Consider the following 72089-nt stretch of genomic DNA (forward strand, 5'->3'; position numbering starts at 1 on the left):
AGTTTCTCCAATATCCATAGAATATTAAGTCATATCTATGTCAAATATTATGAATCTATATTCTATGTATTATGAAAGTGCCTAGTCTCTGATACCATCGCAACCAGGATGTAAAAAACTAGCGGTAGTCCACGCGGTCATCTAGATCTTGCTTGAAATTATATCTTTAAATTTTGCAGTTAGCAAGATTTAAAATCAAACAAAGAAAATTTTATTTAGTTCAAGACTGTATGAAAGCTTTCACCTGAGCAAGGGGCCTGTCAGATATTCCGATACATACTATTATTAACCGATAAACTAGCAGTTCTAACAGTGTAAAAATACCGCCTCTTTTTCTTTTCTTTTAACGGGGACTTACACCACCACTGTTTGCTAGGCTGGACTAATATATTAGTGTCGGAATCGACTGTACCACCATCTCAGAACCAAGTCTTAGAACTATGATAAATTCTTCTTATAAGTTGATTGAGTCTGAATCTTTCATATTACATAAAATATACAACTTAGATATTTGACATAGATATGATATGTCTAGCCGGACATAGTCACGGCTATGGACAACATAAGATTATAATTTAAAAGAAGAAATTAAATAATGTACCTTGCCTTAAAGGCTATTCCAAACTGCAAATCTTTTATTAATATTTTATAAAGGATTATGTTTACAAGAGAGAAGGGACAAAAGATAGTGGTAGAGAGAGAAGGGGAGTAGCACACTCTACCTAGAAATGATAATAAATGCCCATTATATAGAAGGGCTAAGGGGACACACAAAATGAAAGGTAGTCCTCATATGAGTCCCTAAATAGTACAAGTGGGTCCCTTATGTGGGTCTCTAAAATAGTATATCTACTGTGTACATATAGTGTTTCTACTATGGATACAAATATAATTTGGCGCCATTTGAAGCTGCTGGAGATATATCCTCGCATGGCCCGTCATCTTTTTAATCATTTAATAGTTTTTAGTGGTTGTTTCATTCTGCTTTTCCTTTTCCTTTGACAGTTGTCCGAAGGAAATCTTCCTTATCTTGTAGAGATTCAAGGAATTCTTCTACCTTTTCAAGTTCAATTTTAGACAATATGGGTCTAGGCCCATCAGACTGAGCATCAACGATATCATTGCTTGCCTCACTTTTTATGGAAGTGTCTGATTTATCATATTGTGTCAGTGTCTGAAGTAAATTCTTCTTGACTTCTTCTAAATAATCATTGATTAATTCATTTCTATCACCTTATTGCATCGAAATTCTTCTGGCAATATGTTTGACTGAATTATCAGCCACTAGGTTCTTTTGAGGGTGCTCAGTATACTCCTGGAGTTTTGTTTTAATACTGTCGATAGGTTCTTGGCCATAAGGTTGTTTAGTTTTGGGATCATTTCTTGTTAATTTATCCCAAAAATTATTATAATAAACACGGTAGAGACATGGTATCTTTTCGTCTGGGTATATCCCACCTTAGGAAGCCATTTATGAATCCATAGTATAGAAAACTCAATGAAGAAATACATCTGATCAATTTTATTTAAATTGCATACATGATCAGCCAAGTATAATTCTGTTAAAAATAGAGAAATCTTTGTCCATTCTTTGTAGAGGTTGAGATAGACATACGGTAAAATCTTTACCGTGGGACTGTGGAATGTCCACCATCTTATAAACCAATTGGGGATTGGCCCTTCAAAGATCTTTGAACAAACTTTTATGAACCAAGTGTGTTTATGCTTATCATTGTTATAATAGAAAATTTTGTGAAAAGCTTGGATATAACAATAACAATAACAATAATAATAACAACAATAACAATAACAATAACAATAATAATAACAATAACAATAACAATAACAATAACAATAACAATAACAATAACAATAACAATAACAATAACAACAACAACAACAATAATAATAATAACAATAACAATAATAATTATAATAATAATAATAATAATAATAATAACAACAACAACAACAACAACAACAACAACAACAACAACAATAATAATAATAACAACAACAACAACAACAACAACAACAACAATAATAATAATAATAATAACAATAACAATAATAACAACAACAACAACAACAATAATAATAATAACAATAACAATGATAACAATAACAATAACAATAACAATAACAATAACAATAACAATAACAATAACAATAACAATAACAATAACAATAACAATAACAATAACAATAACAATAACAATAACAATAACAATAACAATAACAATAACAATAACAATAACAATAACAATAACAATAACAATAACAATAACAATAAGAATAAGAATAAGAATAACAATAAGAATAACAATAACAATAAGAATAAGAATAAGAATAAGAATAAGAATAAGAATAACAATAACAATAACAACAACAACAACAACAATAATAATAATAACAATAACAATGATAATAATAACAATAACAATAACAATAACAATAACAATAACAATAACAATAACAATAACAATAACAATAACAATAATAATAACAATAACAATAACAGTAATAATAATAATAATAACAATAATAATAATAATAACAATAACAACAACAATAATGATAATAACAATAATAATAATAATAATAAAAACAACAACAACAACAACAATAATAATAATAATAATAATAATAATAAATAAAATAAATTATTATTATTAATTGTTAGTCTGATTATATCTCATGGGTTACAAAAAGTGAGAAATATTTAAAATACCCTTAAATTTGGCGTGAATTATTATTTTAGTCCCTAAACTATTGATAGCATTAAAAACATCTCTTTAACAATTAAGTGAATTTAGAAACACTTCTCTTATGCCATGTGTCATTCACCCACGGGTATCTGTGAAATTTTCTGCTGATATGGCTAACACATAGATATGTATGGTAACAAAAAAAGAAAAACATTTAAATAATTAAATGCTAAAATTTAGCAATTAAATAAGAGAAGAAGAATTTTTGAATTTTTTTCTTACTCCACCTATCTCTTACCCAGTACCCCAATCCCACCACCCACCCCACCCTTCAACCCTCCTATAGACACTGTAATGCCTTGAAGGTAATTTTTGAAATTGTATATAAAATAACCATTTTACCCCTCCCGATAGTTGTCCCAAGTCATTTTAGACCAGTGTTGGATATTAGTTTTGAGAAAATTCTCTGAAAAGTTGAGTCATAGAGTTTTTGAGATTTCTAAAGGCTTAAAGTGTTCACAAGTGGTATTTAGGATCAACCAGAGTTACAAGTTTTAGAATGGAATTTTGTCAGTTCCATCAGCTTCAGAATGTGAAATTTGGTCTAGGAGAGTTGACGGAATTAGATTTGGAGTTGTAACGTGGATTTGAGGTCCTAAGTTGGAAATTCTTGAAATTTGATCATAGAGTTGACTTTGGTCAATATTCGGTATTTTGATGCTCGCAATAGAATTTTGAGGACTCCGTTGAATTCGAGTGATGATTTTAGGCCTAAGAGTGATCTTGGTTGAATTTTTGGAGGTCCCGAGCTCGTTATGGTATTTTGAGTCTTAAAATTAGCTTAGTTATAGTTTTTTGGGTTTTGGATCAAAGAGACACCAAATTCGAATTCCGATAGTTCCATTGAGTCCGGAACGTCGGATATAGTAGGGTAGCATATAAAATTTGTGTGCATGGGAATCCACACAAATCCCGAGGGTCAAGTCCGAAGTTTTGTGCTTGTGTGTTAGATGCTGTCAACTGGTGCCTGATGGTTTAACCCTTTGTGGAGATGGAGATCGTGTTCACAAAGGGTATTGCGAGTAGGCGACGAATTTGTAGAGGCTCTACCGCGTTCACATAGGGTCGGGTAAGTAGACCTTCACGTTCGTAGGAGCCTTGTCGCGTTCCCAAAGAGCATGCGAAGGTTAACCTCCGCGTTTGCAGGCGGGGGTCCACGTTCACAGAGAGTTAATGACTGGCAGACTTAAACATTTTTCAAATCAGGGAACGACCCCATTTTCACCATTTTTAGACCTTGTATACTCGGGAGAGGGTGATTTCAAGAGAATTTTCGAGGGAAATCTTATGGGTAAGTATTTTTAATGTATATCTTCCATTACCCATTGATTATACACTGATTTCTGCCTCTAATTTATGATTTTGAACCTTGAATTTTGGGGATTTTTCAAGAACTCATGGGTTTTCTTAAATTGATGATTCTGGAGTGATTTTAACTCTGAATTTGAAATGGTTTTCTCTAATAGATTCCTTTTATTGTAAAGAATATTTTCATCCAAAAATTTCCTAATTTACCCTTCATTTTCGAAATTGGGTGTTTGGATCGATTTTGGTCCAGATTTCAAAAATTATGATTTGGATATCATTAGACTCGTATTCTTATTGGGATTTCATATTTGATTAGAGTTTGTTGATTTGGAGTGTCGACGTTAAGGCAAGACTCATGTTTTGGACTAATTTTGATCAAATTTGAGGTAAATGATTTTCTAAACCTTCGTTAAGCTTGTAGAATTCTATACTTCTTGCTATTTGTGTTGGGGAGTAATGGGGAATCAAATTCGGGAATCACTTTTGAACCTTGGATGAATTAAGGATAACGAAGGTTTTTTTTTTTGGTGAATTCTATTGTTGTGTGTGATATGATTGATGATATTACCTTATCTGAGATAGCGTGCCTTGACTATATGATATGACTCATGAGTTATGACTATCATAGTACATTTCTAAATATGTGATCATGCCTATATTGTACTGGTTCTATAGCACAGTTTCATGAAACACTTGAGATAACAACGAGAAATATGGGATGGGCCACTTGTCCATGGCAGTGATTATGAGAAATAGGGGTTGGGCCATACACTTCATCACAGGTATCATATGAGGGGTCGTCGGGCCACAAGCCTCATGGCAGGTTACATGGACGGATATGGCCCCCATGCATTTCAGACTGAGATTCAGTGCATGTGTACCGGTAGGACAGACATGTATCATATTATTTGACATAATATTGCATTGTATTGCACTTCATGTGAATTCATATTTGTACCTTGGATATCCTTGTGACGTATATATCTTGACACTCGACTGAGTTAAATGAAATATTGAGAACTGTGTAACTTATGTGCTACTTGAAATATAAATTGCTAGATTGGTCTGGTTTATGTGCAGGTTGTAGTTATGGAGGTTCGGTTGGTGTGGCAGGGGTATTAGAGTTCTTTATAGCTTTTCTTATATTTATTTGTGAGCTTATTGGGTACTGTGTTATTGGTACTCACCCCTTGCATCTACACTTGTGTAGGTTGTGAGCCTGGATCAATGTGGCATCTTCTTCTATCCATCAATCTCCAAGGCTACTATCTAGAGTGACTAAGGTAGCTGTTACATCACTTCGGCGGCCACCTATATTCTTACCTTATGTTTTTAGTCATGTTTGTGACAAAGACATTGAGACATATATTTCTTTCTGCATTCTATATATTGTCTAGAGGTTTGTACGCATGACAACCAATCTTAGGGGATATTTGAGATTATTTTCATGTTTTTGATTAAGTTACATTTTGTTTTAGTTCATTTACTTCCGCATTTACTTTCCATTTGGTTTTTAGACTGACTTGTCTTTGTGGGTTGATACGAGTGCCATCCCACCCGAATTCGGGCCGTGAAAAAATAGTATCAGGACCCCAGGTTCATAGGTCTCACATGTGTACAAGACAAGTCTAGGTAGAATCTCGAGGATCCGTACGAAGACGTCTGTAATTATCTTCTAGAGGCTATGAGGTCTGTTAGGAATTTCCCCTTTTGATCTTTTAATTAGTATCGTGCATGGTTACTTGTGTTGGTGTTGAGTTGTCGCGTGTCTTTTTGATAGATGGCTAGGACCAGTCTTCGAGGTTGATGTCAGGACCCTAGCTAGGAGTAGAAGAAGTGGCCGAGCTAGAGGGCGTGGTCATGGGGTGGCGCCAGGTATAGGTCGTGCCCAAGGAGCGGCACCAGCTAGAGGCCACAATAATGAAAACTGATTTCCTACATGTTTAGGGCCATTAGATAACTCCCCAAAGATTTTTAGAACAAAAATATCCTCAAAAAGATAAAAATTAATGAGTTTCGGCTGTCTGACATCATTTGGATGACGGACCATCGTTTGGGTGACAGACCGTCACTCTGGCCAACAAAAAGGCCCCAAAATGGGTCTTTCTGTCCAAGTATGATGACCAACTATGACGGGCCATCATATGTCTGACGGGGACATCATATTTCCCTTCAGACATTGACAGCTTGCAGCGTCCCTGATAAAATAGTCATAAATTTTTACTTTGAATCAGATTGACACAAACTTGACGGTGTTAGAAAGAAGACTCTAATACCTTTAATTTTATAGGTCATGTTATACCTAATTAGTTATATTCTAGGAGATATGGTCGTTTTAAATTGACCCTTGTATGAACTCATGCGAAAAGTTAGTCGGTAGGAAAGCTTTGCACGTCTTGGTATTTGAGTTTTCTTATGACTATAAATTATATCTAATACACTTTAAATACTTACGAATGAACCTTAACATACAAATAAAACTTAGAAATCTTTGATTTTGGGTGTACACGAATACAAAGAATGGTTTTAAGCTTTGCTTTGAAGTTGCGGGCATTATAATATCTCCCTCTTGGGATCATATATCCTCGAATGAAGATCAAAGCTAGAATAGACAAATGAATAGAGTATACCAAGATTCCTTTGGGATACTTCTGCTATATATAATAACATAAACTAAATTGCACTAACAATAGAGGTCTAGCATTCAACAATAAGAAATGTAAAAGCATGAGCTAAAGCACAAGAATTAGCTTAGGCATGAAAGACTTAAATGAGAACATGAAATTGGTCTCCATTGGAATCTGTCAGACTTGGAAAGGGAGATCTTTTAACATTTTGAAGGAAGAAATCATAGGCATAATTCATACGTGACACCAAAATCGTTTCATAAACTATGAACGATATAGATTTGAACATGGACGACCACACACCATCTAAAGATTTTTGGCATGAGATGTGGGTATGATGGGCATGAGGTATGGATAGTTCTATTGTGCCATAAGCAATAGGACTGCTGGTATTTAAGCATAGCAATTCTTCTTACAATGCTTTTTTCTCTTGAATAATACCCTTCATCAACTGCAACTCATAGTCATCACAAGGGTACATGTGACTATTGTTACCGAAGTTTGAGTCTAACTTCATGCTTTCATCATGTTCAAGACTAACCTGAACTCACAAAGTGCTACATGTAAGATGAATGTACTAATTCTATATTTCTGTAGGGAATTCCATCTCAAGAATACTACTCATCGTACTACCTTATTTAGCTAACCTTGAGTTTAAATCAAGAAGCTTCAAGTTCATAATGCATTCATTCCCTATGTTATCAACACAATATTCAACCCTATCATTATAGCCACTTCATGGACTTCAAGGTAATCATCCCATCTAACAGTCTTTATCTTTCCTAATGCTTTACAAGATAAAAGTTTTAAGGACTACTACCAAAAGACATACCAACACTTTTCTTGTAATTTAATGCAATAGATCCTTGATCTCCCTCCACTGTTATAACCTTAGGTAGAATGCATACCCCAATCTTCCCAAGATGGGACAACTATCTTCTCACCTAAAACCATCATTCAACTACTATCAACACCACTATGTAACATATGAAGAATCACTAAATGACTAGAATATGAGGATCTGGAATAAGAGAGATACTATAAAATCATAGCTTATACTTATCAGGACTTTGACACTTATAAATGAAGACCTTAAGAGTAAAGTGTAATAATCTTGAGTACGTCATGTAATTGAAGTATAAAACATACATAGAGAGGTATTCTAAGCATAAAACATGTCATAACCATCCATCACTATCACAAGTGAACGTAATTAAGTTTAGAACAACGAAATCATAGGCACGAGTTATTCAAGAAACTGATCTGAAAACATATATAGCTTATTGTGATTTCACTTATCATCAACAATGTATCACGAGTACATAGGACTGAGCATGCTGAGAAATCATGGGATCATAAATTCTGAGTTGTATATCATAAAGCTAGAATTCTTAGATTCATTGAGTAATATAGGGGTCATTATTTTTAAACTATTGCTTTTTATTCTAAAATTTGAACATAGACGTGAATCTGTATGAGGTGCATGAGTATGAGTCATGGACACAATGTTAACATGAAAAAGAGGAGTAGTGTATCTTAATGACTGAGATATGAGGAATACTCTAGGATAGAAATGAATTGCTGTCTCATCATAACCCTTTTTGAAATGCATCACAATTTGATTAACAAGACTTGATTTGGTTCTCCTCAGTATCATATCCCCCTTAGATCAAGGATGACTTCCAGGTATGTGGGCCTATTTCATATCATCTAAACTCAGTGATAATATACACATGAACGCTTAACTAACCCGAACAAACTATATTTGGAAGATACTAGCCTCATTATAGGATATTCTTATAAGAGATACCTCTCTTACTTCTTCTAGCTTTTATAATCACCATCATATAACATAAAATCTTACTAGCAAACATAACCAGTTTCCACAACACCTTATAATCTAATATTTCTTTTTATTCTACTAACATCACACCTCTAAGTTCACATTCCTCTAAATCAATTGAGAATAAAGCTTCATTAAAAGACACAACACCATCTATCTATAAATCCTCGATTTAAGTCTTAAGAGCACCAATAAGATATTTTATACTTAACTTTCTCCACACCTAGCTACTCAAATATACTAACTACGAACACATAACACTTAATAATCTTAGAATATCACACAACCACATATTAACTTGGTTTCACTTCTATCTTTCTAATGCTTAAGATCTAATTTATCCAATGACTTAGTTACCACTCATTGTCTCACCTACGGATCACACTATATCATACTTTTGACCATGAAACTTGTTTAAAGTTAATAAAATTAACTTTTTACATATGTTATTTAAAGCCTACTGGAACAATTTCATAAAACTAACATCACTAACCCCAAACTATCATTTATTTTTACCTTGGTGATCATTCATATTTAAAACTTAGTATCTAGCACCAAAAATGCATAACAACCCAACTTCACATACTACTCTAGCTTAGCAGCTACTAGATAAAATTTTAGGAACACTAGTCCACATAAACCTCATACAAATGACAGTCAATCTTAATCTTACCATTTAAATAATTACAATATATTGGCATATCCTTCATTCCCAAATCACCACTACTTATCCTTCTATGCATCTAAACTATATTCATAGTTCTACAAGCATTAAGCAATTCCTTTTCAAAATCATAAAGAAAATCCTAGATCTATCGATCCCTAACCACTGACTTCTTCTCCACCTTCTACCACACAAACTACTTAACTTACTATCCCTTAGTAGTTTTTATATGAAGACTTAACACCTGAATTCTAACATAACAGATATATAACTTCTCTCTCTATATAAATCAGCTACACTTTGATATTTCATTATCCCCATCTTTTGGTTACTACAATTCTAGATTCACACTTCGAATCTTGGGTCATTCTACTACTAATAAATCATGAAATCTCAAATCACACTATTTTTCGGGTGCCAATACTTCCCAGGAATCTTGACACATTCTTTCTCCAATCATGGATGTTAAGTGTAATAAAGGATTATAGAGGAATCTGAATATATATCATATTTTGGCTCAACAGCAGGATTCACATAAATAAGGATATAAGATTTTGAATTGAAGGGTTAAATCACATTAATGGGCTCATCTCAAGCCTTTGTGTGAAATCTGAAATGCTGATAGTTCTGTTTGAGAACATCGTATCAGTAGAAATTTAGCTTTACTACTTCTATCACCTCGAAGATGAGGAATGGTCAGAGGAATTAGAACAATGTAAAAATTTGCATATGTTTATAAGGGATAGCTCTATTGCACAATCTTAAGTATAAAAGAAGGTAAAATATTTTCTAAAAATCCCATAACCTCTTCCGTATAAGTGTGGCGTGTTTCATACCCATAAAAACAACACTACTAGATGCATCTTTTCAGACATTCTAGGACACTTGGACCAAGTACTCTGATACAAATCTTGTCACGACCCGAGTCTACACCCTAGCCGTGACACAATACTAAGAACCAGGAGTAGTCCCAAGCTAACCCTTGGAATAACACATCAAAGCATATAATAAGAAAACTGAGCAAAAGATGGAATATATGCATAAAATGACTTATAAAAAAGATAACATATCCATGAAGACTGAAAACTAATGTCTAAAGCAAGCCTCTAACATATGAACTAAAAGAAATAAGTTTTCCAGGACATGGCTGTAACGCCCCATATTTTGCATAGACTAGTTCTATATGAGTAGTGATGGTTTGAAATAGGGTTGGAAGGATTTAAAAAGGGTTCGAGGCCAAATAATTTATCATAGTAATCGACCTACTTGCTTAAGCTACTGGTTCAGATGTCTTACATAATTAAGATACTTGATTACATATCTAGCTTAAGTCGTAAGGATCACATATGTTCTTAAGGTAAGACTAATTGCTAACCTCCTAAAAAGAACAAGTAGGTGATGCACCTACTTCAAGTAGGTGATGCACCTATTTCAAGTAGGTGATGTACCTACTTAGAATATGTGGACTGCTTTTTAAATGAAAAGGGCAAGTAGGTGATGCAACTAATTACAAACTTGTGGCAGGAATTAAGGAGGTGATGCACCTACTTAAAGTAATGGACAAGATCATCCCAGGATGCAATATAGAGATTTTTATTCTCGATTTTAATTAATACCCAAATTGGTTATAAATTTTATTTATTCTAGAAATATTAGTGGAAATTAGGGATTAATTAATCATGATTAGACCCCTAAGTGGGCCCACTAAGACATGTGGTAGAAGCTGATTGGTATGTGGATGATAGTGGGACACATATCAACCATAGACACATGTCATAAGGGTGGACACATGTCCAACACCTAAGGCAACATATATAAGCCTAGTAATGACTAATTAGCTAGTCATTTATCTTATTCTTTTTCAACCTAACCTAGAGAGAAAGAAAGAGAGTCCAAGCCATGGCAACTCACAACCAAGGCTGAAGCAAATCAAGGTCCCAAATTTTGATTCATAAATTAATTCTCTAAAGTATTTTCAACCAATCGAAGGTGATTAACAATGTGAATTAATCATTGGAGCAGTAAAAAGTCCTAACATATAATCCCTGAATTTTAGCTAACTTAAGGAGTCAATTTGTTAAGGTAAGAGTTAATCATTTTTTATATGTTTTTGGATGAATTTGGATGTGTGGTAAATGTGTAAATGTGAATTGGATGTATGAAATTATCTATGTTGGTGTTAGAGTATTGTTGAAGTCGTAGGGGCTGTTTTAATTGAAGTTAGCAAGCTGATTTTATTTAGTATTTTAGTTGTTGTTGTCATGGATTATGTGATGAGGATGAAAAAATTAAATGGCTAAAGTTGAAGTTGTAATGGTTTGAGGGCTATTGTAGAACTTGGTGTAATGTTAACAAAGGTTTCTTGCATTTGAATGAGTGATGTTGGTATTGTGTGGATGCTATTATATGACATTAAATTAGATGAAAAGCTTGTATGAAATAACGTATAAGAATCGTAGGTGGGTTTCTTGGCGTGTTCATAGGTGTTCGCAAGGTTTTCGAGCATCTTTTATATTGCTAGTTAGGGGCTATTTTGATATACCGTTGTTGTTCTTATTGAGCTTAGAAGATTAAGGATGACTACAGTTGTTGTATTGGTTGGACTGTTAGAAGATCATTCGATAAAATGTTAATATTATGGATCATTAAAGATAACTTGAATGTGTGGTAGTCGTATGTGGATTGTTATGGAATGTTATGAATGTCGGGCTGCTTAAAATGTTATGTGGGCTGTTCGGACTATTCTTGAATCTTGTCTTGGCTAGATATAACATGACATTTGAATGTGTGATTATTGATGCTACTTGATGGTTGTATGGCTGGCTGGGATATGAGAGGAGTGAGCTATATAGGGGAGGTGGTGTCCAATTATATAGAAATAACCTACTAACAATAAAGTATGTTTAATGCCTTTTCATAGCTTAACCATAGTGCTTAACGTCTTAATATAGGTCGAGACACTACGGGCAGTGTATACGTATTGTGGCAAATAGGCGCTAAAGGTATGTAAAGCCTTCCCTTCTTTCTTTTGGCATGCCTTAGATATAAGTGATATATGATATGAGCTTTGGGGTAATTCAATTCATCGGTTTCGAGTATGATTCATGATTCTTATTCACTTCTTGACATTAAAACTCTTAAAGTAGTTGAGCTACTGCCCTTGAGTCTTCTATACGTTGGACAGTAGTTGGTATATGAAAGTCCTTAATCTTAAGGACTTTATAATGATTAATGTCCTTAACTTTCATAAGCTTTCTTGCGTTATCTTGATATGGGTCTATGATCCCTGAGGCTTTATCTAATATAGATCATAATGATACTCAAATAATACTGAGCATGACTATTGCCCTGATACTCAAGTATTGATTAGTCTACTTATCTATTGAGATGCAAATGATGATCTAAATGCATATGGTTACTCACTACTCTGCTCGTGCATACTGTCATTACATCTTTCATAGAGTCCTTTACTAGAGGGCCAGGTATGTTATCATGCATATTTTACTACATTATCCACCGAGTCCCTCACTAGAGGGACGGGTATGCTATATGATGATATAATAATACAATGATATGGTTATGGCACCAAACCCCATGATGGGCCGGGTATGGTATAAGTGCGCATGACTTTATTCACCGAGTTCCTTACTAGAGGGCCGGGTATGGTATATGCACATGATGATACAATGATATGATGATATGATAATATGATGATACGATAATAGTACTGAGTCCCATAATGGGTCGGGTATGATGTATCATAATGATATGCATGATTTGTTTCGTAAGGCAAAGGTACAGTGAGTTCTTGATTATCATACTTGTCTCCTGGACTCTCTACTTCAGTTATGATCTTTGTTACTGTATTTCATGTTTTATATCCTCAGTATATTTCTTGTATTGACCCCCTTCCTTCGGGGGGTCTGTGTTTTATGCCCGTAGGTATAGATACTCATTTTGGGGATCCGTCAACTTAGGATTTCCATTCAGCTATTTTGGAGTGATCCATTGTCCTGGAGCCTAGACTTTTGGTACAGATCCTTTGATGTATATATTTGTTTCACCAAGGGTACGACGGGGCCCTTTCCCATTATATGTTACTGTTGAAACTCTTAGAGGTCTGTAGACATACGTATGGGTTGTGTATGGATGTTGTTCGGTTGTGTTAACATGACTTATGTTTTGGGGACGTTCCCTTTTGTAGTGACAGCCTTGTCATCTTGTGTATTATGATATTTTAATTAATTGTGAATCCTCAGAAGACAGGTTACCTTGATACATGTATGTAACGCTTGAGATGACGTCATGTTTTCACAAAGTCTCCATATTGTGTTTGGTTTTAGTTTGATGATGTCATGTATAAGAGTGCCCAGCTTGGGCACTAGTCGCGACCTATGAGGTTGGGTCGTGACAATGGCCCCCCGACTACCATAACTTAGTACAAGAACTAATAAAAGCTACTCCATGAAGTCCCCAAATAAGGAGGACTCACCAACTACTGACTAGAGAATGTTGCAAGTTACTAGCCATAAGTTTGAGAATGGGTACTGGAATCTACATAATAAAAGGATGTAGAGAAGAGAAAGCTATGTGTTAGTACATTGAATATGCTGAGTATGCAGCCAACACACTCATACAAAATAACATATAGAGGAATTGCGAAAATAAAATTTCTAAAATCATAATCATAACCAAATAAAGGAACTGGAAGGAAACAGTTGGAGTCCATGCATAAGTATCAGTTTTAAACCTTCTTTCAAAAACATATACATCAAGGTGAGTCCAAAACAGTAGCCTTACATAATCATATACATAAAGTAGCTTACTTAAAATGAATCATATAAAGTAAAGAGGATATCATAAAAATGCATAACTAAGGAGTTTCTCATAACCAGCATACACCATGTGAGCTCATGATATCCAACAACTAACCTAGTTGGGAGGGCTATCCTATACTTTGCTAGAGTATTAAACAATATCATATCTATATGGATCCACTAGTCTGTACCTCTCAGACCATATGGAGTTGTCCAACAAAGCAGTATACTCAAGGCCTACGGTGGCATATAGTTATGAGACTTAAGGATTGCTATTAAAGATCCACAAATGCTAATGGAAACCTTCACCCCTAAAGTCTACTCGGTGCTAAATAGTTCTCCCATAACAACATAAAGAAGACACAAACAACATTAATTTAATAGGTAATGGAACACCTAATTCTTTATATTCTAGGAGATATGGTCGTTCAAAGTTGATCCTTATATGAACTCATACGAAAATTGAGTTGGTAGGAAAGCTTTGGATTTGGCTTGGTATTTGAGGTTTCTTATGACTATAAATCACATCTAATACACTTCAAATACTTACGAATGAACCTTAACATATAAATAAAACTTAGAAATCTTTGAGTTTGGGTGTACACGAATACAAAGCATGGTTGAAGATTTGGTTAAAAGTTGCGGGCGTTACAATATCTCCCTCTTGGGATCATATATCCTCAAATGAAGATAAAAGCTAGAATAAACAAATGAATAGAGTATACCAAGATTCCTTTGGGATACTTTTGCTATATATAATAGCATAAACTAAATTGCACTAACAATAGAGGTCTAGCATTAAATAATAAAAAATGTAAAAGCACGAGCTAAAGCGCAAGAATTAGTTTAGGCATGAAAGAATTAAATGAGAACATGAAATTGGTCTTCGTTGGAATCTGTCAGACTTGGAAAGGGAGATCTTTTAACATTTTGGAGGAAGGAATCATAGGCATAATTCATGTGAGACACCAAAATAGTTTCATAAACTTTGAACGATATAGATTTGAACATGGACGACCACACACCATCTAAAGGTTTTTGACATGAGATGTGGGTATGATGGGCATGAGGTATGAATAGTTCTATTGTTCCAAAAGCAATAGGACTGCTGGCATTTAAGCATAGCAACTCTTCTTACAATGCTTTCTCCTCTTGAATGATACCCTTCATCAACTGTAACTCATAATCATCACAAGGGTACATGTGACTATTGTTACTGAAGTTTGAGTCTAACTACATCCTCTCACCATGTTCAAGCCTAACCTAATCTCACAAGGTGCTACATGAAAGACGAACGTTCTAATCCTATATTACTGTCGGGAATTCCATCTCAAGAATACTACTTCTTCTTACTACCCTATTTAGCTAACCTCGAGTTCAAATCAAAAAGCTTCAAGTGCATAATCCATTTATCCATATGTTATCAACAAAAAATTAAATCCTATCATTATAGTCACTTTATGGACTTCAAGGTAACCGTCCCATCTAACAGTCTTTATCTTTCGTAACGCTTTACAAGCTAAAATTTTCAAGGACTACTACCAAAAGACATACCAACACTTTTCCTCTAATTTAATAAAATAGATCCTTGATCTCTCTACACTTTTATAACCTTAAGTAGAATGGGCATACCCAGATATTCCCAAGAAGGGACAACTATCTTATGACCTAAAACCATCATTCAATTGCTATCAATACCACTATCGTAACATATGAATAATCACTGAAAGACTAGAATATAAGGATTTGCAATAAGAGAGATACTATAAAATCATAGCTTATACTTATTAGGACTTTGAAACTCATAAATGAGGATCTCAAGAGTAAAGTGTAATATGCATGAGTACGTCAAGTAATTGAAGCATAAAGCATACATAGAGAGGCATTCTAAGCATAGAACATGTCATAACTATCCATCACTATCATGAGTGAACATCAAATAGAGTCTTGTTCATCCTCATGAAGTCATGGAACCTAATTGCCACGATACCAATATTTGGGTTCACGGGAGCTACCACTTTACGATTCACTTGGGCCTTCATTGCTTGAGCAAGTACTTGAAAGACCGTTCGGAACTCGACATTAGTTACTTGGTCATTCAAAGGGTCATTTGGAGCTCGTTGCTCCTCTTCAACAATGTTTCTTCGAATAGGGTATCTTCATGGAGGCATTTTTTGAAAATTATAAAGAACAAGCGTTAGAAGGGAAAGACTTAGAGTACCCCTCTATCGCATGACATAGATCATGAAAGAAGTGAGATTTTTTTATGATGCCTCATAGCCTCATATTCATAGATATGTCGCTCCACACCGATAAATAAGACTCTATTTGACGCTGTATGTTAGACTCCGTAGGACGCTCTTAAAACATTATGCTCTGATACAAAGTTTTTCATGCCTCAAGCTAGAATCTAGGAGTGACACAACGATCGGAAACCCGAAGGATACCAACCAAGCCATCTTAGCATATATCGTATACATAAGGTACATGGACATAATAAAATAAGCAGAAGAATAAAATCAACATAGAAGTCAAAGGGGAAGTAAACCCAAATCAAATGTCCAACATGGACTACATCAACTTTCAACATCTAAACATGCTTCTATACTAGACTTGATAAGGGCTTTAGGACAAGCTCCTATCTCACTCGAATCATATGAGAAAGTCAAGTAGCAATATAAAAGAAAAGTCATGTCCTCGATGAATGAAGACTCACCAACTCTTGAGAAAACTAAATCAACTCTACACACGAATGTGAGGAGCGTGAGTATCATCCGTCCCTACATTATGAGACTATGTAGGCAAAATATGCATTAGTACATAGAAGGTACTAAGTATGTGAGATATGCATGAAAAAGTGATAGAACATGAGCAATATGACATAGGATGCATGACCAACATAAATGAGCACGAGTAAGGCTTAAAACACATTGAATTCACATGAAAACTTATGGGCAGTGCATCTTAAAACTTCATAGTAAAACTTACATCTTTGCATACAACTTGTGTGGGCTAAGACCTTTAATCGACATATAAGACCACGTGAGATATAACATGGAATTTGATGTAAATCCCACATCTAGAAAAGAGAGGATACTTGTCAAGGTAGACTCTGTGATAACATCTAAGCCATAAGGCAACCTACGGTGGCAACATAGTTTGGGACTTTAGGTTGCTACTAGGATTTCCTTCTGTAACTAACTACGTTATCTGATCGAATCCCTCCTAAAAGTCCTCTAAGTGCTTAGTCAATATCCCAACAGAATTTATTAAATCATTAAAACTTCATCATTATCATCATCATGAAAATAATCATTAGAGTATCTCAATAACTTTAGTGATTCATAAGAATCCATAAACATTGGTGAGAATTGTCCTTATCACCATCTTAATCATAATTTGTGTGAGAATTTTCCTTATCAAACCATAATAAATTCCTTGTATTATCATTGACCATCATTATAACTTTCATTATTCAATCATAAATCTCAACTTTATTCATAAAAACTTTTTTGAGAATCATTGAACTTCATAATCAATATTTATATAAATCATCATTTAACATAGCTTTATGAGTGGGCATTCATAAATCAACTTGAAGTCATGAAATTAATGTAAATTCATGCTTATAATGATCATTGAGATCAATTAAGAATAGAATTGAAACAACCCAATGCAATTTATCAATCTAGGGTTACAAATCCAATGAAATTCAAGGAGATTTTTGAAGAAACCTTGGGACTCCATAGGTAAGAGGAACCCATGGATAAATCCCCACATACCTTGATAAAATCAACTCCAAAATTGGGGAAGAACTGTTTTCTTTTGAAACCCTAGCTTGAGTGTGTGAGAGAACCTTGAGAGAATTGATTGATCTTGCCTTAGGAAAATTAGAGAATGATGTAGAATATGAGGGGATTTTGAAGGGTTGGGTAGTTATAGGTTTGAACTTGGCCCAAAAGATGTCTAGATTCATTGAACTGAACATGGGAAAAGATCCTTATACCCTTCATTAAATTCGAAAATTGAACTTATGAATTGACGTCTTAGAACCCTTTATGAATCATCAACTTTAGTCGTCAACCTGCCTGCACCCTACAAACTCTGAGATTCTCTGAGTCTCTAAAGTTGTATCTATAAGTCAATTTCATGGATCGTCAACAAGATTACGGGTTGTAGACTCCTATCATCCCGCAGGTCTAAAACCCTGCATATTTTCATGAGTTCTGATCTTCCCTTATGAGTTAATATGAAGAATCATCGACATGCCTATGACTCATCCTGTTGAGTCGTAGGATTTCTTCTAAGATTGGTCCTGGGGCAGTCTCAAGGACTCACTCTCTTATGAGTCATAGAGATGACTATGAATCATAGAAAGAGTCGTAGACTAAGGGACATTCTCTTTTCTGAAGTTATTCCCCTCGATCCAATATTTTAACTTTTGGTGTCTTACAATATCTCCCCCCTGGGAATATTTGTCCTCGAATGAGATTCAACTAGCATAGAAAGGACATAAAAAAGGACTAGCAACCCAACATGAATATAATGACACATAAAAATCCATAGAACATGAGATTTTCAAGCATGAATATAATGAAACAAAAAATGCATAGAACATGAGATTTTCAAGCTTAACATAAAACATGACTTTAAATTCCATCTTCATCAACAAGCATGCAAATGAATGACATTGGAAGAACTGAATACGTAAGAGTTCATTGGATTTGAATAAGAGCAACCCAATACCTTAAGCTTGAATAGAGGGAAAGATGTGCGCATATCATTTCATCATATCTGATTTCGCTTTCCAAGTAGAAGTTTCTATTTGTTGATTTCTTCAAAATACCTTGATGGATGCAACCTCTTTGTTCCTTAGCCTTTTCACTTGCCGGTCTAGAATTTTCACCGAAACTTCATCATAAGTTAAATTCTCTTCAATACTCACACCTTTCAATAGAATAATAGAATTCGGATCACCTACAAACTTTCTTAACATCGACATATGAAACACTGGATGAATCATGGCTAACTCAAATAGAAAATCTAACTCATACGCCACCTTGCCGATACATCTCAATATCTTATAAGGTCCAATATACCTAGGACTCAATTTTCCTTTCTTACCAAAACACATTACACTCTTCATGGGAGAAACCTTGAAATAAACCCAACCAAACTAGGACCAATCTACACCTTCTTCCATTCAAATCTTCAAAATGAGTCATTTGAATGCTAGAATGACAATTATTATTGTAGGCAAACTCAATCAATGGTAGATGCATATACCAACTCCCTTTGAAGTCAATGACACACGCCCTTAGCATAACTTCTAAAGTTTGAATCTTTCTTTCCGTTTGGCCATCAGTTTGAGGGTGAAAAGCGGTACTTAACTTGACTTTCATACCAAGACCCTTTTGCAATGACTTTTAAAAATATGAGGTGAATTGAGTACCTCGATTTGATATAATAGAAATGGGGATACCATAAAGTCTTACCAACTCATAAATGTATAACTTAGCATAATCTTTGGTACCATAAGAAGTCTTAACCGGTAGAAAATACACTGACTTAGTCATCCGATCCACGACAACTCAAATAGAATCATGTTGTTTCTTAGTACGAGGCAAAACTATCACAAAGTCCATATTCACATCTTCCCACTTCCAAGTAGGAATCTCAATGTCTTCAGATAAACCTCCCAATTTTTGATGCTCAACCCTAACTTATTGAGAATTAGGACATCTTTACACAAACTCTGTGTTCCTTTTTCATGCCATTTCACCAATACACCTCTCTAAAATCATGATATATGTTGGTGGATCCCGGATGAATCGAATACCGAGAACTATGGGCCTCATCCAATATCAACTCTCTTAGACCATCGACCTTGGGTACACACAACCGATCTTGATAATGAAGTACACCATCTCCCCCTTGGGAAAAGCCTCAATGGCTTTTTCTGCAACTAACTTCTTCAATTCAACCAACACCGAATCACTATCTTTCTCAGCCTTGGCATCCACCACAAGAGATGATTCCGAATCATTTTGAACAAGAATACCTCCATTATTGGAATAAACCAACCAAAAACCTAAACGGGCCAATCTATGTATATCCTTAACCAACTCTTTCTTACATTCTTCAACATGTGCAACACAATTTATGGTCAACCTACTAAGTGTATCGGCAACCACATTAGCTTTACTCAGATGGTACAACGCAACTATATCATAGTCCTTGAACAATTCAGGCCATCTTCTTTGTCGAAGGTTCAAGTTCTTTTGCTTAAACACATATTGTACACTCTTGTGATCGGTGACCACATCCATATGAACTCCATAAAGATAGTGCCTCCAAATATTCAAAGCAAACACCACCACTGCTAGTTCTAAGTCATGAGTCGTATAATTTCTTTCATGCACCTTAAGTTGCCTAGAAGCATATGCTATCACCTTACCATGTTGCATCAAGACACAACCAAGACCAACTCTTGAGCATCACAATACACCACAAAACCATTAGACCCTTTTAGTAAGGTAAAAATAAGAGTGGTAGTAAGATGATCTTTTGACTCTTCACACAAGCTTTCAACCATTGGAACTTTACTTTCTTTTGGGTCAACTAAGTCAAGGTGACAAAATCGATGAAAATAGTTCCACAAACCTTCTATAATACCGGCTAGGCCTAAGAAACTCCTACTATATGAAGGGGACAACAGTTTAGGCCACTTTTTCACCGCTTTTATTTTCCTTGGATCAACCTCAACTCCATCTCTAGACACCACATGATCGAGGAATGCAACCTCCCTTAGCCAAAACTTATACTTATTAAACTTGGAAAATAATTTCTTGTTCCTTAAAGCTTGAAATACAGTCCTTAAACGATTGGCATGCCCCTCAACATTCCGAGAGTAAACTAAAATGTCATCAATGAACACAATTACAAACAGGTCTAAATATTGCTTGAACACCCTATTCATCAAGTCCATGAAGGCCGTGGGGGCATTGGTTAGTCCAAATGTGTCACGACCTAACCCCATAGGTCGTGATGGGTGCCCGAACTAGAAACTCGCATGTACCCCTGCTAACTATAAGTGATATGTCTCCTGTTTATGGAATAGTGTAATAATAGGTAAGAAAATATGTAAGCTAACGAGGCTATCACCACATATAGGAACGTTCCATCACAAATACATATGTGAGCCGATAAGGCTGCCATAACAAAGGGAACGTCCCAAAACATAGCTTATGCAAGCACAACTGTACATATATACATACACAGCCTATATACAACTCACTTACATATCTACAGACCTCTAAGAGTAAAACTGTAATATAAGGTGGGATAGGGCCCCCACCATACCCGTGAACAAAATGAATATATACATTAAGGTTTAGTACCCAAAATCAGGCTCTAGCACAATGGAGCACTTCTGGACCACTGAGTGGGACTCCTATACTGGAGGATCCCTAAACTATGAACCTGTACCTGCAGGCATGAATGCAGCCCCCCGAGAAAAGGGGTCAGTACGACAAATGTACTGAGTATGTAAAATATAACATAGTATAACTGGAAACATATTTGAAACGGAAAAGCAGGGAATCAAGTACACTATAAAAGAAGCCTCTATACCTGTACTCTGTGAATCATAAAAATATGCATATTCAAATTATATCATATAGACGGCCCTATTAGGGGTCCGATGGATACATCTATAAGATCATCACTACCTAGTGCCATCACCACCTTATTACAACACATCATCATATATATATACTTACGTATCCCGGCCCTCTAGTGAGGGGCTCGGTGGACAATACAGTGAATTATGCATGATTACTATTCACAGCCCAGGACGCGATGAAGGAAGTGTTACAGTATACACGAGTAGAGTAGTGAGTAACTATATGCAATTTAAATCATTATCGGAGACTCGACCGTATATGAAGGCTGATCTAGCATTTGAGAATGAGGGTGGTAAGATGATCAACTCAAGTTCCCTTTAAAGTCCATTAGGACTATATTAATTAACATCTCGAGGTCCCTAGGCACATACCAAAGAAGTGCTAACCGCTTAAGGATTTCAGAGTACATGTAGTCATATAGTCTCTCCGATTAGGAACCTCTATATTCATTGTCTTCCTAACATATAGTAAGTTCGAGGAAAGTAGTTCAACTACAGTGAGAGTTCACTATCCTGAAGAGAACAGGAGACATTTAGGAATGGAATTATTCAGAGATCGTATTACCTTTTACTTACCTCTAATACATGCCAAAAGAAGGAGAAAGAATAGGCTTTACATACCTCTTACGGGTTACTCTTTATCTCATTCGCCTCGTCCTCCTTTGAATATATTCAGTACAAAAGAAATACGAATATCAACAATCCTTGATTGTTCAGCACCTTAAGTTATACACGAGTATTCAAAGAACTAATTTCCTCACTCGTCTTCTCTACTAGTTCCCTAACTAGTTAAAGAGTTAACGGAAATCAAGCAGCACCTCCCCTATAATATGCCCTATCCAAATTTCCAATTACACTCCTAATAGCTACATCCAACCAACAAAAATGACCTGCAAGGTATATATATTCCATTCATATCAACATTCTACAACACAAACTCCAAATGACTCGCTGAAAACCATGATACCAAAATAGAGTTTCTAGTTTTCATTTTGCAAAATCTTTAATTATACGAAACAGAGGGTTAGGTTGCTGCAACCAGAAGAACCCATACCTCTTTTAGAGAATTTTCCATCACCTCAATACACCACCACACAACCATCAGCTTCAGCACCACAACCATATCACAAACACAACCCACTATTCGACTTCAATTTAGCTATAACGACTTCAATTTAGATTGTTTCTAATGTCGATCATTCCTATGACTTTCTCACACTTCCAGCAACATCAAGGAAGATTAACACACCCTATGAAAACACCATAAACTTCATATTGAAATCAAATAACTTACCTTTCCCGAAATTGGCCAAAACTAGCCGAAACTTGCCTAGGAAACTCTTCTAACGCGATTAAAATGTTGTGGCTGCTTGCTGTCCATTTTGTGCTGCTCCAACCCATGATTTTATAATATTAATACCTCCGTATCATCGTGGTATACCCTAGATAATTAATACATGGAACGAAATCAGAACTTACCTATTTTTTTATCCCTTAGTCCATCACTCTTTTCCCTTTAGTTCTAGGGTTTTTGGTCTTTGTTTGGCTGATGTTTGGAGAAAGGAAGTGACTTATGAGTCATATATTATGTATATATATGATGCCTATGGGGTTACATGTGTCATCCCCTAAGGGTGACACGTGTCTAGCCCCCATTAGGCCAATACATATATATTGCCAATTAGGGGCTGCCATGTGGCAGTGGGGGTCTACCCCCACCCCCACCTCCAAGAAGGCAGGTGAGTCACCTGCTTGCTTGAGGTGCTGCCACATGTCATCTTCCTTTTGGTGCCGCATATCATCCTCTCCTCTTTCCCGTGGGTTCGTAATCTCGTTCGTAATCTCATCTTACTTTAAGAGCCTATGAAATCCTTGCTATGTAAGCTTGGTATGTACTCAAGTAACTCACGTATGTGTAAGACTTCTAAATTAGTAGTTTACGTAGGTAAGTCGAGTCTTACAACCCATCACTTGGCCTCCAACTCCTTCCGGATTCTTATAACTCTATTTCCAACCTTCTCTACTATGAGGTGTCACATTCTCCCCTCCTTAGAGTTGTTTGATAGCGTTGTGGATTGTTTGGATCACATGATAACTTCTAAGTAACTTAAGAGATATTCTGAGCCCAAGGGTGTAGGGTATAAAAACTTACACCTCATTTAGACTACCTTCTAAGAGGCTTAAGCACCTTTCAAGAAGCTTAAGAACCTCTCAAGAAGCTTAAGAACCTTCCAAGGTACGAAAGTCTCAAGGTCAATAGTATGGGGTATAACATCCTTCCCCCCTTTAGGATATTCATCCTCGAATGTTAAATAAAGCTTTCCTTAAGACGTTATACAGGTTATAGGGAGACTTCTTTCCATTACAACAATACATATCTTCATCAAACAATTAATATACAAGTTTCAGGAGTTGGGGTTACCTGTAAATATTAGGAATAGGTATGGATACTTACGCTTCATGTCCTCTTTAGCTTCTCAGGTCATTTCTTCGCGATTCTTGTTTTGCCACAACATTTTGATTGAAGCCACTTCCTTAGTCCGCAGTCTCCTAATCTGCGGGTCTAGGATGGCAAAAGGTTGCTCTTCATAAGATAACTCCTTTGTGACCTGGACATCATCTACGGGATATACTCGAGATGGATCACTAACACACTTGTGAAGCATTAATACATGGAAGACTGGATGCACTGCTTCCAGATCCGCTGGTAAGTCCAGCTCATAGGCAACCTTTCTTATTCGGCGAAGGATTTGGTAGGGCTAATATATCTCAGACTCAGCTTCCCTTTCTTATCGAACCTAATTACCCCTTTCATGGGAGACACCTTCAAGAACACCCAATCGTCTACTTGAAATTCCAAAGGCCGACCTCGATTATCTACATATGACTTCTGTCAACTTTGGGCAACTAATAATCTCTCCTGAATAAGCTTCACCTTTTCCACAGCCTGTTGGACCATATCTGGGCCTATCAGTCGTGTTTCACCAACATCAAACCAACCAATAGGTGATCTGCATCTTTTGCCATATAAAGCATCATACGATGCCATCTAAATGCTGGAGTGATAGCTGTTATTATAAGCAAACTCAATAAGTGGAAAATAATCATCCCAGCTACCTCGGAAGACAATAATACAGGCCCCAACATATCTTCTAGTGTTTGAATAGTGCACTCAGCCTGTCCGTCAGTTTGAGGATGGAATGCTGTACTAAGACTCACCTGCGTTCCCAAGCTTTCTTGAAATAATCTCCAAAAGTTGGCTGTAAACTAAGCTCCTCTATCTGAGATAATAAACGTAGGAATTCTGTGAAGTCTTGCTATCTCCTTAATATATAACTTCGCATAGTCCTCAGCTGAGTACGTGGTCTTGATTGGAAGGAAGTGGGCTAATTTTGTCAGCCTGTCAATAATAACCGATATGGAATCCTATTTTCAAAGAGTACGAGGTAAAACTGTAATGAAGTCCATGTTAATCACTTCCCATTTCCATGTGGGGATCTCCATCTCCTAAAGTAGTCCACCCAGTTTTTGATGTTCAATTTTAACTTGTTGGCAGTTCGGGCATTGGGCTACAAACTCTGCTATATCCTTCTTTATACCGTCCCACCAATATAAGCACCTGAGGTTATGGTACATTTTAGTTGAACCTGGATAAATAAAATAACGAGCATGGTGTGCCTCTCCCAGCACTTGCTGCCATAGCCTTATAACTTCTGGTACACAGACTCTGCCTCTATATCATAATACTCCGCATAATGTGATCTCAAATGGAGTCTTTTCTTTCTGGAGAGCTACATCCCTATACTATCTCAGAATAGGGTCCTTGTACTGGTATTGCTTTACTTCCTCCATGATTGAGGACTCAGCAACTTCTCGAATAGAAACCTTACCATCATTTGAATCAACTAAGCGTACCCCAAGACTAGCGAGCTGTCAAATCTTATGGATTATCCCCTTCTGTTCCGGTTGTACATCTTCCAAGCTACCCATTTATTTTCGGCTGAGTGCATCCGCCACCACATTTGCTTTCCCAGAGTGGTATAAGATATCGATATCATAGTCCTTCAGCAACTCAAGCCACCTTCTCTGCCATAGGTTCAGGTCTTTCTGCTTAAATATATACTGGAGGCTTTTGTGGTCCGTATAGACATTTCATGTACTCCATATAAGTAGTGCCTCCATATTTTTAAGGCATGAATCACCGCTGCTAATTCTAGATCATGCGTCGGGTAGTTCCGTTCATGTTTCCTGAGCAGTCGGGAGGCATAAGCTATAACTCTATCATGTTGCATTAATACACATCCAAGTCTAATGCCGGAAGCATCACAATAAATAACATAACCATTTGGTCCTTCTAGGAGAGTCAGAATAGGAGTCGTAGTCAACTTTTCTTTTAGCAACTGAAAGCTTCGTTCACAAGCATTAGTCCATTGGAACTTAGCTGCCTTTTGAGTCAGCCTTGTTAAAGGTGCTGAAATCGAAGCACACTTTTCTACTAACCTCCTGTAATATCATGCTAGTCCCAAAAAGCTATGTACCTCCATAGGGGTTGTAGGTCTTGGCCAAGCTTTCACGGCCTCAATCTTCTGCGTATCTACGCGAATGCCGTCAGTTCCAATAATATTCCCTAGGAATGCTACTGAAGTCAACCAGAATTCACACATAGAAAACTTAGCGTACAATTTCTGGTGTTAGAGTATTCCAGTACCACCCACAAATGATCTGCGTGTTCCCTTTCTGATCGTGAGTAAACCAGAATATCATCAATAAATACAATCACGAATAAATCTAGAAATGGTTTGAACACTCGGTTCATCAAATCCATAAACACTGCTGGGGAATTTGTCAGCCTAAAAAACATCACTTTGAACTCATAATGCCCGTACCAGGTTCTGAATGCGGTCTTTGGGATAGCTGCCTCTCTTACCCGCACCTGATAATAGCCTAACCGCAGGTCTATCTTTGAAAAGCACTGAGCACCCTGAAACTGGTCAAACAAATCATCAATCCTGGGGAGGGGATATCTGTTCTTAATTGTTACCTTGTTCAGCTACCTATAGTTGATGCACATCTGCAATGACCCGTCTCTTTTCTTCACAAATAGTACCGATGCTCCCCATGGTGATGTGCTGGGCCTAATGAAACCCTTTTCCAGCAAGTCCTTCAGCTGCTCCTTTAACTCTTTTAACTCTACGGGCGCCATTATATATGGAGGGATGGAAATAGGCTGAGTATCTGGTAGCACGTCTATAGTGAACTATATCTCCCATTCAGGAGGAAGACCTGGGAGTTCATCTAGGAACACATCTGGATATTCATTAACCACGGGCACCGACTGAAGAGTTGGCACCTCTGCTTCCAGATCATGCACGTGGACTAGATGGTAAATATATCCTTTTCTGATCATTTTCCTCACCTTAAGGTATGAAATAAATTTACCCTTTGGCGATGTTGTGTTTCCTAACCACTCAATAATTGATTCATCTGGTAACTGGAACCGAACCATTTTATTTCTACAATCTACTTTGGCATGACAAGAAGCTAACAAATCCATACCCAAAATAACATCAAACTCCGCATATCTAACTCTATCAAATTAGCCAAGGTACAATGACTATATATATTTATCGGGCAATTTCTATATACCTGTTTTACCACAATAGAGTCCCCTACTGGTGTAGCCACTTCGAATGATTCTATTAACTCAAGCTTAATTCCAAGTCTACGAGCAACAAAAGGAGATATATATGACAAAGTAGAGCCTGGATCCATCAATGCATATATGTCCCGAGAAAAGATCGATAATATACTTGTGACCACATTTGGCGACGCATCCTGGTACTGTCTACTAGCTAAAGCATATATACGGTTGGAAGGGCCACTAGAATTGGAAGATCCACCACGGCCTCTACCATGGCCTGCTAGTGTCTACATACCCCGCCCCATCAGGCGCATAGCCAAGAAGAAGAAGAACCCACAACTGACCCAGTTGGCTAAGCTACACCACCTGGAGTACCCCTAAATGGACATTCCCTCCAAAGATGGCCTTGAAGGCCGCAAGAAAAATAGGTACCTGTAGTCCAGCGACATTCCCCAATATGAGGTCTATTACAATGGGGACACTGGGGGACTGGTGGTCTTGACTGGCAAGAACTTCGATTCACCTGTGTACCTGAAACTCTGAATCTTTGTTCGGCTCTCGAATACACGGTGCTCTCAAATCTTCCACCCGTAAACTGGAGAGGTACACTCTGAGCTAGCTGGGAGGGGTATCTACCATACTGCTGAAGCAGCCCACTTCGAAGCTCCCCTAGATAACCAATCGTCCTCGCCCTCTTGTACTGGCCTCTACCAAAACTTTTGTTGGGCTGACGCCCTCTATGTCGCTCTTCTACCCCTTGGGTGTATGCTTGTACTCGGGCAATATCCATGCCTGGCTGAGAAGCCATGACTATACAGCTATCAACCAGATAAAGATCCAAGCCCATCACGTACCAATGCACCCTAACTGCCATATAAGCTACAACTGTGGGCGCATATCTTGCAAATGAGTCAAACTCCAGGCTGTAGTCCCGAACACTCCAGTCATTCTGCTTTAGCTGCAAAATATTATCCACTCTAGTTTGCTTTATTTCTGGACGCAGAAAATGGGCAATAAAAGCTTCCACGAACTCATCCCATTCAGCTGGCGGAGCACCCTCACCCCTCGATAATTCCCAAGACTCATACCAGTTAGCGGTAATATCCCGCAGCCGATATAAAGCTAGTTCAACCGATTCAACCTCTGAAGCCCTAATAACACACATTGTACGCTGCATTTGCTGAGGGAACTCCTGTGGATCTTCTACAGGTCTCAACCCATGAAATTTTGGGGGATTGCAGGCTAGGAAATCATGAACCCTCAAGCTGTCTTATCGATTTACATCATCTTGGCCATGCCTCCGGGCCTGTCATACCATTAGTCCGGTCAGCAACTGTATTGCATCTCTCATAGATCTATCTTCCACCCTTTGCTATGGGACATGAGGCTCAGGTACTGGGGCTTCAGGTTCTGCAGCTTCCATTGCCCTAACCTCTTTTGGAGGTAACGGCATAGTAGAACTCGCCGACTGAGGTACAACCCTTGGCGTAGATTGGGTGCGAGCCCTAGTAACTCTCGGGGTCTGACTGGTTTCCCCCACTGCTGCCTTGCCCTTCTGGGCGATCGTTGCTCTCCTTGGAGGCATTATTATAAACACAATGGTAGGTTAATGAAAGGTCATCCTAAGACATAGCTCTATTGCACGATCTAAGACAAGAAAGAAAGACAACATCCTAAATGCCCTATAGCCTCCTATTTATAGATGTGGTGCACAATACACCGATAAATAAGCCTCTACTAGACACGGTCTGTGGACATTCCAAGAAAACACTTCTCTGATACTACTTCTATCATGACCCAACCCTATAGGCCATGACGGATGCCCAAACTGGACACTTGCATGTACCCCTGCTAACTATAAGTGATATGTCTCCTATTTATGGAATAGTGTAATAATAGGTAAGAAAATCTGTAAGCCGATGAGGCTATCACCACATATAGGACCGTTCCATCACAAATACATATGCGAGCCGGTAAGGCTGCCACAATAAAGGGAATGTCCCAAAACATAGATTATGCAAGTATAATTGTACATATATACATACACAGCCCATATACAACCCACATACATATCCACAGACCTCTAAGAGTAAAACTATAACATAAGGCGGGATAGGGCCCTAGCCATACCCGTGAACAAAATGAATATATACATCAAGGTTTAGTACCCAAAATCAGGCTCCAACATAATTGAGCACTTTTGGACTGCTGAGTAGGACTCCTATACTGGAGGATCCCCAAACTGTGAACCTGTACCTGCGGGCATGAATGTAGCCCCCCGAGAAAGGGGGTCAGTACGACAAATATACTGAGTATGTAAAATATAACATAGTATAACTGGAAACATATTTGAAATGGAGAAGTAGGGAATCAAGTACACTATAAAAGAAGCCTCTGTACCTATACTCTGTGAATCATAAAAACATGCATGTTCAAATTATATCATATACATGGCCCTATCAGGGGTACGATGGATACATCTATAAGATCATCACTACCCAGTGCCATCACCACCTTATTACAATACATCATCATATATATATACATACGTATCCCAGCCCTCTAATGAGGGGCTCGGTGGATAATACAGTGAATTATGTACGATTACTATTCATAGCCCAGGACGCGATGAAGGAAGTGTTACAGTATACATGAGTAGAGTAGTGAGTAACTATATGCAGTTTAAATCGTTATCGGAGACTCAACCGTATATGAAGGATGATCTAGCATTTAAGAATGAGGGTGGTAAGATGATCAGCTCAAGTGCCCTTTAAAGGCCATTAGGACTATATTAATTAACATCTCGGGGTCCCTAGGTACATACCAAAGTAGTGCTAACCATTTAAGGATCATGTAGTCATATAGTCTCTCCGATTAGGAACTTGTATATTCATTGTCTTCTTAACATATAGTAAGTTCGAGGAAAGTAGTTCAACTACAGTGAGAGTTCACTATCCAGAAGAGAACAGGAGACATTTAGGAATGGAATTAGTTCAGAGATCGTATTACCTTTTACTTACCTCTAAGACATGCCAAAAGAAGGAGAAAGAATAGGCTTTACATACCTCTTACGGGTTACTTTTATCTCATTTGCCTTGTCGTCCTTTGAATCTATTCAGTACGAAAGCAATACGAATATCAAAAATCCTTGATTGTTCAGCACCTTATGTTATACACAAGTATTCACATAACTCATTTCCTCACTCGTCTTCTCCACTAGTTCCCTAACTAGTTAAAGAGTTAACGGAAATCGAGCAACACCTCTCCTATAATATGCCCTATCCAAATTTCCAATTACACTCCTAATAGCTACAAACAACCAACAAAAATGAACTTCAAGGTATATGTATGCCATTCATATCAACATTATACAACACAAACTCCAAATGACTCGCTCGAAACCACGATACCAAAATAGAGTTTCTAGTTTTTATTTTGCAAAATCTTTAATTATACGAAACGGAGGGTCAGGTTGATGAAACCAGCAGAAAACATACCTCTTTTAGAGAATTTTCCATCACCTATACACACCACCACACAACCAGCAACTGCATCACCACAACCATATCACAAACACAACCCACCATTCGACTTCAATTTTGCTATAACGACTTCAATTTAGATTGTTTCTAATGTCGATCATTCCTATGACTTTCTCAAACTTCCAGCAACATCAAGGACGTTTAAAACACCCTATGACAACACCATAAACTTCAAATTGAAAGCAAAGAACTTACCTTTCCCGAAATTGGCCAAAACTAGTCGAAACTTGCCTCGGAAACTCTTCTAACGCGATTAAAACGTCGTGGCTGCTTGCTGTCCATTTTGTGATGTTCCAACCCATGATTTTATAATATTAATACCTCTGTATCATCTTGTTATACCCTAGATAATTAATACATGATACAAAATTGGGACTTACCTATTTTTTTCTCCCTTAGGCCGTCACTCTTTTCCCTTTAGTTCTAGGGTTTTTGGTCTTTGTTTGGCTCATGTTTTGAGCAAGGAAATGACTTATGAGTCATATATTATGTATATATATGGTGCCTAGGGGGGTGACACATGTCATCCCCTAAGGGTGACACATGTCCAGCCCCTATTTGGCTAACACATACATGCTTCCAATTAGGAGCTGCCACGTGGCAGTGGGGGGTCCACCCCCCACCCCACCCCCAAGCAAGCAGGTGAGTCACCTGCTTGCTTGAGGTGCTGCCACATGTCATCTTTTCCTTGGTGCCATGTGTCATCCTCTCCTCTTTCCCGTGGGTTCGTAATCTCGTTCGTAATCTCGTCTCACTTTAAGAGCCTATAAAATCCTTTCTATGTAAGCTTGGTATGTAATTAAGTAACTCACATATGTAAGACTTCTAAATTAGTAATTTACGTAGGTAAGTCGAGTCCTATGACCCATCACTTGGCCTCCAACTCCTTCTGGATTCTTATAACTTTATTTCCAACCTTCTCTACTATGAGGTGTCACATTCTCCCCTCCTTAGAGTTGTTTGATAGCGTTGTGGATTGTTCGGCTCACATGATAACTTCTAAGTAACTTAAGAGATATTCCGAGCCTAAGGGTGTAGGGTATAACAACTCACACCTCTTTTAGACCACCTCTAAGAGGCTTAAGCACCTTTCTAGAAGCTTAAGAACCTCTCAAGAAGCTTAAGAACCTTCTAAGGTACAAAAGTCTCAAGGTACGATAGTACGGGGTATAACAAAATGACATGAATAAGAATTCATAATAGCCATACCTTGTTTGAAACACCATCTTGGGAATATCACACTTTCTCACCCTTAGTTGGTGATAACAGGAATGAATACGAAGCAAACCATCTTTCTTCCTTACAAATAAAATGTGATCACCCCATGGGGATATACTTGGTCTGATGAAACCTTTGTCTAACAAGTCTTTCATTTGATCCTTTAGCTCTGTTAGTTCCGCCAGAGCCATTTAGGTGTTGGAAAAAGGTCTATGCCACAGTCAATTTCCCTTTTGGGAGGAACACCGGGTAGATCATCGGGAAATAGATCGGGAAACTCATTAACAATAGGGACCAACTATAGTGTAGGGGTTTCAGAATTAGTATCTCTAACCCTCACAAGATGGTAGATCTCGCACCCCTTTTTTCTCAAAATGGGATTGCAATCACGTGACAACTCTTTTTAGGATTTAAAAAGAGAAGAGTTTCCACCTAATGAATTAAAGGCGCGTTAGGGAACCATTCTATTCTGTATTATAAAATAAATTAATTTTAAAATGTCTGCGAAACTAAAGATCGGGTAAGGGTTCAAATTAAATCAAAAGAAAGGTTTTAGACACCTTTCGAGGTCCACAAATATGGATCGGTCCAGATCGAATCTTATAATTTATGGGGGTTTAAAAATAAAACAAATAAGGTCACTTATTTATTTTAATTTACTAATAAAAATATAAAACTAAGTGATGAGAAATATAATATGAAACAAGTAGTAGGCAAATATTCAATTAATAAGCAATACGATTAAGTAAGGACATGATAAGTGAGAATACAAAAATTTGCACAATTAGATTGTAGCGACTTGATTTCTTAGGTCATGGTCACGCCTACTACGACCCATCGGTAGACAAGCCAACCCATATCCCAGAATTATGAGTAGTGGGATGTTAGGGTAGAAGACTAGCAGTATAATCTAAAACAATAAATAAACAATGGGAGCATACATGAACAGGAGGAAGCAACTAAACATATATAAACCAAAAAGATCCCCCTCACAACCTGAAAGTTACATATACATATATACTAGTAAAAAGAGTAAAAGTCTCAAAAGTGGATCATAGAAATAAAGTTGTCTCTAAAAAAGCAAAAGAAAGGCAAAATGTATATACAGAGGGAAACGGGTAAATCCAAGACGCAATGTGCTCACCCTCTCCTTCGATCATGACCTCAGCTGGCTCGAATCAACGTCGGTAGCTAGTACTCAGACATGCATCATGAAAACAGATACAGAGTTACCAAAACAATAGGTACCCAGTAGGCATCATAGGCCGATTGAGCAAGATAAGCAAAAGTAAACTAAAATTTGACTAAAAGATCACCACTAAAGACAGGACAAGAACTAAATGAAGATATGTACATGGGCGTACTAATAAAGAAAGAGAAAGAATCTAAATAAATCCACCGCCCCCCCATAAATTCGACGGGTACGCTCCCGTACAAGTAAAGAGTAACCACCTGCGCAGACTCCTATAAGCCCAACAGATAAAAGAATAGCTGAAGGAAAAATGAACGGAGCCAAAAGGATTCTAATATTATCACCATTTCCTAGACTTGAATTGAACTATTTCCAAACCCTAATGCCTTAACCCAAGGTTGAGAATAGATGAATACTTGAACCGAAAGTTCATCAGGAAATCAAGGATTGAACCACATGTAAGCTGGACCATGGAATACAAATGAGTAACTATAGAAAACAAGTCAACACAAGTAAACTAGATCACTGACTTTAAACTGGTAACTTTAGCCAAGGGTTGAGCATGGGTAAGCTAGACCACAGACTTCAACTGGGTATCTATAGTTAAGGAGCCTGATCATAAGTAAGCTAGACCACGGACATCAACCGTGTAACTGTAGCTAAGGAGCCGAACATAAGTAAGCTGGACCACAGACTTTAACCTGATAACTATAGCTAGGGGAGTGAACTGAATTAGAATCAATGATCAACCATTCATTATGGGGAGTACCCCCAAACCGAGTGTCATCAGTGTACCATTCTAGCCAGAACCAAATATAACCTGAATCATCGAGAAGATTTCTAAAATCAAGAACCAAGGATACAAGACCAATAGAAGAATAGGGCATTATGGAGATATCATCACAAGATGAGTTACTGCCTATCTAAAGCTCAGACTATCAGACTCAAGTCTACTATAATATTCTATAGGGAGCTAACTATTTGAAATGACGTTAGAGAAGTTCTAAGGCCCAATGACACCAAACTCGCATAGGTCTAAGGCAATCACTAGTCTAAGCTTAAACTAAGTCCCAACATACTTCCAAACATAAAACCACAGGCACAACATTCATCAAAGGACATGGATAATCAACATTAACATGAGTCATGCTTACATAGACCAATAATTTCTCAAAAATAACACATAGGGCAAGAAATATAGAAATTTAGCATGCTCGACACCTAAACCCCTCCAAACTCATACAATTAAATATACAATTACCTAAACATACTTAGTGTAATGAGGGGAAAACTAGGCCGAACGCGTGTGGGACACTAAAATTATCAAATTCAGAGACTGGCCAATTTTAGAGTCAAAATTTGAGAATTGTGGGACTCGCTCCACAACACACGGAATTGACTCTCGAATAGGCTATAACTACTACCCCTAGCTCATGTTCCATAAGGGAACACAATTCACACACCAAATCATCCCTAAAACTATCATGCATTCATGATCAGCTACACGCTCAAGAACACTAGAAGCACAGAAAAAAGGGGAAAATTACCTCAAAGGAATCCTTAATTCCTAATTCTGAACACACCACTAGGTTCCCCTAAAAGATCTATGCAAGTTAGGCTTTTGAATCATCCAAGAATTGGAGGAGAATACCAAGTTTGAAATTTGATACAAAATCTAAAATTTGGTTCTTAAGAACGACCCTTAGGTGTCACTTTAGTGACCACCCAAAGATTTCTTAAGGGACACCCACCTAAAAGGAGGGCATCGCTTTAGCAACGCCTGGTCACTTAAGTGACCAGTCACTTTAGCGACACCCGCCCAAAAGGGATGGTCGCTTTAGCGAGCTCCTGAATGCTTAAGAGACACTCGCTTTAGAAACAAGGGGTTGCTTAAGCGACGGCACTAGACACAGCTAGTTTAAGAAAAATTTTCCATGCCAAAACCTCCGATGGGTTGCTCGAGATTCGTTCAGACCCCGTGTGGGCAAACAAGATATGCTACCCTACCAAATTTGACATTTCAGACTTAATGGAATATTTGAAATTCCCATACGAGGTCATTTTAATGAAAAATGGGTCCCACACCCAAGTGTCATTTTGAGCCTATTTCCACAACGGGCCGCGAGATTAGACCGAAAGCCCCAAAAAATGAATAAAGGGTCAATCTAGACCAAAATCAGCATTTCAAAACTAACCACGCTGTCAAAATTTTCATTCGAGCATGTTTTCGAAGAATATTAACCAAAGTCAACTATAGGCTAAATTTCAAAGGCAAAAGCGCCAAATGGTCCTAAATTCGTACCGATTGCCTCGATACTCATACCAACCATGGTACTAACCTAATTTGTCCATTCCAATCCTGATGGAACTATCAGAATTCCATTCTGAGGTCAATTTCCTGAAGGTATGACCGAAGTCAACTTTTCAAGTTTAAAAAAGCTCCAAAATAAAGAAACTAGCCTAAAGCCCACATGAATGACCAGTCGACCAAATAATCTGTGCTAGCAAGTCATAAATGACTCGAAGACTCTACATAAATTCTCTAAACAATAAAATAAATGCTTAAATTCAAAAATAATCTAGAGGGTCATCACATAGATGTAGAAAGAAAAATCACTTTTATTTTAATAAGACTACCCCAAATAAATACAAACAAAAATATTTTAAAATTACATAATTAAATATTGATCAAAACTAAATTAGTTCATATCCTACTCGGATCAACATCAGGCTTATTAATGAAAGACAATTACAAAAAGTTTATCATTTTGTAATGCCTGATAACGTTCAATTATACCTCTCGAAAGAGATATAGACGATCGTTAGCAGTATATTTTATTCATCTAAGAGTCGGGGTTGATCCCACAGGGAATAGGTTGAAATAAATCTATTAGCTATCACTATGCAGTTGTAGTTATTACTTTCGAAAATAAACTTGCATAAAATAAAAGTGGGGGTTTGGTTGTGTTTCAGAAAAAAATAATAATGCGGTGACAAATAAACAAGATTGAAGTTGTAAACTCTATGAAGATTAAACTAGGAGTGTGTTCCCCATGACTTGTAAGTTAATAGGCTAATCGTATTCATGATATCTTTCAATGTATTGCATGCAAAATCTAGCGAGTTGGGTAATATCTAATTCACCTCCTGGTCATTATTAAATGTATCTCATTTATTTCCTCCCGGACTCAAAATGTATACTTTACTAACCCTCACCCTAGATCCCAGATTACTATCTCCTCTTGGTCTCAAGTACCTTAGACGAAGTTTATCCCTTCTTTCAAAGATAAACACTTTGAATTTTTGTTGTGATAGTCTTTTCCTAATCACTGCCTCCCTCTCCAACAAGCAATGAGTACGAGAAATTTCAATGCGTGCACTCACTAAAAAAGATTTTTGAATAAAGAAACCATAATACATGCAAAAACAATTCACAAACATCAATCCTACATTTGCCTATTCTAGTTAAGTCGTCATGGTTCCCACAACCCTAGTTGTGGGATTAGCCTTGCATAATTATGATGAATAACTCAATAAAATATGAACAAATCATGTATTGAAAGGATTACAAATAACAATGAATCAAACTCACAATTGAATAGGAAGACTTAGATTCAAATCATAAAACTAGACGTCAAAGAATTTGAGTTGTGTGTTCTTGCTCCCAAATCTGTCCAAGTTCGTGTGGTTGATGAAAAATACTTCAACAATGGAGTTTAGTTCATGTAATGTATCCTATAAATAGTAGGAAAGATGTGTGAAAAGTGTCCCTTAAGCCTAGAACAAAATATGGTATTTATAGAAGTTGAATCCTAATCCTAAACTAACTAGGAGAACTAAACTTTGTTGGGCTGAGATTGCTCTGGACGGGTACCATCAAGTCTAGTGGTGAGCACCACAACTCGTGGTGGTGTTATTGGTGTTTTTCTTGGCATTTTGTATCTTTCCAACCCACCATGGCACCCTCCACGGCCAATGGTAAGCACCACGGCCCGTGGTGAGGTCTGTGGAGTTTTCCTTAGCCATTTTGATGGCTTTTGCTTGGTGGTTGCCTTCTTCATGACTGGGGGTGATTTTCACGTCCAATACTTCCTACCACAGACCGTGGTGGCTGTCTTGGTGGGAATACTTTGTAATAATATGTTGATTTAATTTCCCAACATCCATTCCAAGGTCCTTCAAGTCCCAGTGAAGTTCGTTCTTTGAGTTCTCCTTTCAAGTTGTCGCAAAACCTTGCCAAACTCAAGTCAACCTAGAAATGCTTGCATATTTTACTTTTATTGTGACCTCACCTCAACACCAAGCTACCAACATCATTTTCAAGATAAATTAAATTTCCACATAAACCATGCCAACCCAAACGTACTTCAATTTCCCTGAAAACTAACTAAAAACACATATCCAACTAACAAAATACACTTGAGAACTTACAATAATTCCTTATTTTGAGCATCGTAATTATTGTATTTTGGCAACAAAACAATTACCAAATCACCTTACATTATTTTCGAGGGGCCTATCTACCCTACCCTTCCTAAGTTCATTTATTATTATAATCCTAAAGCGATCTAAAAGAAATAATAAAAAGTAACATCCTAAAAGGTGCCTAACGTCCCAACTTAATGTCCAAGAGACATTGAACTTATTATCTAGTTCACTTATAAGATTTATTAGTATGTGAATGTATTCATTTCTTTTGCATTGACACGATCAATACTACTATCGGAGTGAAACAAGGGATCTAAAGAAGAAGAGTGCACTTCGCCCCTCTTTTTATTTATACTTTTATTTTTTCAGAAATTGAGTAAAAAAATAAAAAATATTCAAGTTAGTTATAACAATCCAGTTCGCGTAGTTTGTAGCCATTGTTAGAGGAAAGAACTTGTATTACAAGGGTTCATTGACTGTAAATCTGGCAATTTCTACTAGGGTGGTAGCTTAGAGCAGTTTTCCTTGCATTAGGGATGGAATAGCAGAATGGTTGGGGGCTTGTCTTTAAGCAGCTGGCTTCCATGTAGCTACAGCTGCAGAGGATAGTCTCTAAAAGTTACAACCGTCTATTCATTAATAAAAAAAGAAAAAACGTGAACAGGGATTGGATTGATGAGAATATAGAATCCTAGGTCATGAACAGTGATTTGATTGATGATGAAGAAAGAGAAAACTTGGTTCATTTCTCCAACTTAATGATAGAAAGAAATTATAAGATTCCTAATTAGACCCAACATCATGTAAAATAAATAGGACAAGCAGTTCACACGTAAGATTTCAAATAAGCCTCTAATTAATTAGCATTCTTGAAAACACATATAAGTCATGTGAAAGTCATAATAACTATGTCTGTGTGCATACACAACCAGCCGTTATAACAACATAATTATTAATATTTTAAGGGAGGCAGAATCTATTATGATGAGGTAGAATTGACGTTCATGTAAACAAAGACTAAGCTAATTTATTTAACATACTAAAAATATTCATAACATTCTATGAGCATGATTTCTACTTAAAACAATGTGTTGAAACTTATTTAAAATGCTAGGCATGCTTTCTAAATAAAATGATATACTGAAAATTTATTAAACGCTATAGGCATGATTAAAATAACATCATGAAGGTGTTTATAACATCCAAACAATATGTTGAGAATATTAATAAAGCCTATGAACATGATGCTAAGTTTTAATAGGTTGGAATTATGATATAATACCTATAAACATGATTTCTATATACTAAAATATGCTGAAAGTATTATTTAATTCCATGGACATGATAATAGGCTCAAAATATCCTTATATGCATGATCTCTATAATTATTTAATGTGCTCAAAATGTAATTAAATTTTATAGACATAATTTCTACATAACATAATTACTCAAAACTTAAATCCTATAGGTATGATGTCTATGTGGACTAACATTCTGAAAATATCTATCAAGTCTTAAGTACAATGTAATTCAATTGTCATGTTGAAAATAATAAGTCCTATGAACATGATATCTAAATAGTCAGCATGGTGAAGTTATTATTTAGCTCCTATTAGAACATGATGAGATATTTATTAGACCCGATAGGCATGACTTTTACACAGGGAAATATGTTTAATACCGAGATCATTTTTAAGCCTTGATCTTGGTAAAAATAACAATCATCAGTTATGTTTAAATGTCAATAGTAGGTACAATAGGTTTGACAGATTATTTAATAAATACTAACAGTTGTTTGAACTTATTAAAGTTGTGACATTCATTTTAGAAAGAACACATGATGCTAGAGTTTGGTCTTTTTACAGTAAACCTTCTTTCAAAAAGGATTACAGGTCATGACACAAAATTAAAACATTAAATCCTATAGGCATTTTATCTAACACACACATATGATAAAGTAAAAAATAGATATCAAGTAGCACGTAGATTCCCCTCCCCACTTAGACAGTCCCCAATTTTTATTTTTTTTAATTATTATTATAGTTTGTACATACGAATTATTACAAAGCCAAAAGAATAAATACATAAAAATACATAAATTTGTCAAAACTTTAAACTAAATATGTCAAGAAAGTCCTTTCCTGACAAATCTTCTCATCTTGAACCTGTTAAAAGGACACAACAAGCACTATAAAATATATTCGAATAACACAGGATCACACATACAAAACTTATTCCGAAACAGATCCACAAAAAGTCTATAAATTCACACAAAGGGGAAGTGAAGGCTAATGTGGATGCTTCCTTTTTATTTTTATGAATATTATGAATATTATGCAAAAACTAGATAATATACAATGTAAAACAAAAGTTATATTAAATAAATAACTAACCAATTAATTAGTAAGAAGTAAGCTTTGATTCAAAACTTGACTTGGAGCAGCAAATAAAAGAGCTTTTTAAAATCGTATGTAGAGAGAAATATTGCTTTTGAGAGTATATGAATTCTGTGCTAGATTAAAGCCTGTGTAAATAATAAAAGGGTTCTCTTTATATAGTGAGGAAATTAAATTAGTATAGAAAAACAAAAGGAAAGAAAATAAATTAATGCTCTAAAGTTACCAAAAATAATAGACTAAAAATAAACAATTAGTTAGGCCTATGATTTTGTCAACATTTACTAAAATTAAGTTTAAGAGAGGAAAGCTTTTAAGGAAAGACTATCAATCAACATCATAATTAATATACTTATATAAGGAGTAATGGTAACACCAAAATCAGTTAAATAAGGAAGAATCTTATTAAAAATATACTAAGTTAATTCACAAACTTATTTGGCATCCAAATTTATAGCAAATTAATAATAAAGAGAGGAATAAAAGAAATTGAAACAAATCAAACCAAAGACTGAATCCTAAAATAACATAGGAAAACTTATTTTCTTCTAAGAAAAAATAATCAGATTAAAGGCAATCAAAAGATTTGAGGAGAATCACTCAATTAACATGTTGAACTCACTAAATTAAATCGAATAAAAAACCAATAGATATGTATTCACAAACGATATTTACCATAACAAGAACAAACTAGCATAGTAATAAAAGAACTGAAATCACTCAAGAGCAACAATTAACTCAATATCTATCGGTGGTTACCATAAATCGTTAGACTAAACCAAGGTTCAGTCAGTAAAAAAAAATAAAAAAAATTGCTCAAACCATAAAAAGAAATAATCAATTTTAAAGGAAAACAAATCAACACTACCAATTATCAATCAATGTTCACCAAGTTGAGTCAAGAATTAGCAATTTAAACAATATTAAAATACATGACCCTATTAACACCAATTCACAAAGGGACATACTTCTTTTAAACAAATAGAAAGATATAAATAATCTGGGAAGAATCAACACACAATGGTATTTCAATAAAAGCTAAAACAAACAAATTAATCCTGAACAATGATTAAACCAAATCACAAAATAAATGGTGAGTGACAAGTTTTAGAACTAATTCATACAGAAACCAAGTAACAAAAGAGTAAATAGTGATTAGATTAATGTACCTAGGACGAATCTATCTATATCTATTTTTTTTAGCAAGCTCGAAACCTCAAATTTCGATCTTGCCAACCTTATCCCTAACGATACTCATTGCTGGCCAGAGTAGTTATGGCAGAACAACAGTACTCTTGTTGATAACATTATCGACTTTGCTAGAGTAGGGTAAAGAGTTGTGGAAATGACACTAGCTATTGGCCGATTCTCCAATTGCATGTGGTGGCATCATGATCTGGACGACGGGTATTCGTTGGAGAAAGAATAAAGGAGAGGGAGATAAGGTGGTGGGAAGAGAGAAGAGGCGGCACCACCTCTGGTCTTAAAAAAGAGATGAGACATAGGTGGTGAGATGGTTGTCCCTGTCTCCTGAGATGGATAGTGAAGTGACGGAGGTAGTGAGAGGTGTGAGCGGTGGTGGGTTTTTCAATAAAAATACACAACGGTGAAGAGAGACGCTGGAGAAGTGATGGTACTGGAAGATCTTTAAAGGGAGATGAGGCGCACTTGTTCCTCTTCTGTATGGAGATGAGAGAAGAAAGAAGAGAGAATAGGGAGGTACGATGGATCTGAGGGAGAGAGAGTGAGAATGAAAAATGGCAATAGGTTTTAGGTGTGGGTAACTAAAATAGGAAAGAAATGATAGATTTGATCTCCACCTTTAAATCAAAATGGATGAACGATTCATATTTTATTAAATTAGTCTTGGGTTTGGGAATTGAAAAATGGGCTAAATTGGATCAATTTTAGGCTAGAATTGAAATGAATTGCCAATAAATGGCTAGAATTGGCACAATTTAAATAAAATCTTGGCTAGAATCGAAATAAAATTGAATAGAGAAGACTATAATTTAAATAATTTGGAGGACAAATAAATGAATTACTATTTAATTAATAAAAATGCTACACATTAAATAAGTAAATAAGTAGTAAGTTTTCATATAAAAGAAATATATTTCATAAAATATGTAAAGGCCCTCCAGGTCATTTTCTCCATTTTCTGATCTTTTCAGTATTTAGAACTTTTCTGTAAAGACCCAAGTCATTTATGACTTGTCGGCACTGACATCTCGGTCACCTGATTGTTCGTATGGATTTTATGTCTATTTCCCTATTTCGGAGCTTTAGGAGTTTGAATGGTTGACTTCGATCAAAACTTCAGGAATACAATCTCAGGATGGAATTTTGACAGTTCCCTCAGCCCTGAAATGGAAAAATAAGGCTAGTAGCATAATCGGCATGAGCATCGAGGTATTTGGTGCGATTTTGAGGCCATTTGGCGCTTTAGTCTTTTGAAATTTGGCCTAAGGTTTACTTTGGTGAATATTCTTGGAAAATGAGCTTTGATCAAAATTTCGTCAGCACGGTTAGCTCCGAAATATCAATTTTAGTCTAGAATGACCTTTCGTATGGTTCTCGAGACTTCCAATCTCATTTTGAGCCTTTTGTGAATTTTGGCTCAAAATGGTGCTTGGGTGTGGGATCCACTTTTTATCGAGATGAACTCGGATAAAAATTTCGATTGTGCTGTTGGAACATTGAATTTAGTGGGTTAGCATATATAATTTATTTTTATTAGATTTTAAATGAATCTCGAGGTTCCGTTTAGAGACTTTAAAATATAGCAGAACCTTAAATCTGGTGCAGCCCTTTTAGGGACAAGATTTTGAGCTTTTAAAGACAAAAGTTTGACTTTTTGCGACCACATCCATTTTTCTTTAAAGCCAAATCAACATTCAACCTTTATTTTCAAAATACGATTTCTGGAGCATTTCAAGTCCAAATTGAGTGATTCAAAAGGATATCTTGCGTGTATTTTAGAGGAGAACACTGTATCTGAGTCAGAATTAATCGTGTGTGCTCTAATCAAGGTAAATTTTGTGTTTTTGTTGCTGGTTTGGATAATTTTTGAGATGATCTTTTTGTAAACTTGAGAAGTTGATTTCTAGGGCATTTCAGGTTCGAATTGAGTGGTTCATGGGTCTAAATTGTGGAATTTTTCATGAGGAATGCATTGGTAGGATCGGAAAGTGATATAGGAGCTTTGTTGGGGGTGAGTTTTTCAATTCGAGTTGCGCCATTGTCCATTTTCGGATTGGAATTTGAGGGATTTTTGGAAAATCATATCTTGTTCAATATAGGTCCGAATTGGATGATTCAAATCTCGAATTTGTGAAAATTTCGTGAGGATCTTCTTGGTCTGCATGGTTTCAACTGTAGGACCTTCATTTGAGGTAATTTCTCAGTTTTACCTGCTGTCCCTCTTTCTTATTTTTTCTTACCGTTATTGAAGAACTCTTTTGCATGCACCAATTTCTTTCATTACGAGATTTGAATTGTGCCCCATTTTGGGGTAAAGGTTTTTTTTTCTTATAGCATTTTTATGCAGTTGATTTTGAGATTCCTATTATAGTTCCCACAATCCCGTTATTGATCTGATTTTGGGTCTGTCTCTAAAAATATGATATTGGTGTTAAAACATCCGTACTGATAAGGCGATCAGTATTTTGTTAGAATGGCGGTGATTGGAGGTAATTTGAGATCGAGAGCTTTATTCTGATATATTTGGAGCTCGCAAGTTCGACTTCGAGGTAGGCTACAGTCTCCCCCTTTTGACTAAGTTCTTTTAGATATCATCTAGTATCTATTGCATATGATTTAGGTTGATGTTGGCTGGGTTTAGGGCCTTACTCCTCTTATCTCATTTTTTTGACTCTAGTTAGACCTTAGACTAGCGTAGTCTCTTGAGATCCTTATTTTAGGATTGTGGTTTCGATTGCATTATGGTTGGGTGAGATTATCCTTCTTAGGATAGGTATTGATGGCCTTAGGCTAGGGTTGAGCCTTAGATGCTTTAGTTTGTGTTCCAATTCCCTTATAGCTGGGCACAACTTTCTATAGGGCTTGTGATGGCTCGTGTAACTTATTACTAGTGCTGGAGACCTTTGAGGCTCATCGTACCCATAGATTTGGCTTAGCTATGCTCATTGGGAGATGAGATGACATATTTTGGGGTAAGGCTTCATTCCTAGAGATGTTTATTCCCCTATCTGATTTTGATTGATGTCTCAATTTTTTGGTTTTGGTTAGCGTTAGGCTTATGATGCCTGCTTATCTATAATTCACTGTTGGGCTAGCGATTAGACCCCAAGTTAGTTCTTTTTCCTTGTTAGAATGGTATAAATTAATGTACTATTCAGACTGCATGTAGCTTGTTTGAATACTAGTGATGTAATGCTTGAATTGATTGAGCATATTCACTCATTTTGTAGTACGATTCTGGACTCTTTATGGATTTTCACTACTATTTTTGAGAAGGCTTTCTCACGCTTTTACTACTTTTAAATTGGTTTTTAACGAGAGTCATACCACTAGATTACTTGGTCATAAGTTTTGAAATAAATGAGGCGTCGAGGATGTACTTCTTTTTCTACTTGAGGCATTAGAGTCATCTGGGATGTGCTTAGTTTTTCTTGGATTTTCGGCGCATCGACACCCTTTCTTGACTGCCCCCGAGTTTACTCTTGCTAGTTGGGTTTATGCCACTGGGAGTTTACTGGCTGCTGGGTGGTCTCTTTTCAGGATGCTCACAGTTTGAGGTTACTAGTTATTGATATCCGATGCGTTGTTTCCCTTTCTACTTTATCTGGCTACACATTCCTCCAGTACCATTGCCGGAGATGACTTATATAAGACTTGGTTTGGGCCCAGGTAGTGCATACAGACTTTCCGCATCCCCCAAGGGTCCCTCTGGCCATGAGTAGTTATACCATATGAGGGGGTCGCATGGGTCCCACATGGCATATAATACCCCGGATGTTGGAAAGTCATAGAACTAGGAACAAAGAATGAAATTGCAGAGAAATGCATGAAACTAGAACCAGGTGCTGACCACAGAAGGACATTATAGGCCGTGGTACACACCACATCTCATGGTGGGCCACCAAACCCAACCCTACAGAGATCCCTCCCCTAAGGCCCCAGAAAACTTTCCAAGGCAAGGACCATGAACGACCACAATGGGCCGTAAAACTTTTCACAGATCGTGGTGGTCACTCCTGTAGGTCTTCCTGCAGTCCTTGTACCATGTCCATTATTTACGGACCATGATGCCTTCCATAAACTGTGAAGGTCTCCATGGAGGAAGTTCAGAGACTTTCCTGCAAAACTCCAAAATCTTTCCATCGAGTCATTTACCATGGGATAACACCATGGGCCGTGGTAAGCACCACAGATCATGAAGGGTTTCGGTGAAGGCTAGTCTGGCCAGTCTTAAAACAGGTATTTTGGTTTTCTCTTGTCTTTTATAAGAAAAGTGAGGCTGGTTTAGGGATGAATCTAACTTATCTAAAGGACCATAAGCCTTTCCACACTCATTTATTCTCACTCACATCCTAATACTCAAAACCCTAACCTCTCAAGTTTCTCTCAAAGTCTTCCTCTTCACCAAGAAAGCTAGGGTTTTCTTCCAACTTCAAGTTTCTATTTTCAAGCTTGCATTAAGTATTTATTTACCCAAAGTATGTGGTTCTTATTCATGGGTTCTTCCAACCATGGAGCCCAAGTATTTTCTAAACTCAATAGTTCAATTTTAAATGGTGAAATCGTATGAGTTTTTACATCATGATTTCAAATGTATATATTATTGTTTATTTGAAATTTATTTACCTATCTTGGCTTATATTAACTCTAAATTTCATGAAATGGTTTATTTACTAAAGGTCCTTATATAAAGGCATGAGAAGTTTTAAAGTGTATTGGTGGATTGCTTTAAGAATGTTTTAAATTGATGCATTACATTACTCTCATGCATGCTATTATGGATTTGAATGATTTGAAGGTTGATTGAATAGAACCCACCTAGTTTCATTATGTTACAATGAAGTTGAATTGAAAGCTTTGACTCCAAAATGAAAGTTTATGAAAGAAAATGTTTATGATCAAAGAGAGTCTTATGAAATAAAGGAATGATGAAATGATGTATTCCACTAGTGAAATGCCAATTCTCACTTGTGTGAATCAAATGAAAGGTTTTAATGAGCTATTCTACTAAATGTTGTTTTGATGACTTAAAGCTATGTAAATGATTGTGTTCTTATTATATGAACTATTCGTGGGATTGACTTAGCACCGAATGGGTCATTGAGGTAGGATTTATTAAGGAAATCCTAGTAGAAACCATTTGTCTCAATAACTATGTGCAATATAGAAGCCCTTGTAAGCTTAGGCTAGTAGATTCACAAATAGCCCTTAATGTTAACGTTTAAGAAATGAATGAAGTTGACAAAGCTCAACCCGGCAAGTAGTCTCCCTGTGCCAATGTAGGGGGTTATGTTGGATTCCATTTAATAGCTTGCATGATCCTAAATATCGGTTATTGTCATCTTCCCATAAATGAAGGTTTCTGTCACGATCCAACCCCATAGGCCGCGACTGGGGTCCGACCTAGACCCCCCCGTATACCCAACTATCAGCTGTGGTTAAATTGAACTGTAAATACAACAATATTATATAACAGAGCCCTATTGGGCGATAACATTTTCATAAACTTGTAGCCCTTTTCGTTAATATCACAACATGATAGGGCATGCAAGCCGACAAGGCTGCCATAATATAATAACATATATCATGTGTCATACGGACCCAGCTGAATCAAAATGACATACACAACCCACATATACATGTCTGCAGACCTCTAAAAATATAAATGACAAGATATGGTGGGACAGGGCCCCTACCATACCCCCAAATGGACAAATTAATGTTATACATCAGTAGACGGTATCAAAAGCTAGGCCCCGATACAATGGAGCCTCTTCCAGCTGAGCTGCATGGAATCCTAAGCTGACGGACTCCCAAAACCTATATCTATACCTGCGGGCATGAACGCAGCCCCCCGATAAAGGGGGTTAGTACGACATATGTACTGAGTATGTAAAACGTAACATAGTACAACTGGAGGTATACCCAAAATAGAGAAGCAGGGGAACCAATTATCAAATCAGAAACATGTACAAATACTCTGTGAATCACAAAAACATACATGCTCAAATTTTCAATATAGCCGGCCCTGTCAAGGGTCCGGTGAATAATATATGTAGTATCAGTATCAGGCCCCGTGCCATCATCATCTTATTACAACACATTATCATAGTATCAGTATCAGGCCCCAGGCCATCGTCTCCTTATCACAACACATCATCATAATATCAGTATTAGGCCCCAGGACATCATATATATACATATAGATACCAGTCCTCTAGTGAGGGACTCGGTGAACAATGCAGTGAATTGCACGAATCTGACAACTGGCCCGGGACTCAGAGAAAAAGTGTTACAGTATACACGAGTAGAGTAGTGAGAAACAACACACAGTTTAAATCATTATCTGAGACTCAACTCTATAAGAGGATTAAGTTATTGTTCAAGAATTCGAGTAACAGTATAGTCATTCTGGCTGCCCTCTAAATGTCATTAGGGGCTACATTGATTACATCTCGAGGTTTCTAGACATATACCAAAGTAAGACTATTCACTTAAGAATTCCAGAGTATTTGTCTTCGAATAGTTTTATAACTATGAGTTTGTACATTTGTACCTTTTAAACATATAAGAGTTTCCATGGAAATAGTTTAACTACCGTAGAGTTCAACATCCAATAGTAAATAAGAGATACTTAAGAATGGAATTACCCCGGAGATCGTATCACATTCAGCTTACAACTAGGGCATGCCAACAGAAGAAAGAGAATGAGCTTTACTTACCTATGCCAAAACATGTCACGAGAAAGCTTTACATACCTTGTCTGAATTATTCCTTATCCTGTTTGCCTCATCGTCCTTTGAACCTATTCAACATGAAAGTAATATGAACATCAACCCCTTTTAACTTTCCATCACCCTAGGTTACACCTTAGTATTAATGGAATCTATTTCCTTAGTCGTTTCCCCGACTAGTTCTGTTATTCGCTAAGGCGTCGACGAAAATTGGGTAGCACCTCCCCTATGATGTGCCCTATCCAAATTTACAATTAGTTCCCCAAGACTACAGCCAACCAACAACAACAACCTGCCGCAATTCACACCAACAATATACAACATAAACTCCAAACGACCTATTCAAACATACGATATCACAATAGGGCGTCTAGCCTTTATTTTGTAACGCCTTTATTTATACGCAACGGGGGAGGGGGGGTCATGTGGATTCTACCAGAAGCACCCTACCCCACATTAGAGAATATTTAGGCCCTGCAACAACAAGACACACCCCTGCAGCAGCACCTCACAAGAGCAATACTTTATTTCGACGACAATTCAACTATAGCGACTCCAATTTAGTTTGTCTTCAACGCCCAGCATTTCTATACTATTTTCACGTTTCCAGACTCACACAGGGTGTATAATACACTCCATAACAATATCATAAAGTCCAAATTGAAAGGATAATCATTACCTTACCCGAAATTGGCCAAAATTATCAAATCGCAACTCGGAACCTCTCCAAACGCGCTGAATTTGAGCGGGCTGTTTGTGCGACTTCCTCGCTGCCCCAAATTGGATTTTATAATTATTAAACATCTTCATACAACCACGGGATACCCTAATTAATTAATTCATGGAACGAAACTCGGAGGCTTACCTCCAATAGCCAAACCCATAGCCCCTCTCTCTTGTCTCCAACGTTTTTCTCTTCTTCTTTCTTCCAAGTTTCCAATTATAAAGCTAAAGTTTTGGTTCCGTAGACATCATAAAATACATATATACCTATCCACGTGCTTAAGGAATACCGTATATAATTAATTCATGGAGAAAAATTGAGAAACCTACCTTTAATCTTCTAAAACCATGGCTGCCATCTCCCTCACGTTTTCTCTCTATTTTGGCTGATGTTTTTGGATAATTGAACAAATGAAGATTCATATACACATATATATATGAGGTGTCATGTGTCATCCCCTAAGGGTGACACGTTTCAGGCCCTTATTGGGCCACCTCAACCATGCGACCAATGGGGTGCTGCCACATGGCAGTGGGGTCCACCTCCCACAAGCAGGTGGGTCACCTACTTGACCCCAAGCAGGTGGGTCACCTGCCTGCTTGAGGTGCTGCCACGTGTCACCCTCCTAGGATGCCACGTGTCCAATTTTTTTTTCTCCCTCATGGGTTTGTAATCTCGTCTTATTTTAAGAGCCTATGTAATCCATGCTATACAAGCTTGGTACGTACTCCAATAGCTTAAGTATGTCAGACTTCCAAGTTGGTAGCTTACGTAGGTAAATCGAGTCCTACGACTCATTACTTGGCCTCCAATTCCTTCTGGATTTTTATGACTTCATCTCCAACCTTCTCTTCTATGGGGTATCACATTCTCCCTTCCACAGAGTCATTCAATAGGGTCGTAACTTAAGTGGCTCACATACTAGCTTCTAAGTAACTTAAGGAACCTTCCAAGTTCAAAGATGTGGGGTGTAACAGTTTCAAATGCTCATTGCTTGATTATTCAGGAATGTACTAACTCATGTACTTTTCTTATAAATGTCTTAATGCTTTTCATTATAATGCATTGCTCACATATTTATTACATTCAAAGTACTAACGCATATTTTATTGCCTACATGATATCACCATGTAGAAACCGACATTGCTCTACACGCACCTCCACGTGACTAGTTGATTCTTTAAAGTCTACAGAGTTGGTGAGTTCCCATATTCTGGGAACAACATCGCATTTCCTTTTCAATCTTATGACATGTATAGACTTTTGGTTATCTTTTGGTACTCTTGACACTATATTTGAGGGCGAGCTATGGACATGTCTTAGCCCTTGTCAAGTCTATTTATAGAGGTATGTTTGGATGAAAATGTATAATTCTCTAAGATAGTTGTTGGATTTTATTCTATGTTATTTCCCTTAGTCCCATTATCCCATTTATTTCCGCAAGTTATTGAATGTCATTACCTATAAAAAGCTAAATGAATACTAAGAGACTTTGGTGAGGTACCTCCAGTTGTCTCATTCGCCGTGTCATGTCTAGGCCCTAGGCTTGGGTCATCACAAACTTTGTGTTAGAGATCAAGGTTTTCAATGGTTCTCGGAGTAAAACATAATACATCGAGTAGGGTCTTTTTTATGGTTGTGAAGTGTGCCACAACTATGAATAGGAGACTATGGGATGTTTAGGAAAGTTTTCACTTTTTTCAAATTCATGTCATGTCCTAGAGTGTCCTAAGACTTCCTCTAACTAGTGCATCATTTTGTGCCTTCTAGATCATGCGTCCAAGAGGAGTTCCTCCACCTAGAGCAAGGGTTGATGATGAAGACCTAGGTCCTCTAGTTCCCGAAGCTCCACATCATGAGGAGGAAGTGACCCATGTGGAATTTTAGAATATCATTACATTGTTGACTCAAGACGTAGCCAACAAAAATAACCAAGGCATTGTTCCTCCTCATCCTCAAGTGTGTACTCTGGCTTCTAAGATTCAAAAATTCAAGAGAATGAGTCCGCCTGAGTTTGACGATTCTAAAGTAGATGAGGACCCTAAAGAGTTCATTGAGGAGGTCTATCAGATTATGGTTATTATGGGAGTGCCTCCAAAAGAGAAGGCCGAGTTAGTGGCCTATCAACTCAAGGGTATTGCCAGGGTTTGGTTGAGCAATGGATTGTTAAGAGGGGTGAAGATATAGAGCATATAGAATGGGAAGAATTCAAGAAAGCCTTCCTAGACCGCTTCTTTCCTTTGGAGCTAAGGAAGGACAAAATCCAAGAGTTCATCAACCTTTTCCAAGGAAGCATGAGTGTGAGGGAGTATTCCCTCAAAATTATTTAATTGTCTAAGTATTCTCCTTTTATGGTTTTCGATCCAAGGGCAAGGATGAACAAGTTTATTTTCGACATTTCTAGTTTGGTATCCAAAGAATGCAATACAACCATATTGGTCAAAGAGATGGACATCTCCCGACTTATGACATATAAAGATCAAATTGAGGATGAGAAGTTGAGGGAGAGGTCAAGAGGATTCAAGAAAGCTAGAGTTGATGGTGGAGGTTTTAATTCTCAAATGTTCGATTATAGTGGTAATGGAAAGGGCCAAGGTAAGAAAAAATTTGCGGGACAAGGTTCAACTAATACTTCTCCTCCAAGGTTCAACAAGGACAAGGGTGGTAACCCAATAGTTACAAGAGAAAATATTAGGGCTCAAGATTTTTCCGTTTGCAAGAAATATGGAAGGAGTCACAAAGGGAAATGTTTAGCTGGCTCTAATGATTACTTCAAGTGTGATAAGCCAAGTCACCATGCTATAGATTGCATAAGTGGTGGTGGTAGGACTCAAGGCCAAGTTACTCATGCTCAACAATCTAAAAGAGGTGGCCAATGCACAAACCACTTTTATACCTTACATGGGTGACAAGAGGTTGAGGAAGCACCCAATATTGTTAGTAGTATATTAAAGGTCTTTGCTTTTGATTTGTATGCATTATTAGATTGGGGGTGCCAATTTGTCATTTGTTACTCCATTCCTAGATAATAGGTTTGATGTGTTACATGAAATATTAGTAGAGTCTTATTTTGTGTCTACCCCCATTGGTGAGTTGGTTGTTGCTAGAAAGGTCTATAAGGGTTGTCCTGTGTCTATCTTGCATAAAGTTGTTCCTTGTGACCTCATTGAACTTGACATGGTAGATTTTGACTATATTCTTAGGATAGATTGGGTGAAAGAATCTTATGCCTCTATAGATTGTAGGACTAGTAGAGTTAAGTTTTAATTCCCAAATGAGTCTATCCTTGAATAGAAGGGTCATGATTCGGTAGTAAAGGGTAGGTTCATATCGTATTGTAATGCTTGAAAGTTGATTGCTAAGGGTTTCATATACCACATTATGAGGGTTAGGGATATTGGCTCTGTAAGTCCTTCTCTTGAGTCGATTCTCATAATCAATGAGTTTCCTGATGTCTTTCCTGATGACCTTCCCGGTATCCTTTCCGAAAGGGAACTTGATTTTGGTATCGATGTTCTCCCTGATACCCAACCTCTCTCTATTCCTCCTTACCAAATGGCCCTAACAAAATTAAAGGAGTTGAAGGAATAATTAAAGGAATTATTGGAGAGAGGATTCATAAGGCCAAGTATTCTACCATGGGTTTCTCCAGTGTTGTTTGTAAGTAAGAAGGATGGGTCGATTCGAATGTTCATAGATTATTGCCAATTGAAAAAGGTGACCATAAAGAACAAGTACCCAATCCCTAGGATAGATGATTTGTTTGATCAATTGCAAGGGGAAAGTCATTTTTCTAGTATTAATCTTCGGTCCGGCTATCATCAACTATGGTTAAGGGTGTATGGCATTTCCAAGATGGCATTTCGGATAAGGCATGGTCACTTTGAGTTTCTAGTGATTTCATTTGGGTTGACAAATGCGCTAGAGGTGTTCATAGACTTAATGATTAGGATGTTCAAACCCTACCTTAACACTTTTGTGGTGGTCTTCATTGATGACATTTTGATTTACTCTCGAGGTGAGGACCAACATAAGGTTCATTTAAGGGTTCTGCTTCAAACCTTGCGGGATAGAAAAATTTAGTAAGTGTGAGTTTTAGTTGAAAGAGGTGGTGTTCCTTGGTCATATTGTGTCCAGTAATGGGATCAAGGTTCATCTTAAGAAAACAGACACAGTGAGGAATTGGACTAGACCATTGTCTCCTCCATACATTAGGAGTTTTTAAGGTCTAGTCAGGTATTATAGAAGGTTTATTAAAGGGTTATCTACTATTTTATCCCCAATGACAAAGTTGACTCAAAAGAAGGCAAAGTTCCTATGAACCTACCCTAGTTTGAAAAAAGTTTCCAAACTATGAAAGATTGACTTACCTCTACTTCTATTTTGACTCTATCGAAAGCCTTAGAAAGGTTTGTGTAATGACTATCAAGATTATTCTCATCTTTTCTGATATGTTTAGGGTTTAGAGTTTTCCTGCAGTGACCCCAAACCATTTATGACTTGCTGGCACTAGCAGTTCGGTTGCCTAGTCGTTCGTTTGAGTTTTATGTCCATTTCCCTGTTTAGGAGCTCTTAGGGTTTGAAAAGTTGACTTTAGTCAAAACTCTAGGAAGAAGACCTTAGAATGGAATTATGATGGTTCCATCAGCTCTAGAATGACCAAATTAGGCTAGTAGCATGGTCAGCTAGAGTTCTGAGCCTTTTGGTGCGAGTTTGAGCCATTAAACATTTAGCCATAAAACTTTAGCCTAAGGTTGACTTTGGTTAACATTTTTGGTAAGCATGCTCAGATTGAAATTTCATCAGTGTGGTTAGCTCCATAAAATTGAGTTTGGTCTAGAACGACCCTTCGTACAGTTTTTGAGGCTTCTGACCTCTTTTCGAGCTTCCTTGTAGATTTGGCAAAAATGGTGCATGAGTGTGGGACCCACTTTTTGTCGAGATGACCTCTGATGGAAATTTATACTACATTGTTGAGTCTAGAACATTGAATTTAGTGGAGTAGCATAGTCCATTTATGCGAACGAGATTCCAAATAAATTACGAGCACCCTATCAGAGGTTGGTCAAAGTTCAAGTTTGAGCTAGTGCAATATTTGCTGCTGCCAGTGCTTCTCTTCATCGCGATCGCGGAGGGGCACTCAGCTAAGACATCACGACCGCAAATCCTCTAGCTGCGATTGTGAAGGGCTTCCAGTGAGGGGTGGACCATGTGGTCATTGCATCATGAGGTTTGGTCACTGCGATCGCGATGGATCTTTAACTTGGGTGTCGCGCTCGTGACCCCATCTTCTGCGATCGCGATTCTTTGTGTGTCTGGTCTTTGAATTTATGAAAAGGCGTGAACCAGCCCCAACTCCTATTTTCTTTCTTCAATTTTGGGAACTAAGGAGCTCTATTTTTGGCGTTTCCAAGTCCGGTGGGTTCATATTAATCATGGGTATGTGTTGATAGGTTTGGGGAAGCACGCAAGGCATAAGTTTGAGGTAATTTCTGCCCCAAAGGGGCTTTCCTAGCTTAGTTTTAAGCTTTAATGGTGATTTATTATATTGGGATGGTTTTTCTAATTTTGAGAATCAATTTGTGCCCCATTTTGGGGTACAAGCTCAATAATACGTTTAGAACCTTTTCACAGAGTTTTTTTTGGGATTTCAATCGCGGGTCCCATAATCCCATTTTTGATCCAATTTTGGGTCTGTCTCTGAAAAATGCAATTTTATTGTCAAAACATTCTTATTAATGAGATGATCAACATTGTGATAGCATATAGGCAATTAGAGTTGTTTTTGGAGTGAAAAGCTACCAGGAATTAGACTCAGAGCATGCATTTTAGGCTTAGAGTAGGCTACGGTCTCCTTTCTTTTGATTGAGGTTTATGAGGTATTGTATAGTATAAATTACTTGTGGTTTGGATTGTATGTGATGGGTTAGGTTGTATTCCTTGTTTCTTGGTTCTTTGTCCTGGTGTGAGCCTTAGGCAAGATTACCTTTATGAGAATTCCAGTCTAGTTGGTAAGGCTATTGATTATGCCTTATATTTTCTTTGATTAGCCTATTTTAGGTGGCTTGTGCGATGTTTATGGTGGTTGGCGGATTTATGGCTTAGAATTAATTTTGGGATGAAGCTTAGTTGATGTAGCCGTTGTTGGCAGGAGTTTTTGAGACCTAGTGTCCTTCTCTATTGTAGCACCTACTTTGGAGACTTGGTGTAGTGTTTTTCACCCAGTTATGCTTATGAATTACTATTGGAACCCATTTCTAGATTTAGAGATAGAAACCCCTTACTTTCTTTTGCTATTTGGAAGGGCTAGCTGAGTTGGTAATCTCGAGTTTGTATTTCCAGTTGGATCTGGAGGTATTGATTGACTTACTGAGAACCTGCCTGCATATTTCTTTCTCCTTGTTTCACAGTTAGGGTTGAGTTCGCTTTTGGGATTTGTTGTTAAGTTAGAGGAGTAGATTTGATCCCTAGGCCTTGGTTAGAAGTCGGTTGCATGTGCTATCCTGTTTCTATGCTCTAGAGGGTAAGGTGCTTATGGCGCCATTATTGTATGTGATTGTGCGTGTTATTTGGGTGTTGGTGGTGGCATGCATTGGATTGGATCCTTGTTTTCTTACGGATATAGTCAACACTGGTGCATGCATTGGTTCTTGGAATTGTTTTGAGAAAGCTGGGTTACAACCCAAACTATTTTATACTGATTTTCGAATAGAGGGTCATACTACCTTTACTACTACTATTTTCATTTGACTGAAGTTATTAAGGATGTGCTTATTTTATGATATTGGATTGAGGTATTGAGGATACGCTCATTTTATGATTTTAGTTCTGTTAGGGAGAGTTTTTGACCTTTGCTATACTGATTTGACTATTTATCTCCTGTCACCGCGATGGAACAAATTTTTGATGATCGGTCATATAGATTGATACATATCTATATTGATATAAGACCGTGATCGGGATTAGACATGTATATAAGGGCATTCCCGATCTCCCTATGGCAATCTCAGAGAGGTGCATGGGTCCTACTTCCTGGCTGGGACTGGAAGTAGGTGTATATATCTTGGTATGAGGCACTTGGAACTGATAGCACTTTTGATTTTATTGCATAACTCTCATTCATATATACATCCCCTATCACCAAAATAGTTGTTTGTACCTGTTTGTTAGTAATATCAGATGATTCTTACTGCATACTTCTATATTATTCTAGTTAGTTACTTGTGATATATACTCCTTGCTTATATGTTCTTTATACTTTTTTTTATCTTTGGAGCTCAATCAGCGGATGCATACTGAGTGCCACTTGTTGGTACTCATACTGCACTTAATGCACCTTACAGATTATAGTATAGTTTTCTTTGCTAATTTGGATTTAGTGCGGAGCATCTCTTGGATTTTGGAGACTTGGGTGAGCTATTAGCATTCAGAGTTGCCTATCTCCCTCTGCTTTGTCTTGGAATCATCTTTAATATTTATTCGGAGATAGTTAGTATTACTATTATTATTATTGTATCTGTATAAACCTTGTACTCTCTTATTTAATTTAGTGTCTTGACCACCAACTGATACCAGGTCTTGGGGGTTATCTTGTTGTATTTTTCTTATTCTTCTTTTCTTTTTATTAATATTTTTATTATTCATTTCTTTCCTTTCACTTGTGATAGTCCATTGCCTATGGCTTTAAAATATGGGGTTAGTCTTACCTATTGGTGGGTTGATAGTAGGTGTCATCAAGACTTTCTAAATCGAGTTGTGAAAGAGTGGTATCAGAGCTTAGGTTCGCCGGTATAAGAGCAAGTGCCTAGTACAGTCCTATGGATCGGTGTAGAGACATTTGTATTCTATCTTCTGGAGGCTATAGGCAATTTTAGGAAACTCCTTTCTTGAATCCTTATCATGTGAAACTTCTTTTATCAACCTTTAAATACCTTCTTGGTATTCATTCCTCTTTAGATGGATAATACCTGTTTTTGGAGGGGCATGGCTAGAGCATCAACATATACTACCCAGGCTTTGATAGTATCTATGAACACCTCGGCTCCTCTAGATCCAGTGTTGGATATTTTGTATCTCAATGTGTATACACTATAGGCAGGAGCAATTTAGGTGTACTATGTAGTTCGTAATCTAGGGTTGGACATATGGATCCTTAGCAGGGTTCTTCATTGGTTTATGAGTATATGGTTGAGTTTCTTGAACGGGCTGGGCAGACTCCTACCTTGTTTCCTATTGAGCAAGAGTTGATCAAGGGGCTTATTAATGGATTGAGCTTGCCTCTCCGTTTGGCATCACAACACTTGATAGAAGTTGGGTCTATTTTTCCCTAGGTGGTTAGTTATTTGAGGTCTATAGAACATGCATGTATGGGGACTTATAGTGGTAGAGATAGGAGATCCTTCCATCACCTCAGTAGAGGTAGAACCTCTCTCTGAGGTAGGCATCATCCTTGGGAGGGTTACCCTCACCTTGACCTACCAGACCCATAATGGGAGCACTTCAGGTTCCAGGCGGTCCTATGATAGGTTATGATACCCATGGAGGATAGAGTTCATGAGAGACTTCTTAGGGTATGACTTCTGAGCATTTAGATAAGGGGTTCATTATATGCCAGTTAGGCCATCTGAGTGGGTTGCAGTTAGTAGGAGGTGTTATACGTGTAATGAGTTGGGATATTTTGCTAGGGATTGTCCTATATTCACGCATTGATAAATACAAGCTCGACAGGATCGAGTTTGTATGTTCTAGGGATAGTTAGTTAGAGGTAGTGCCTCGAGTGTTGCAGTTAGTGGTACATGTGTTTCGTTCGAGGCCAGACACATTTCATCCCATTCTTCTGCAGGTCAGATAGAGGACGAGGCTCCAAGTATCAATCAAATTTGAGTAAATTTTGTCTCTAGGACCTTCCTTGCTTGTAGTGCTTGGGTGGTGGGGTCTTCTTACCCACCAGTGGTTACTTGACTTGTTAGATTCATCCTTTGACTCTGGTAATTTCTTTTCCATGACAACTTTACTTGAAATTATGTGTATGTGTTTTATAGTGGATCTTATTGGTTTTACTGTGATGTGGTAGTAATGGTAGAGTTAAACCTTATGGATGTTGAGTTTAGTTGATTGCTTTGGTGGACTTTCATTTAGCTATTCTTTAGTTTTCCTGGGTTGGTCCTTTTACTTCCTAGTTTCCCCCTTAGCGTGCTTTGCTGGTGTGAGGTTCCTTTTGAGAGAAGGGTCTGTCAGTAGTTTTGGCCCTTTTAGTCTATTGTAGATCTAGTTCATTGTTGATTTCTTTGTTTGATTTCCTATTCTTAGTTCCTAAGGTGGTGGAGCTAAGGTTTGCTCTTCCAAATTTCTCGGCTGTCTTTTCATGGTAAGTTTAATGGTTAAGTTATTTGTTAATCTAGTTGTGTGGTATGGTGTTAGATAGCTATATTTAAGTTGGGAAGGATGGAAATGGAATTGTCTCTAGTTATTCTTAGTATGGTGATATTGTATCTTGAAGAGCCATGTAAAAAAAGGTTCTATTGGGTTCGTGGAAATGGTAGATTTCTTGTGCTTATGACCGACAAACAGTTAGTGAGAAAGGGTGATTATAGAGAGAGAGCATTCATATTGATGAGTCGTGGTTTATCAGATTAGCCTCGGTGTGCTCTGGTGATTTATGGTCTTTTAGGTGGTTAGTCAATATGTTTTGGAAGTTTAAGTTGCAGGCTTGTTTTACCTTACAACCAGGACTACCTTCAATCTCGGTGATTCCATGTTCTACCTTGGTTCTGTTGGTAAACTACAACGGGTGTGTCAATGGTTTAAGGATTCAGATTATTGATTTGGGTCTTTTGTAATAGTTTGATTTGACGAATTCAGGCTTTTACTAATTCAGACTTTGGCTTCCATGAGCGAATGAAATTTCTCTTAGAAGGCTCAGCCTCAAGATAGAGTCAAAGTAATTCATGGAATCATCTCCTGATTTTTTGTTCAAGGTGTGAGTTTTGCATGTGTCATTATTGTTAGGTGGCAGTTTTCCTCGTGGTGGTTCAATTTTATTTCTGGTCACTCTTCAAAAAGGGTTTACATGCTTGTTCGCTACCTATCGACTCAATTTTTGTTGGATTATGGTGGTTTACACAGAGTGGCACTCATAGAGTGGTACATGGACTTATGTCATCAATTTCTATTGATGTTACATTAGATTCTCATATTAGTTCATTATCTAGAAGTTTTGTTGGCAGCAAATTGACATTGAAGTTGATCTCAGTGCAGTTTTTCCTCCTATGGATTTGGTTGCCCCTTGAAGTGGCCATTTTAGTTTTAAAAGATAAGTTTTAGACTTTAGTTATTGGTTTTTGGAGCCATTGGGTTAGAACTTTAGGCTTGCACCCTAGGCTTAGTTGCTTATATTGAATTCTTGTCGATCTTCGATGTTCAGATGTTGTTGGGAATTGTTACAGTGGTTTAGGATGGGTAGGATACCCATGATGACTAAAAAGTCTTGAATTTGGTGTATAAAGCAAATAATTCAACTTGGGAGTTATTTAGCATATCCTCTTGTTTGTTGGTTGCCTAATTCTGAGAAATCTTTTAGGTTTTGGCTCATCTCGGATTAGTTTGTTGCGTTTAGTCGAGTTTGTCCTTGTTAGATAGAAGTCAATATTAAAAGAAAGGAATTGGAAGTTGGGTTGAGATATGAAAGAGAAAAGTGAATTTAGGTGTTTTCTCTTAGCATGAGTTATGGGTTGATATTGCCCGACTCGAGAAGATACCTGTAGGTCTGGCGAAGCGTGCATGCCTAGCATTCTCATCTTTTCATGCCCTTGGGTTCTTTTCTAGCCTTTGACTTTTGAGGAAAAAAGTCATTTTAGTAGTGGATATTGTAATGACTGTCAAGGTCATTCTTGTCTTTTCTGATCTTTTTAGCATTAAGAGGTTTCCTGTAGTGACCCCAACCCATTTATAACCTACTGGAATTGACAGTTTTGTTGCCTGGTCGTTCATTTGGGTTTTATGCCCATTTTCCTATTTAGGAGCTCTTGGGGTTTAAAAAGTTGACTTCGGTCAAATCTTCAGGAAGACAACCTTAGAATGGAATTTTGATCTTACCATCAGCTCCGAAATGGCCAAATTAGGGTAGTAGCATAGTCGGCTTGAGTTATGAGCCTTTCGGTGTGAGTTTGAACCGTTAGGCATTTAAGCCTTTAAGTTTTAGCCTAAGGTTGACTTTTGTCAACATTCTTGGTAAACACCCTCGAATTAAGATTTTGTCAGCGCGGTTCCAAAAGTGAGTTTGGTCTAGAAAGACCCTTCATGCAGTTTTTGAGCCTTCTGATCTCATTTAGAGCCTCTTTGTAGATTTGGCAAAAAAGGTGCATGAGTGTGGGACCCACTTTTTTTGAGATAACCACAAATCGAAATTTCGATGGCATTTTTGAATACGGAATGTCAAATTTAGTGGGGTAGCATAGTGCATCTGCGTGCATGAGATTTCAAACGAATCTCGAGCACCCCATCGAAGCTTGTTCAAAGCTCAAGTTTGAGCTAGTGAAGTATCTGCTGGTGCCATTGCTTTTTTTCATCATGATAGCAATGAAGCCTCCGATATCGCAGAGGGTCACTCAACTTAGCCATCGCGATCGCAAGGCCCTTGGCCACAATTATGAAGGGCTTCCAGCGGGGGGTAGACCAGGTGGTCATCAGAATCGCGAGGTTTGTCCACCACAATCATGATGGCCATTTAATTGGGTGTTGCAATCGCGACCCAGTCTTCTGCAATCCCAATGCTTTTAATGTCCAGTCATTTAATTTAAGACTAGACGCGAACCAGCTCCGACCCCTATTTTTCTTTTTCAATTTTTAGAACTAGGGAGCTCCATTTTTGGCGATTCCAAGTTGTGTGGGTTCGTATTGATTGTGGGTAAGTGTTAGTAGATTTAGGAAAGAGTGCAAGGCGACAGTTCCATGGTGGTCACTCCTGCAGGTTTTTCAAGGCAAGGACCACAAACGACCACCATGGGCCATGAAACTCTTCAAGGACCATGGTCTGTTCCGTAGTGGTCACTCCTGTAGTTCCTACACAAAGGGGTATTTTGGTTTTCTCCTGTGTTTTATATGAAAAGTGAGGCCATTTTGGTGGTTGAATCTAATTATCTACACATTCCTCTGGTACTATTGATGGACATGACTTATATAAGCCCTGGTTTTGGCCTCGATTACTAACTAATATCAGGTCTTGGGGTGGTTTCTTATGTTTGTTTCAATTATTCTCTTTTTTACCATTAGTAATTACTTTTTACTTCATTTATTCATCTTTTGCTTGATAGCCCATTGCCTCTAGTTCCAAGTTAAGGGTTAAGAGTTAGGCTTAGCAGTTGGTGGATGTTAGCAGGTGCCATCACGGCCTAAGAAATTGGGTTTTGACAAGTTGGTATCAAAGCTCTAGGTTGACCGGCATCGTTGGTATAAGGGAAATATCTAGTAGAGTCTTACAGATCAGTGAGGAGATGTCCGTATCCTATCTTTGGAGGGCTATAGGGAATTTTTAAAGGAATTCTTTTCTTGAGTCCTTATCATGTGTCCTTTATTTGAATAACCTCTAAACTAATCATTTGGAATCCTTTCTTTCTTAGATATATAACACGAGTTTTCTGATAGACATGGTCGAAGCCCCAACAAGTTCTACAAGAGTTTCGATGGATGGTTCTAGGCCAGAGGTGGGTTGGTGGTTCCCTAGTAGGGTTCATCATCAATATTAGAGTTTTTCATGGAATTTCTTGAGTTGGTTTGGAATAACCTCACATCATCTCCTACAGATCTGGATATGAGTCAGGAGTTTATTATGGGATTGTCTTTGCCACTCGACTAGTATCAGAGCACTTGATAGAGGCTGGGTCTACCTTTCCTCAGGGGGTTGGTCATGCGAGAGCTGTGGAGCAACCATGTCTTGGGGCTTACAAAGATAGTGGCAAAAGACCTCTCCATCAGCACAGTGGTGAGATGCAATGAGATGGTTCTTTAAAAATTAGAGATAGACCATATTTTGTTAGGGGCCTTCAAAGGAGTTCACCATGTTCTTCACACAGAGCTTTAGACTTCAGAAGATACTATGACTATAGGGAGTTTGACCACTAGTCCCAGGAATGCCCTAGATAAAAGTTGACATCTTAGACAATTCAGACTTCTCCTACTCATCAAGCTAGAGCCTTTGGACCTTGCCATACCTAAGGAGAGATTGGTCATTGGTCTAGAGAGTGCCCCCGGCATAGGAACCGAGCATAATTTGTTCATCCACATTATTATCATGGCTTTATGCTGCCTCCAGTTAGAGGTAGTGCTTAGAGTATTGCTGGTGATGCTTGAGGTGCTTAGGCTGAGGTCGGTAATGATTTATTCTATGTTTGTATGAGTCACTCTGAGGCTGAGGTTCCAGGTATCTATTGTATTTGCTTAATTTCCTTGTTTTGCTCTAAATTGCTCATTTTGTGTGGTTTTGGGTCTTTCATACCTATACATGTCTATTTGGCTTGTTATTTACCTCTTGACTATTATGGATACCTTATCTGGACTCATGTGTATGTGTCTTAGCCCCTTAGTTGATATCTTTTAGTAGTGGATCGACTAGGTCAAGTTCCTATATTAGAGAGTAGTGGTTGAGTAACTCCCTATAATAGGTCAAGTTCCTATATTGGCGAGTAGTGGTTGAGTAAATCCCTATGCCTTGTCTTGGTGGTTTTCTTTCAAGTTTGTTGCTGGTCTTGTTATCTTTCCCTTTTTCCTCCCTTATCGTTGATTTTGTTGTGGTGCCGACCCTTGTTAGATAGGCGGCTAGACCAGTTGTGTTAGTTCTAGAAGTTGTGACACTAGAGGATTTAGTTGTCTTTGAGGGTCACCTTAGTTGTGTGTTTTCCCTTTTGGTTAGTGGTTGAATGTATCCTCGTATTCTTATGCATAGTTAGAGTTGTCTTGACTAGTATTTCTCTTCTGCCATTCTAGTTTCTTGACTTAGATGGCTATCTTCATTATTGGGTATTGTTTGGTTCGGTTCTAGGTTGTGAGGTGAGGTTTTCTTTGTTAACCTACCGAGTTGGATTCTTTATAGTAATCTTAGTTGGTCATCTCTTCCCATTTTCCTTAGTCTTGTTCTTATTGCAAAGTTGTGGTTTGTTCGTTCAATATTTTGGGAGCGGTCTCTTCTAAAGGTTCTAGCGCTTGGCTATGGCGAGTTGAGAATTTGGGATGTGTGATCTCCCATGTGCCTTTTTACTGCTGTTATTGGTTCCTTCTAATTGTTTTGGTAGCTCTCGAGGCTTGAAATTTTGATAGAGTTGGAGTAGCGGTGTTCGTGATTGGCTCCAGATATAGCCTAAATTGGAAGATGGGAAGCTGGTTAGAAAGTTTATCTACAGGATGGGGTCAAAGTAATTCGTAGAATTTGTGATTTTGAATTTGTTTAGGATGTGAGGTCTGCCATTGTTGTGTTTGGTAGATTATGGTATTGTGTGCGGGAGTTGGTTCCCTTAGACTATTACCGATCGATTATCCATAGTTGTGCCTCGTCTACCGACTTTGTTTCTCTTGGACTAGGATGGTTGGCTCAGACTTAAGGCGGCAGAGTGATTTGTGGGAACATGAGGTCAGTTTTTCATAAGTTCCTATAGTTAAGTAAGTCACTGGGGTTGGGATCAGCACGACCTTGTCATTTGTGGGTAACTATCCCTTAGAGTGGAGTATTTAGTTTCAAAAGATTGTGTTTTCTGCTTGAATTCTGGGTTTTAAAGTTGAGATTGGAGTTTTGGGCTTTGCCTTGGGTTGTCTCCTTATTTTGGTTGTAGTGATCCCCCACTGTTCATATAGAGTAAGTAACTACTTCGAGGATTGGTGTTGCAGGATTATGTAGGAAAATTTCAAATGATGTAGAGGTTTTTAGGATAGCTAAGGACCAACAAAACGCCTTTAGTGGCTTGGAGGAAAGGATTTGGAAGCATAAGACAAGTGTTTTTAATTTTGAGTGAGTTGTATCTTCCATGGTCCTATATGGCTCATTTCGGTGGTTTTGGTTTAGTTTGGTTGTCCTTAGTTGAAATCTAGTGTATTTGGTCAAGTTTGGGCTAATCGAGCAAGAGTTGGAGCCCAAGAAAGGACTAGAGGAGTTTTTGGGGTTGGAAGTGAATTTTAGGATTTTACTCTTAGCCTGAGTTCTGTGTTGGCATTGTTTGACCCGAGAGGATGTTCAAGGGTATGGTAATGTGTGCGGGCCCAACACCCTCATCTTTTTATTCCTCCGAACTATGATTGTACTTTTACTTTCGTAGATGGAAGTCCTTTTTAATATTGGATGTTGTAATGACCCTGCGGGTTATTTTCTCTGTTTTCTGATCTTTTTAGTGTTTAGAGATTTCCTATAATGACCCCAATTTATTTATGACTTGTCGGTACTGATAGCTCGGTCTCCTGATCATTCATTTGGGTTTTATGTCTGTTTCCCTATGTTGGAGTTCTTGGAGTTTGAATAGTTGACTTTGGTCAAAACTACATGGGTACAATCTCAGGATGAAATTCTAACGGTTTTATCAGCTTTAAAATAGTCAAATTAGGATATTAGGATGGTCGACACGAGCATTAAGGTAATTGGTGCTAGTTTGAGGCTGTTTGACGCTTTAGCCTTGGAAATTTGGCCTAAGGTTGACTATGGCCAAGATTCTTATAAAACGCGCTCAGATCATAATTCTGTTAGCGTAGTTAGCTCTGAAATGTTGATTTGGGTCTAGATAGACCTTTCGTCTGGTTCCCGAGACTCCCGGTCTCATTTCAAACCTTTTATGGAAATTGGCTCAAAATGACTTCGGTGTGGCACCCACTTTTTGTCGAGATTAATTTGGGTGAAAATTTGGAGTGCACCTTTGAGTCCAGAATATCAAATTTAGTGGGTTAATATAACTGGTTTATTGTTATCGGGTTTCAAATGTATCTCGAGGTTCCGTTCGAAGACTTTAAAATATAGCAAAAGATGAAATATGGTGTAGCCCTTTTAGGGACTAGATTTTTAGCTTTTAAAGACTAGATTTTGACTTTTTACGACCAGATCCATTTTTATTTAAAGCCAAAAATCAGTAATCAACCTTCATTTTCAAAACACGATTTTTTGAGCATTTCAAATTCAAATTGAGTGATTCAAAAGGCTACCTTACATGGTTTTTTGTGGAGAACACCGTGGTAGTGTAAGAATTGATTGTGGGTGCTCCGTTTGAAGTAAATGTTGAGTTTTTTCTGCTGGTTCGAATGGTTTTTGAGATGATCTTTTTGGAAATGTTGAGTGGTTCTTGGGTTTAAATTATGGGATTTTTCATGAGGAATGCATAGGTAGGATTTGAAAGTGACTTAGGAGCTTCGTTGGGGGCTAGTTTTTCAATTCTATTTGCTGTATTATCCATTTTCTGATCTAAATTTGAGAGATTTTTGGAAAATCACATCGAGGTCAATATATACGAAAGCTCTAAGTTGTGGGATTTTTCGTGAGGATCATCGTGGTGTGAATGGTTTTAACTGTAGGACCTTTGTTTGAGGTAATTTCTCAGTTTTAGCTGTTGTCCCTCTTTCTTGATTTTTTCTTTCCGTTATTAAAGAACTCTTTTGTATAAACAAATTTGTTCCATTCCAAGCTTTGAATTGTGCCCCATGTTGGGGTAGAAGTTTCTTTTTATGCTTATAACCTTTTGACAGAGTTAATTTCATGATTTCTATCATAGGTCCCATAATTTTGTTTTAGACTCGATTTTGGGTCCGTCTCCAAAAAAGTGATATTTTTGTCAAAACGTCTGTATTAATGAGATGATCATTATTTTATTAGTGTGGTGGTGATTGAAGGTGATTCAAAGGTCGAGAGGTTTATTTTAGTGGATTTGAAGCGCACGTGTTCGGCTTTGAGGTAGGCTATGGTCTCCCCCTTTTGACTGAATTCTTTGAGATATCGTATTGTATCTATTGCATATGATTTATGTTGGTATTGGACGGTTTTAGGGTCTTCCTTCTTTTATCTCATTTCCTTGACTCCGATTGGACCTTAGACTAGCGTAGTCTCTTGAGATCCTTATTTTAGGCTTGCAATTTCGTTTGCATTATTCTTGGGTGAGATTATCCCTCTTCTGATCAATATTAATGTCCTTAGGCTAGGGTTGAGCATTAGATTCTTTAATTTGTGTTCTAGTGCCCTTATAGATAGGTACGACTTCTGATAGGGCTTGTGATAGCTGGTGTAACTTAGTTCTAGTGCTTAAAACCTTTAAGGCTCGTCGTAGCTGTAGGTTTGGCTTAGTTGTGCTTGTTAGGAGATGAGATAACATATTTTAGGGTAACACATTGTTCCTAGTGATGTTTCTCCCCCTATATGATTCTGAGTCATGTCTCGATTGTTCGCTTTTGGTTAGCATTAGGCTTATAATGCCTATTTATATATTATTCATTGTTTGACCTGAGGCCGTATTCAAGGAACAATTGTAACTCAAGTTAGTTCCTTCGCCTTGTTAGTATGGTATGACTTGATTTACTGTTTAGACTGTGTGTACCAATAATGAATACTGGTGATGGTATGCTTGTATTGATTGACCATATTCACTCATTTTCTTGTACGATTCTAGATTCGTTATGGATTTTCACTACTATTTTTGAAAAGGCTTTTTGATGCTTTTGCTACTTTTAAACTAGTTTTTAACGAAAGTAGTACCACCAGTATTACTTGGTCATTAATTTTGAAACTTATGAGACATCGATGAGGTACTCCTTTATCTACTTGAGGCATTAGAGGCATTTGGAATGTGCTCAGTTTTACTTGGATATTCGACATGCCGACGCCCTTTTATGACTTATCGATGCCCTTGGGTTTACTCTTAATAGTTGGGTTGATGTCCCTGGGAGTTTGCTGGCTGGCTGGGAGACCTCTTTTCAAGGTGCCAAGAGTTTAACATTACTGGTTTACTGATATTCGGCGTGTCATCTCCTTTTTTATCTGATATGGATACACATTCCTCCAGTACCATCGATGGAGATAACTTATATAAGACCTGGTTTGGGCCCAAGCAATGTATATGGACTTCCCGCATGCCCCATGAGACCCATGAGTAGTTGTACCGAATGAAGGAGCTACATGGGTCCCATCTGGCAGGACGAGGGTTGGGGTGTATCTATACATTTTTTGTTAAAGGACCTGATTACATGTCACGACCCAACCCTGTAGGCCGCGACTGGGGTCTGACCTAGACCTCCTTATGCGTATCTGTCAGCTATACTTAAGTTGAACCGTGTGCGATGTGATACTATACACAAAAACCCTAATGGATCAAAAACTGTTTTCATCTACCAGTAGCCTCTTTCACATGTATCATAACATGAAAGGGAACGCAAGCCGACAAGGCTGCCATAACGCAAAAACATTTGTAGTATGCCGTATGAGCACAACTGAAACAAACTTACAATCAACCCACATACACATGTCTACAGACCTCTAAGAGTAATAATTGTATCATATGGCAGGACAAAGCCCGCGCCGTACCCCCGAATAAATAAATATGTACATCAAACGACCAGTATCAAAAGTTAGGCTCCGAAACAGTAAAGCACTTATAACATAGTTGAGAGGAAATACTAAGCTGACGGATCCCCAAACGAACATCTGTACCTGTGGGCATAAAACGCAGCCCCTCGGGGAACGGAGGGTCAGTACGGCATATGTACTGAGTATGTAAAGCATAACATATCATAACTAAAATAACAACTGAAATGGGGATGCATGAAACATGCATAAAAGTTAACAGATTATTGTACCTGTAGCTTAGGACATGCAGTCATATACCTTATCATACCTTGCACCCAGCCCTCTAGTGAACTCGGTATCATAATCGTTTCATCATAATCGTGTGTTATCATATCATTATGTATATTATTTCATTATGTCATCGTATATGACATAATCTCATATGTCATCATAGTATACCCGGTCCACTCTGGGGCTCGGTGTCACAAATGTATTCCAATATTTTCATATGCATGCCTAAACAAAGTATCCGACCCATCATGGGACTCGGTGTCAGAAATGTTTTATAAGGTCATCATATGCATACATGTGTCGTACCAGCCCTCTGCGAGGGACTCGTTCAATAATCATACTATCACAATAGCCATACCATCATATGTCATACTCAGTCCTTTATGGGACTCGGTAAATGCTCATATCATCATATATCATACTCGGCCCTTTATGGGACTCAGTCATACCCAGCCCTTTATGGGACTCGGTGAATAATCATGTCATCATATATCATACCTGAACTATTATAGGACTCGGTCATACCCAGCCCTTCATGATACTCAGTGGAAGATGTATTAATAGCATGCATGAGTAGAGTAGCGAGTAACCATATGAAATTAGCTCAACATCTGAGACTCTATATAACAATCGTCATGAACTATAATTTGAGGATCAAAATGATCGTCATCCCAAGTATCCTTTAAATTCCATTAGGGGCCATATTAAACGGAGTCTCAGGGATTATAGACTTGTATTAATACACTGCCAAACTGCTTATAAAATCGGAGACACTTGTCATTATAGAGTCCTTAGGCATAGGAGCTCATACATTCAATTACTATTTCACATATAGAAGGCTTGAGGGTGATAGCTCAACTACCTTAAGAGCCTTAGCATTTAGAAGTGAACACGAGTCACGTGTTATACTCGGAACTTACAACTGGAACTACCTCCATACTCATATCATATCTCATTTCATTTACATTTAAGACATACCAAAATAAAAGAGCAATAGGCTCTACATATATTATCTTTTATCATATAGAAGCCTTAAAAAGACAATAGCTCAATTATTACAGAAGTTTTACCATCACGAAGTGGATACAAATTATGAACTCTAGTCGGAGCTTTACGAATGGAATTATCCCCATGTGTCATATAAAAACCATTCATAACCTATATCTAAGACATGCCAAAAGATAGAAGAATAGCTTTACATACTTATGCCAAAAACATGCCAAGAGAAAGAAGGTAGCTTCACATACCTCTTATCGATTGCTTTTAACCCGACTTCTCGCTTCGTCCTCTTAACCTATTTAAAATGAAGGTAACTCTAATATTAATAAAATTTAACTTTACATCTTCTAAATCCACAAACAAGCACCCACAGGAATCAATTCCTTATCCGCCTTGCTCGACTAGTCTCGACTAGTCTTTTAGTTAGTTAAGGAGTTAGTAGAAATCGAGCAGCTTCTCCTCTATAACCTGCTCTATCCGAACTTTTAATTTAATCCCCAAACCTTAGAATACAACCAAAAATAACAATCGTCAGATCATATGCAATTAAAATATGGCAACATTATGCAATACAAGCTTCCTACAACTCACTTAAAATTACAAGACCAAAATAGGGTTTTTAGTCGCTATTTCGTAAACTCTTTAACCGCACGGAACGGAGGGTCATGTAGATGCAACCATAAGACTCCACACATATTTTGGAACGTGTTAAATCCCTAGAAAATACAATAAAATCACCTGCAAGCCCAGCACAACAGCCACAACACCCTACTCGACATTCGATTTAACTATGACGGCCCTAGTTTAGTTTGTTTCCAACGTCAAGCATCCTTGTGAAATTTTTATAATTACAGCCATGTATAAGATGTTTAATACACTCCATAACCACACCATAAACTCCTAATTTAAATAAAATCCCTTACCTTACCCGAAATTGGTCAAAGTTTGCCAAAATTCGCCTTAAAAGTTCTCTAGTTGCGGCTGAAATTTTGTGGCTGCTTGTTACCCTTTTGATGCTTCTAAAAACATAAAATTTACATTATTAACACCTTAATATAATGTACAAACCCTTACCAAAATGTAGGAGAAGAGGATCAAGCCATACCTTTCTAAAACTTGCTAAGACTTGTCCCAGAAGTTCTCTTAACATGCTGAAAGTTAGCGGACTATTTATGGTGCTACTCCGCTTCCCCAAATAGTTAATTTACACTATTAAACACTATTATATCACCGTATAATATCTTAAATAATTAATTCACAGAATGAAACCGGAGCTTACCTTGGCAGCCATGCTTGGCCGTAGCTCTTCCTCTCTAGTTCTAGGGTTTTCTCTATTTTTTTCCAAGCTTAAAGATGAGGAATGAAAATATTCAGCAACTTACATGTATATATACCCTTTTTAAGAGGGTAAACATGGAAGCCCCTAAGGGTGACACATGGCAACCCCCTAGGGCGCCATCTCAGCTCATGCGGCCACTCACATGCTGCCATATAGCAGTGGGGTCCACCGCAAGTAGGTGAGTCACCTACTTACCCTAATTAGGTGCATCACCTACTTGTCACCTACTTTATTCTTTTCATTAATTTGGAATTTAGTTTTTGCTCCTTTTCGTAGGTTCGTAATCTCGTCTCACTTCAAAAGCCTATGTATTCCTTGCTACTTAAGCTTGACGTGTACTCAAGTAGCTTAGTTATATAAGACGTACAATTCGATAGACTACGAACATAAGTCGAGTCCTACGACTCATTACGTGGCCTCCAACTCCTTTGAAATTCCTATAACCCTATTTCCAATGTTCCCTATTATGGGGAATCACATCCTCCCTTCCTTAGAGTTATTTAGTAACGTTATAGATACTGTGGATCACATGATAGCTTTGTAGAAGCTATATAGGTGTTCCCATGTACCAAAAGTGCGGGATATAACATTACAGACGATATTTTGGGTTAAAGGCCCAGGTTACATATGACACTATGGGTCTTACTACAGACTTGCATTTATTAGCATCTCTTATCACCAGTATACTTTTATGGTATGGTCCCCCGATTATGGGTGTCGGGGGTACGTTTGTCATTGTTTCTACCTTCTGGGGGTATGCGCATCTGGTTGGTTATTATTTGATCTTACTTGTACATACCTTAAGTTGTATTTATAGTTGGTCTACAAGGTATTTGAGTTGGATTGTGCTTTGTCCTTCTTGCTAGGTTCAGTCGAAGTAGTTCTTAGATGATTATGTCATTAGCATTGCCCGTTGGTACTGTATTCTTTTTTAGTAGACTCCTATGATGCCTTTTCTTGCTCATAGGTTGTTGGATTGCGTTTTAGGTGTGTTCTTCGACTCTGCTCCTTTTATCTATGTATCTAGTATCTTTTCTTATTTTCTATCATTATTGTGATAATTCCTAATTAGTTACTGGTGCAGACTTTACATGTTTATATTTTATTTATACTTACTTTATCTGCAGAGTTCATTCGGCCTATGCCTACTGATTACCATTCGTTTGGTACTCATACTATACTTTTGCCCCCAACATATCATAGTATGGGTTTTTGTCATTGATTTGGACTGGTGTGAAGTAGCTTTTGGTTTGAAGATTTGGTGAGCTTCTAGCATTCGAAGTTGTCGATTTCCATCTATGATAGACTAAGACTAGTCTTTATTTTCTTTCGAAGACCGTCTTCCTTTTTTGTATTTTTAAAAAAAGTCTTGTAGTCCTATTTTGATTTAGATGGTCCATTACTGACTGGTGCCAAGTCTAGGGGTGGTTTATTGTGTTTGTTTCAAATTGGACCATGACAATATATAATATAATGTATACATAGTATATACTAAATCAACACTTAAAATTTGAAACCTATATAAAATCATTAGTCTAAATTAAAAATCCATAAAGATGAACAAATAATAATAATATACTAAATAAATATTTAAAAATTTGAAAGTACGTATGTAACATTCCTTAAAATGCTCACATGTGTCTTAAAAATTCCTTGGGAAGAGGTCGCTTGCATAACACATTATTCCTATTTTTTTGGCAAACCCAAGTCTAAAATATCGATAAGGGGGTCAAAACCTACAGAAAAATAGTCTCAGTGGATTTTTAGGACCCGTATATCGAAAGATAAATTTTCAAGAAATTGCGCAAAACTATGAAGTGCACGACAGCTCGGCGTCGCCCACTTGTTCCTATTCATCGTATTTTTTCCCCAAGTCAAAATCTGGCCAAAATCTCATTCGCTCAAAATTTGCCTATCTGGGAATGGCTCTGCGTCGTTGACTTTGGTGAGGTTTTTGTCTGCATATAGTTTTTAAGTGAGGAAACTTTAGATATTTTCCTAATTGTTAGTTAATAAATCTGGATGTTTTTAGGGAATAATTCTACTCTATAAACTATCCTAAACCTCTAATTTTATTCATTCAATCACAATTCACCAATTCAAATATCTCTCTCTACAAAAAAGCTCTCAAGGACTCCATTGAAGATCTCCAAGAAA

Source organism: Solanum dulcamara, chromosome 9, assembly GCF_947179165.1.
Source record: "Solanum dulcamara chromosome 9, daSolDulc1.2, whole genome shotgun sequence".
In the NCBI taxonomy this organism is placed as follows: Eukaryota; Viridiplantae; Streptophyta; class Magnoliopsida; order Solanales; family Solanaceae; genus Solanum; species Solanum dulcamara.